General features: G+C 40.3%; 2 protein-coding genes and 3 non-coding genes across 6 annotated transcripts; 4 read left to right on the top strand and 1 right to left on the bottom strand.

The window, feature by feature from the left end:
• Positions 1-9592: 9592 nt before the first annotated feature.
• On the top strand, positions 9593-21107 carry LOC148844700 (linoleate 13S-lipoxygenase 2-1, chloroplastic-like). Of its 2 annotated transcripts, XM_088955638.1 has the most exons (9): positions 9593-9925; positions 16640-16908; positions 16988-17225; positions 17752-18075; positions 18171-18256; positions 18546-18662; positions 18735-19039; positions 19796-20062; positions 20229-21107. In XM_088955638.1, the coding sequence occupies exons 1-9, from the start codon at positions 9724-9726 to the stop codon at positions 20986-20988; spliced, it is 2568 nt and encodes an 855-aa protein (XP_088811764.1). In that variant the 5' UTR covers positions 9593-9723; the 3' UTR covers positions 20989-21107. The 2 variants fall into 2 exon arrangements, with proteins under 2 accessions (XP_088811764.1, XP_088811765.1); XM_088955639.1 differs by lacking the exons at positions 16640-16908; positions 16988-17225 and having other exon boundaries at positions 9595-9925.
• Positions 21108-21801: 694 nt separating this feature from the next.
• On the bottom strand, positions 21802-26163 carry LOC148844699 (O-fucosyltransferase 20-like). The gene is made up of 6 exons (XM_088955640.1): positions 25298-26163; positions 24868-25036; positions 23991-24080; positions 23276-23559; positions 22922-23180; positions 21802-22468 (listed from the first exon to the last, which is right to left on the bottom strand). Exons 1-6 carry the CDS (start codon positions 25912-25914, stop codon positions 22232-22234), a joined length of 1656 nt encoding a protein of 551 aa, XP_088811766.1. The 5' UTR covers positions 25915-26163; the 3' UTR covers positions 21802-22231.
• Positions 26164-38037: 11874 nt separating this feature from the next.
• Positions 38038-38119, top strand: TRNAS-AGA (transfer RNA serine (anticodon AGA)). The gene has a single exon. It is a non-coding gene; the product is annotated as a tRNA-Ser (tRNA).
• A 5068-nt stretch (positions 38120-43187) lies between these two features.
• Positions 43188-43269, top strand: TRNAS-AGA (transfer RNA serine (anticodon AGA)). The gene has a single exon. It is a non-coding gene; the product is annotated as a tRNA-Ser (tRNA).
• Positions 43270-60232: 16963 nt separating this feature from the next.
• TRNAS-AGA (transfer RNA serine (anticodon AGA)) lies at positions 60233-60314 on the top strand. The gene has a single exon. It is a non-coding gene; the product is annotated as a tRNA-Ser (tRNA).
• Positions 60315-60948: the final 634 nt, after the last annotated feature.

The raw sequence follows: 60948 nt of genomic DNA, 5'->3' as shown, positions 1-60948 counted from the left end.
TATAAAACTTCTTTGTAGGAGGCATATAAGGGTGTGAAGAAGTCTATATAAGGAATAGGTAGGGCAATAATAGGGAGTTTTGTGTTGATTTCTTATTAAATATTCAAGAAAAAATTGTTCTTCCTGTTTATTTCAGCTTTTGCTCTTTTCTTTGAAACTTTTCTAAATATGGTTTGCTTCCATACTGCACCACAATCAAACTCTAAATAAAGGTGACAACGAAGTGGTGGCTCAGAATATCAGTTGGATTGTCCCAATAGAGATATCATCTACTTTAGAGGAGATTTACTATGCCCAAGAAAAAAAGTTAAGGCCTCTATAAGAGATTAGTCACACAATTCAATACCAAAAGAAAAAAATACTAAGGGGTTTTTGTAATTCAGTCCACATCTAAAAATCTTAGTGATGCAAAATCCATGGACAGGATGTGATTTATAAGGGGGTGGGGGGCTACTAATGGACTAGGAAGGGGCTTTCATTTCAGATTTTTTAGGGGGAATGCAGCCAAAATAATAACAATAATAACAATTGGGATAAGACATGGAAAAATGATGAGGATATTTACAACTAGAGAACATGGTTCACAGATGTAAGCATAATAACATGGGAATCACAATTAAAGCTTATATATCATCATGCATGGTGAAGAAAATGAACCACTGAAGGCGACAGACAATATTATCATCTTTTGGAGACATAAATCAGCGGATGTAGGGAAAATATATGTGTCCAACCAAAGGCATTTTACATGTTAATTTTAGAAGTTAGAAGGTTAGATTTAGGGGGCTTTTTTTTTTTTTTCGGATTTTGAGAAGGGGGGGGGGGGTGGAGTTGCTGGTTATCCCATGTTCTTTTTTGGATTTCGGATTCCCATTGACTAAGAATCCCATGTTCTTTTTTCAGATTTATGTGGGGATTAGGGAAAGTTTATGGTTATCACTTACTTGCCCATCTCTTACGTGGGTAAATAACTTTCCCACTTAGGGGGAAAGTTGCCAACACTTGAATGGGACAAAAGTGCCATTTTTAATAATGGATTTTCATGGCTAAAATGGTCATTGTATTATTTATATGAAAAATAAAAGAACATGGATAAATGCACTTATTTGGGTAAATGTTTCTTAGGAAAAAGTTACTCAAGTAATTGCATTTATCCGAATAAATAACTTACCAAAAAATGAACGGGGCCTTAGGGTTAAAACATAAAAACGAAGAGGTGGTTTGGATTCATTCGTGTCCTATGACAATGGTAGGAGCCAACAATATAAATAATACCAGGTATTAACCAAAGGCATTTTTGCTGTAAAGGCATTTTACATGTTAATTTTGGAAGTTAGAAGGTTAGGTTTAGGGTTTAGACATGAAAACAAAGAGGTGGTTTGGGTTCATTCGTCCTTCGACAATGGTAGGAGCCACCAACATAAATAATAAATATCAGATATTATATATTGCCCCTAATTAATTAAGGCCATACAATAAGCAGAAAATAGAGAGTACGTGGGTCTATATAAAGAGTTGAGTTGAAACCTTCATCTCTACAAAGTACAAACCACTCTTTAATTCGCATTAAGGTTTAATTTATTCATTTATTCCCAACTCTTTCCCACACAACCAACCAATTCCATAATGTTCACCAGAAGTCTGTTGCAACACTAACGCCAGCTTGAGCCCATTAATGTATCCCGCTTGCTCCTGCAAAAGTCGACGTTCTGTACAAGCCAGCAGCATGATAGGAGTAGGAGAACATCGTCATCTCTTCTTCTTCAGGCCACCTGCAGGCTCAAGTCTCCACCAAAAGAGAATACGTTGTGTTCGTTCAACTCCTAGTAACAATATTGGAACAATCACAAGAAGATCAGAGGAGGCTGCGGGAACGTCGTCGTCGTCGTCGTCGTCTAGATCTACTGTTAATGTTAAGGCCATAGTTACAGTGAAACTCTCCTTCGCTGGGTTCCTCTCCAAGCTTGGATTGACCCAAGTTGTGGATATCATAACGGATATGATGGGTAAGACCCTTCTTTTGGAGCTCATCAGTGTGGAGCTTGATCCAATTAAGGCTTTAATTTTTGTAGTTTCTATATTTATATATGTATAAATCACTTCTTTCATTTTGCATTAGTTACGTAGTCTATTTTTTTTTTTTTTTTTAAGGGACGGGATTAGAGAAGAATACAATGAAGGGATATGCACGTTGGGTTGGGCAAGAGGGGGATGAGATGAAGTCGAGTGCAGTTTCATCATGGAGCCTGGGTTCGGTGAGATTGGTGCAGTTGTGGTGGAAAATCAGCACCATAATGAGATGTTTGCCAAGAACATAGCCCTCCTCCTCATCAATGGTTCTCCTGATTATACACCATCTTATAACATCACCTGCAACTCCTGGGTTCATAGCAAGTACGACAACCCAGAAAAGAGGATCTTCTTCACTAACAAGGTTCGAAATCATCGGCTAGGCCATCTATCAAATAATTAAGGGCTCACTGTACCAACAGCTTGCCCGGCCCTCAATGAACTACTGGGCCTTCCCTAGCTTAATTGTTTGATCTTATGGACCAGTGACAACCCAGCCCAGTATTCTGCTTTCTAGTCCAATAAATGTAATTAAGATATATAGCACCCACATGATAATCGAGCATATATCGATCACAAAATTATCAAAATGATGATCGAATATCGATCGAAGCAAAAATTAATGCAACATATTGATGTGTTTTTCCTTTTATTACCTGCAGTGCTATTTGCCTTGGGAAACGCTGCATGGTCTGAAGAGGCTGAGGGAGAAAGAGCTGGAGAACCTGCGTGGCAATGAAGAAGGTGATCCAGACAAAAAAGGATGAACTGGCACGACCTGTCTTAGGTGGCAAGAAGTTCCCTTATCCTAGGCGTTGTAGGGCAGGGCGTCAGAGATGCAAGAAAGGTACATATATATGTGTGTATTGATTATTCTTGATAAATAAATTATGGTGCTAATAATAATTATGACATGGCTAGCTAGCTACTCAATAATTATTGTTGTTTTGAAAATCAGACCGTAGTCGACTGTTGGACGATTCAACTTGAGAATTGGTAAGTAGTCTGGTTCCATTTTATGCTTGATCTAGAAATTTCAAAAAAAATATATATATATATTGATTTGGTCAATGAATCATCGACTCAAATGGTTAAACTGCTAAACCGTTTGACTCATGGTTTTCAAAACGGACCGGATGGTCAATCCGGAAAACTGGGAAACAACCAGATAATTCATTCTGTTTTACCCTATAACTGTTATTTCACCAAAAACCATTGATTTACTCAGTAAGTCGCTGACCCGGATGGTTAAACTGTTCAAACCATTTGCATCATCCAATGGTTTTGGCTGTTTTTTTTTTTTTCATTTTATTATTTTTTGTTAGACACAGGCCATCCCATTTGGTTCAAATGGTTGGATCATTTGACCCAGGAACCAGACCCTGACTGGTTCATTGTCCGATTTGGTTTTAAAACCTTGGTTTGACCCAATAAACAGTTTTTTTTGGATCATTTAATTATTATTTTTATTTTTAAAAACATCATGGGCTGACCCGTTCAAACTGAACCGTTGAACTGCTGACCCAAACACCAGTGATCAAAATGGTTCTATTTCCGGGTTGTATTTTAATACATTGATAATTATAATATAGATTATTTAAGGCTGTGTTTAGTATAACTTAATAACATGATTGTTTACATTGTTGGGTGCAGACCCAAATTCAGAGAAAAGGAGCAATAGCATGTATGTACCAAGGGATGAAGCATTTCCCGAAATGAGGATGTTTAATTTCTCTATTAAGAACATGAGATCGATATTTCAGGCTCTGCTACCCCATGTTGAAACGGCTCTTATTGACGCCAACCTTGGCTTTCCCTACTTCATAGCTATAGCTAGTAATTCTCTCTCTGTCTCTCTCTCATCATTCATTATTTATTAACTGCGTATGTATACTCATTCCTTCATTACATCTTTCTCATCATCACCATTCTAATGCGGTAGGAAACAAATTCTCTTGGTTTAGAGACGAGGAATTCTCACGTCTGACTCTTGCTGGCCTCAATCCCTTGAAAATTGAGTTGGTTAAGGTATGACTCTTGTGTCTTGCCACAATATATTCAATGTCTCTATATACTAACATTAATTTCTCATTTGTCTGAACTAAATTAAGCCTTTAATTTCTTGGAGCATTTTTCAACGTGGGGATCTCTGAAATGAATGACTTAATGCGAATTTTTTTTTTTTAAGGGATGGGGTTAGAAATGAATACAATCAAGGGATATTGCAAGGCTTCATAGAAAAGCTGAAAAATATTGCATTCATCAATATGAGGTTATAGCAAATATAACTCATAACTCCTAATTTAGATAGAATTCTATCTTCCTAATGCCATCCTTATCATCATAACCCACTTAATCTTACCATAATAACCCAATGTTAGATATTCCCTAATTCGTGCCCTCAAATGCATGTGTGGGTCAATGATCTTCATGCGTTTGACAAAACTGCTGCAGTGTAATTATGTGTGCAAGTCTCCAAGGCTGTGGTGATGATGATGTGGCAAATCAATGATGACATGGTAATGTGGTAGCATTGCTGCTTTTTCAAGGGGAGAGAGAGAGAGACTCAGCCTCCATGGGCTGAGTACAAAGGCATAAATTGGCCAAAATAGGCCAACAATAGACCTCAATGGGTCAACCAAAAATGCCTCTATGGGCTAGCTTTTTGAGCCAACACGAGAATGAGCTACAATGGGTGAAGATGAAAAATGGGCCAATAGGTCCAATAAAGACCATGTGGGTCATCAAAATGCCTTAATAAGCAAGGCTTTTTTATTTTTTAAATGGGCTGAAACGATAATGGGTCTCAATGGGCCAAAATATAGAAGAGCAACAGGTCTATTAAAAGAAAACTTTTGGTGTAAACAATAAACCAACCGGGATGAACCAAATCAGTCTAAATTGATTCAACCAATTTCTTCTATAAGTTGCATTGAAACGGTCTAATAAAAACTAGTGCTGGGGTTGATTTCAAGTTGAAAGTAATCATTAAGCTTAGACTGAGGCTGTTTTGAGTTAAAAGTTAAAACAGCTATGAAACGTTTCTAGTAAACCACGGGCATTGGGTCCGATGAGCTGGTTCTTAATTGGCATCTTACATGACAGTGTAATGATATACTCTGATGCATCCCATACTAGCAAAAGATCCCTAGCACCATCTAATACCTGAAGAGTCCACGTCTACCACAGAACAATGCAGCCACACGTGAAGAGCATCTCATCTTCCTAAATAGACAATACACGGATAGATGTTCCCAATATACGGAGATAATGTGTTGTAGCTAGATAATGTCAAACACATATCTGCTCGAAACAATTATTCACCAACCAAACAAGTTTTATGTCAAAAGGGATAATATCTTAATATGATATGTTTGTTGCCGTTTTTAACATTTGACACTTTTTTCCCTCTAACATTTGGAGCCTGAAATGGGAACCGTGCATACCAAACACAACCTAAATCATGGCTCCTCCCCACCAAAAGGATATACACCAAGCGTCAGCCCATTGTGGAAGGTGGGAGATGGTTTGGGGGAAGTGCTAACCCAGCTGCGTATTGTAGCGCATTTGTTGGGGAAAAGCAATGCACATAGTCAATAACGTGAGACATGGGTTTTTTTTTTTCTCCTCTTGGGTGGTTGGGAAATGGCAAAACTAGGCCAGTACCAAGGTCCTATCAGGGCTTCTTGGTGATTGTGCCCGAAACCTAAATTCCTCTAAAATTCATCCTCCATGCGACTCAATGAATCGCCCAACACATACACACTTGCCTTCCAATTTCAGACATTTAAAACCATTGGAAAAGTTTTAATAGAATTTAGAAAATACTGCACAGTGGTCGGAACAATGGGACAAAAATGGGCCGGGCCGGGTTGATGGCTCAGGCCAGGTTAACCAAAAATGGGTTGGTCCCACACTTCTCTTGTTTTTATTTTGTGCCTTCATTAAATAGGTGATTCTGCTTTTTCATGTAGATGTTAGGGTAAATGCAAAAACCTTATGAATTTTCCGATAATCATAAAAACCTCCTTTACAGTTTTTTTTTTTTAATAAATACCATCCTAAACTTTTAAGAAACTCAACAAAATCCTCCCTTCTGACACTTCCAAGATGGAAAACATTAGATTGATGCACTAGTTTTATCCAATACCCATTCTACACTTTTATAAATTATTTTTATGCAAATTACTAAAATAGCCCTACTTTAACTTGACAAAAACATTAGAAGATGACCGTTAAGGAGGTTTTTGTCAAATTAAAACAGGGTTATTTCAGTAATTTTGTATATAAAATAATTTATAAAAGGGTAGAGCGGGCATTTGGAAAAAAATGGTGCATCAGTCAAAGTTTTCCATCTAAAAAGGTGAGGGAAGGAAGGTTTTTTTGTCGAATTTCTCAAAAGTTCAGAAAAATTATTTGTTAAAATGAAACTATAAGAAAAGTTTTTATGATTGTTTTTGTATTTTACCTACCTACTCACCTCATCCAACATTAAAAATAATTCAAAAGAAAAGAAAAGAAAAAAAAGAACCAAGGAGGTATAGCCTTGCCACAGTGTAAAAGAAATGGCTCGTTGATGGAAGGAGCGAAATTTGTTTTGACCATTTGCATGCAATATGCAAAGATCCCTAGCTTATAGTGAATCACATATGATATATGGTATTTGGATTTATTTTTATAAGCTACATTGAAATCAAGGCCACGTGATTTTTTTGATTTAGTAGTAACTAGTATAAGAGCAAGTGTTTTGCACCTGTACAATTAAATATTAACCACATATGATATGATATATGGTATTTGATTTTAAGTTTATAAGCTATACTAAAACCAAGGCAAGTGTCTGCTTTACATAGTATAGGTATCTGATTCTTTTGCATTTATGTGCACCTGCCTAACCCAAGCAATAATATCATCAAGTTCTGCAAGCAGGTTCTATAGGGGTGCAATTTGGGCGGGCCTAGCCTGAACTCAAACTGACCTAACCTGAAATTTTCATACATATTTACTTAAATACATATATAATATATAATTTTAGAATGGGTTTATTGACCAACCCAAGCCCAACTCAAATGCATTAAATTACAATATGGGTTGGGCTCAGGTTGAAAAGATATGGTTTGACTTTGGACTCGGGCCTTAAGCCCAAATTTTAGGGTTGGTCTTGTGTTGATCATAAACTCGGCCCAACCCACCCAAATTGCACTCTTAAAATTCTCCAATAATTTACATTTCTCTCTCTTTCTAATTATGCCATAATAGGATTTGGAAAGATTTTTAGTTAACCGATGGAGCTTTTTATATTTATCATCATCTTAAACCTGTCCCAACAATATGGGATTGGCTGCATGTTGACCATTTTAGAAGTTCGAAGGTTTTTAATTTAATCTAGCAAAAATTAATTTTCACGATTACAATCTTAAATTGGAGGTTTCATTAGTTAAATTAATTAAGATGCAGAAAGAATTTTAGAAGTTTAGTTTTGCTGTTTTTGTTATAGACTTCTCTTGCGTTACATAACTGACACTTTGAAAGATACTTCTTACCAAGAAAGTAAAAGCAGAAAAATATTAAACAATGGCTAATTAGGAAGGGACTAAGCAACCATTACTCCAGTCTAGCTTAATTAGAGGGGGTGAAACTGAATAACACTGTCAGACTCAAACCCATATTCATGTTTGTAAGCTCCTGATTTTACTATTAAACCAATTAAACCAAGCAATGATCCCTAACTTCCTCATGGTTATTGAACTTTTTGTCAACATTTTTTTTTTAATTTTTCATTTTCTTTTGATAAAATGCCCATTTTATCCACATTTCACACAATAATTTAAACTAATAGGAGGGGAAAATAGGCTAAATTTCCAGCTAACCAGCTGCAATATCTATCAATGTGAGTTAGTGGCTAGCAAATGTTTGATGCAAACGTGTGATGTGTTGTTCTATCGATCACTAGCTTATATATGTTTTTTTTTTTTTTTTAAGATATATGACTTTCAGATATATCATAATTAGTTGTGTTTGGCAAAATTCAAAGAATTGTCATTTCTCTTGTACATTCAAAACTCGTACAAAATCCCTTTCTACTTGCAAAATATATTCAAATTTGCAGAATCTGGGCCACAGCCACACAGTGCATTAAAGAGGTAGATAACCTAACCAAATGGTCCACACCCACTATGTCTACGTAATTAATCACACAACGAACACGTACCTACATATAGAGAATAGAGTCCTCCACACATATGGAGACCTTAAGAGTTCGATTTTTTGCTATGACATGATTTTAAATTTTAACACTGATCTAAAATCATGAATCATGGACTTAGATATAATATTGTTTTGGCATCTAATTCAAGATTTGTTGGTTCATGAAGAATTTCTGAAATCACCATGCCATAGCAAATTGTGTTTGCATCTCCTACCTACATGACTATGACTATGGCTCGGATCAGATCAATTTGATAAAAGCTATATTTGATTCCATCTAATAACAAATCCGATCGATAAGAATATGTTGGATTTTCAAAAGTTTGATTTGAATTTGAATATCTTATTTTGGATATCCAATTTAATTAGAATTGTAATAAAAAATTTATGATATAATTATTATTTATATTATATAATTATATAATATTTTATATCTAACGGATTGGGATATATCTGAATTCGATCTATTAATTAAATAGATTGACTTTTTTGATCCAATCACCCTATCCTATTTATTAAGAACAAGGGAGGAATCTGAATCAGGTTCTTATCATATCGAATTTGAATTTAAATCAGAACTGAGCCGACTTATTTAAGCCCCAACTATGGCCCTTAGGAGATTACTCACCAAATTGAGTTATTGTGAGGACACCCACCTCTGCTACGTAATTTCAAGCAACGTTTTTAAAACTGATTCGAAGAATAAACCGGTCAGGGGTCCAGTTCTTGGGTTGAACGGTCTGACCGTTCAAATCGAATGATCAGTCTTCTCTGACAAAAATATAAAGTATAAAAATGGTCAAAACCGTTCAAAGGTTCAACTGCCCAATTCTGTGGTGTTTTTTTTTTTTTTGCAAATTTTCAATTTTAAAGAAAAACGGAACCGATCACTTGATCGATTCCTGGTTTTTTCGGTCTGACCATCCAGTCCAATCCGATTTTGAAAACAAGTTTGTAAGTTACTTTTGGAGATCAATTCATTAATGTTGGCTGACATCTTAACTGATCACTTTGTTAAAGTGTATTTTGTCGTGGATGCATATATATATATATATATATATATATATTTGTCTTACCAAGATGGATGGAAAATATTAAAAATAAAATTATTTTTCGGTTCAAATAATCTTAATATATGAATAGAGAAAAATGGTAGGTATTTAACAATGACAAGAAATCGGTCCTTTTAAATTCCTAAAACAAGTAATACAACAATTTTCACATGCAATTACGTAATAAGCCATATCAATGACGAAAACCTATTCCATTTCAATGTCTCATTAGCAGTACCTGGCTATAAAAAAAAAAGGAACTGACGAACTGAGAGCTTAACACTTCATTGGAGATCATTAAAGGAGTTTGTAAGCCAAACTGATCGAAAAAGCTTTCATTCCTTCCCTGAGTGAGTCCTCAATTAGCTCCATCTTCTCCAAACTAGAGGTAAAAATGTTGTCAAATATTGACACCAAAGAAGTAGCAGCGACTTCAACCGGAAAGTTGGTTACAGTTAATGTGGTCGTCACCGGAAAACCGACTACAGACGGTGGTTTGTTGTCAAACGTGGGGTTGGACCAACTGCATGACAGCGTCACGGATTTGAAGGGTAAAAGCCTTCTTCTGGAGCTTGTTAGCACAGAGCTCGAACCAAGTAAGTAACAATTAAACAACGATTAGTGTGAAATTAGCCTTCATTTATTAATTATGATAGACAAAATGAACACTTCACCAGACTAGCTATCTCAGATTTTAATTAGCCTCTCTGAAATCCCCATTTTGTTGTGCTTCTGAAAGGAAGTTCCATCACACGCAATCCACCCTTGCGTTGCTGCTTAGGCTCAGTTTGGAAAGAGTACAGATACAGTATTTTGTACTGTACATATTTATATTTCACTCTTCCCAAACTGAGCCTTCCAACAATACTGAATTTCTGCTATCAATTTCCAATTGAACAATGGAGCTAAATAAGAATATCACCACCGGATCTGATGCAAATACTCATAAGAGAAGAGCCCCTCTGCGTTTATCACTAAATAAATAACTAATACGTTTATTGACCCTGCTGATTCTCTCTCTCTCTCTCTCTCTCTCTCTCTCTCTCTCTCTCTCTGTGAGAATACTCTGTAAGCCATATAACATGTAGTTCATAATCCTCATTGGCATCAAAATCTAGAAAGCTAACAAATTAACTATCCCTTCTTTCTGTCTTTAATGCGATTTCGAGCTCGAATGCCCAATAAATCAGGAAATAAAATGGGTTTGTTTTAAATTCTAAACATGGTTGGTTCACCACTCATCAGCAGCCTGTTCTTGTTCTGAAGGGACAAATGCATCGCTAGCTCATACCAAAAATCAGGATGACCTTAAGATTGTTGGTCAATCTCTTATTTTTGTTTTTCATCACTTGTCCGGCAGCTTCGTTAGAATTCGATCGGAACGAAATTCCTTCAAAATCCATGAAAGAAAGGTTAATAAATATAGTTAATTGCCAATACTTTTTATGCTGTTTTTTTTAGTTAATTCCGTGGTTGGGTTCATTGTTGGAAAATTCCCCAGTTATATAATTTTGAAAAGTCCATTAGTTCTATGAATTTTCTCAAAACTCAGCAAACAACCATGGCTATCAATTAGTTGAGATTTTATACAGTTTATATAAAGGATTTATTGTTTAATTAAAATTTTATTTATATAATTTAGATAATAATAATATTTCATGTACATATAATTGGCAAATCAGAACAAATTACCTCCATAAAGGCCAAACTTTTAAAATTAAAATGTAATATCCATGGGCATGTAATTTTTTTTCCAATTGTTTATTGAGTTTTTAAACAATTTTTTTAATCTTGAAAATGAATTAAACACAAACATTCTCTCAACAAATTTTTAATGTATCCGAATTAATTTCTAACAATGTTGGGGACCCAATTTTAGGGATAATGGACTCTCCAGGGTTTATATATATATTTCATTACTTAATTGAAGGCTTGCTTTCAATTTGAACATTGGCATATGTGTCCCTAAATTAGATGATCAGAATGAAGCATTCAATGAGCCACATCTTATCAAAATATCCTTTTTAAAGGAATTATTTGGGCAGTGGACAAAAATTGCAATAGAGCATGTGCATGGGAGGTCCACTAACCTTATCACAAAGAGCTTGCAGCCATATGGGCTTGATCCGACGCCTTCATATTTGGAAAGATGCCAATTGATCAATCATTAATTTATGGGGATTTGGTACAATATAATATCCTGTGTTTTCTAAGTTTAAAAACCATCATTTTAGGGCTTGGCAAGACAGGAGGGGTACTAATAGGGCTGCAAATCGGGTCGGGTTAGGTTGCGTTGAGGCCAACCCTAATCTAATCCTATGTTATAAATCCTAACCCAATCCGACCTTCAATCCGATCTATTTAATCCTAATTAAATTCTTTCAACCCTAAATCACCCCAACCTAACTCGACTTTGGGTTGGATTGTGCTCGAGTTGGGGCCAACCAGGAATTTTTCCCATTCCTTAAAATCTTATAAAACTATTTAATCTCAAATCTTAACTCACTTTTCACTATATATATTAATCCTATGTTTTATTAGTATTTGTTTGTTAATGTTTTTATTGATTCTTTTGGTACAAAATCGAAAAAATAAGTGTTTGAAATGACTATAGTTTACTGAGTTTTGACTTGTGACAAATTTTTTGTAGGTGCCAAACATTAGAGAGGAGATGAAGAATAAAATATTCAAAAAATATAAAATATGTTATTAAGGTTTTAGTCTTTTCATTTAGGATTAAGTGAAGTGATTATCTTAAAGGAAAGACATGATAGTATGTAATGAGGGCTATACAACTATCATACATCTAAAAAAATCAATGTATGATATAACATATATTTATATATGACCATATACTAGAGAGCCGGGTTCGGGTTGGGTTGGGTTGCCCAAGGAGTCAACCTTAACCCAACCCAACCCGAAATAAAGTCGGGTTCATGAATCTCAACCCTAACCCTAACCTGAGTGTCAACCCGACCCAACCTGAAATAAAATCGGGTTCAAGATAACTGCAAATATATCTCCATCAGACTAATCCGCCTTAACTGCTCAATTCAGAGTTCACAAATTGTGGGATGACTCATTGGAGTTTACGTAAAATCGATTTTAGCAACCATCAATTTGGAGAAAATGGGGGTTATTAGTGGTGTGTGACACCAAATACTAAAAGAAAAAAAAATCGATATCCTATTTTAAATTGGCTTGTTTTTCCTCATAGAAAATATAGATTACTTTTGTATATTCAATTATAAATCTCAAATTAATATGGAAAAGATTAATAGAATCAAATGATTTGAAGATGTGGGTCTATTACACCATGTATTACTTTTGTATATTCAATTATAAATTGGTTGGTTATGATGTATTTTACATATTACGAGAGGAATTGAATTAATTATAAAATTAAATTCAATTAATTTCATGAAGACTAATATAAATAGGAACATTAGGAGAGAAATGATATAATTTTTACGTATATTTCATGGCAGTGAATAAAGCTTTTCATGAAAATACAACATAAGGCTCAATTTGGGAAGAGTACAAATATAAATATGTAAACTTTGTAAATAAAAGGTTTAGAAATACTGTATACAAGATTTTACACAGTATATATTTGTATTTACACTCTCCTTTAAATAGCCTTGAAAAGAATACAAATACAAATAAGTACAATGTAAATACATACAAAATTATACAAAATATAGGGTTTTGCACTCTACATATTTATATTTTCACTCTTCCAAATGGAACCTAAGCAATAAAATTTAATATGTAATACCCATGATTTGGAAGGAGAACCAATTTTATATGCCCATATTTAGGAGTGGCAAATGGGTGGGTTGGGTTGGGTGTAGGTTGAGTATCAACCCACCCAATTTGACCCTCCAACCCATTTTCCATCCATATTTATTGATATTAGTGGGTCACCCACCCCTGACCCCCCCTCCCCCTACATGACCCATTTGACCCACCCTAACCCAAACTGTGGCATTTTTTTTCTCTATTTAATATCAACTAAGAGAACATAAAAATTATAAAAGGTCAAAAATATTTTTAAATACAAATAAAAATGCACAAAAAAACACTGGAAATGAATATAAAACATAAAAAATTATAGAAAAAAATTTGGGAGAATGCCGGTTCAGCCCAAGGTTAAAATTTTTAGGCTCAAAGTACATTTAGGGTAGGTGCTAGCTCAGAATTGATGCTAATTCACGGGCAGGCATAGATGCGTAGTGTGGTGGTAGGGGTATTTGACATTTTGAATGTTTATAGTTTTGTAGTGAGATTCAGAAATCTGCAACGGGCCTGTCTATACTTCTCTGAAAAAAAATTAAATGAAAGCATTATTTCACATTTTCTCATAAAAACAGAAAATTGCAAAAAAAAATACAAAATGCAGAAATTTAGAAAAATATAAAATATGAAAAATAGAAATTACATAAAAAACCAAAGAAATTATAAAAATATAGAAAAACACAAAAATTATAAATAAATAACAAAAAAAAAAAGGAAAATGTATAAGATGTAAAAAAAGAAACAGAAATTATGAAACATTTAGAAAAGTGATAAAATGCAAAGAAAATATAAAATTATAGGAAACATAAAAAAATTGGAAAAAAATATAAAAATTGCAAGAAAAAACAAAAAAATATAATAAAGCAAAAGTGCAAATAAATAACAAAAGTACAAGAAACCAAATATAAAAAAAGTGTAGAAAAATTGCAAAAATTTATAAATTGGGAGAATGACGGTTCAATGGAATTGATGCCAATTCACCGGCGGGCATCAGTGTGTAGAGTGTGGGTTTTTGACATTTTGAATGTTTATAGCTCTATAATGGAAATAAGAAATCTGCATTGGGCCTATTTGTACTTCTCCGTAGATTTTTTTCTGAAATTTTCAAAGCAATAAAATAAAACGTAATAATGTAGGGAAATTTTTTTGATAAAAGTTTCCATCATGTTTTTGAATTAATAGAAAATTTCAAAAACATAAGAAAATCAATATAAATACATTAAGTTGGAATATGTACGAAAGAAGGCTTAAGAAGCCAAGAAATGGAATCTAACATTAAATTTTGCTTTTTTTTTTTATTTTCAAATTACAAGAATGACACTCTCTACTCTCTCTCTCTCTCTCTCTCTTGCTTTATTTCTTTCGAATTACAAGAATGCAAGTTTCTCCTACCAACTCTCTCTCTCTCCCTCTTTCTTACAAATTACAAGAGTGCCATCTGTCTCTCCTTGTAAATACAAGAATGCCACTCTCTCTTCGACTGAAGGAAACCTCAACTCGGTATCTCGGCTGCTAGGTGACCTGCAATCAAAGGTAGTCGAGCTCGAACTTCTGGGCTCAAGCTTAGGTCTCTAATTCGAATCGATCTTGAGCTAGACGACACTTTGACCACTGAGAGAGAACTCAGCTCGGCACCTCGGTCACTGAGGGAGACCTCGACTCAGCACTTTGACAACTGAGGGAGACCTCAACTTGGCGCCTTGTCAATTAAGGGAGACCTTAGCTCGACACCTCGCCTACTAGGGAAACCTTAGCTTGGCACCTTGGTTTGGAACCTCGGCTGCTTGAGAGACTTGCAATCAAAGGTATCCAAGCTCGAACTTTCGAGCTTTTGACTCGAGCCAAGCTCAAGCTCGAGCTCAAGTCTCTAATTCGAATTGAGCTTAAGCCTGATAATTTTTGAGCGAGCCCCTACAACGCAGGGCCCCCTTCGCTAGTATAAGAGAATTTGAAAAAAATATATCAGATTTCATCTTCTTTACATGTGAACCCAGATCTGTCTTCACCAAGGAATACGATGAACACAAATTTGGGTTTAAACGAGATCTAGCATGATCTCCTCCTCTACACGCAGTGGACCTGTTTAGCGAAACCAGATCTGTATTCACATACGAAAATGATGAAGTTTTGAAACAGATTTGTGATATCTTCCTTTACAGGCAGTGGATCTATGTTTTCAAACCCAGATCTGTCTTCACCCTAACTTCAATAGAGGAAGACAATGAACACAAATTTGGGTTTGAACCAGATTTAGTGCGAATCTAATATTGAATGCAACCTCTACCATGGCAGAAAGTGTAATGCGAACTCAACCTCTCTCATGGCAGAAAAAGCATGGAGAGATCTACCATGCAAGCCCAACCTTTGGAAGAAGAAGAAGAAGAAGAGAGACTGAGGGAAAAAGAAAGAAGAGAGAAGGGAGAAAATCACTAGTGGTTTTGATGAGAACGACGACCTTTCTTCCCTCAACCTGGCGATTTGGAAGTACAGAGAACAACACAATCGAGACTCCACTACCAGCTTGACCTTTTTCCCTCACAGTTTTGACCCTCTCCTCAACCCAACCGACCCTAACCCTTTACAACCCAATGGGTACCCTCGACCCAACCCGTGCTGATCCTCTTCTCCTAACCCAAATGGATGACTCAACCCATAATGACTCTCATCTTAAGGGGAGAAGTGCAGACAGGCCCATTGCAGGTTTCTGAATCCCATTGTAGAACTATAAACATTCAAAATGTCAAATTCCCATTCTATACACCAATGCCCGCCCGTAAATTAGCATCAATTCCGAGCTAACGCCTACTCCAAATGTACTTTGGGCCTAAAAATTCTGACCCTGGTCTGAATCCTCATTCTCCCCATCTTAAATGGGTGGGTTTTTAAGCAGGTGGGTTGGGGTCAAATATTGCCACCCCTACCCATATGTAGTTGCAGAATAGATCTCGTAGCTTAATTGGAGGAGACCCACTTAATTAGAGAAAAGAGCCCACATAAAAAAAAAAAAAAGGGTGAAGAGCTTTCTTTCAATGTATTGTCCTAACCTTTTTCTTCCACGTCCAAAACCAAAATATAATGAAGTCGAGCTAATTTTGCTCCCAGTTTAACTCCACTTCTAGGCGTAGACCCACTAATATGATGGTGGGTATTAATTTCGGCTATGTGGCAAAGTTCATACGAGTCAAGATTGGTCCGCCAATTGCATATTCCTGCATCAGCTTGCTTCCTTTCCCTAGTTAGACTAGTAGAAAAGAAGTTGTAGTAAAGTTTATTAAGGAAAATCAATATTGAGGCAAAATTTACCGTGCAATAGCACGGTAAAAGATTTAATTGATCGAATATAATGGTAAGTACATCTTGTTAAAAATGAAAATATATTTTGTAAATATAAATTAAAAATGAACTTCAATTTGATTGGTTGAGATCTAGATTTATCCCTGAAGACAAATTTAATTTCATTGATCCTAACAGTGGTAGTGTATTTTTATTGTTAATTATATATAATTTTGAAGGGACGGGATTGGAGAAAATGACAATAAAAGGATATGTAAAGAGGTCAAGCAAAGAGGGGGAGAATGTGAAGTACCAAGGTGAATTCAAAATTCCTTGGAGTTTCGGTGATGTCGGAGCAGTTCTTGTGGAGAATGAACATCACAAAGAGATTTTCCTACACAGCATTGTTCTCACTACCGTTTCTGGCTCTCCCATCACCATTGCTTGCAACTCTTGGGTTCATGCCAAGTCTGATAACCCAGAAAAGAGAATCTTCTTCACCAACAAGGTCTCACTCTCTCTCTCTCTCTCTCTCTCCATTAGATTTTGAACACGTACCGTGTAATTGATCTCCATGCATGGTGCAGTCTTACTTGCCATCACAGACACCAAGTGGATTGAAGAGACTAAGGGAGAAAGAACTAGAGAACCTACGAGGAAATGGGGAGGGAGAAAGGAAGAGTTTTGAGAGAATATACGATTATGACAAATATAATGATCTTGGAAATCCAGACAGTAGCCAAGAACTGGCCAGACCTGTCCTTGGTGGTGAGAAGCTCCCTTATCCTAGGCGTTGTAGAACTGGGCGTCCAAAGACCAAAAAAGGTATGCATACAAATTCACACCCACTCAAATTCGGATTTTATCTTCACTGTTCTCACAAAACTTTGCAGCTGTGCAATTTGGAATGCTTCACTGTGAATAAAAACATACAAGTACAGAAATGTTTTCAATCCACAGCTGCAAAAGGCTGTGAGGACGATGGAGAAAATCCAAATTCCACCAATTCATCATGTTGGTCCCCAACAGCCTATGCTGTTGAGAAAGTTTTTGGGAATGACATGTTACCATGAGAGTGGGTAAATTAGTAATTCACCTCTAATTTATTTTAGCCAAAAACAAAGACATGAGCGTGAATAAGTGAGCGTACCCAGCTCAAAAGCTGGGCCAAAGTTATCCCCTCATTATTGGACCTTTTCTTGTGTTGGATTGGAATTTGGACATGCAATATAATGGGCCAAAATGGGCTTTTCATTTCCTCTCCAGTCCCTCTCAATATGGTCCAAATCCAATGTGCCCCAACTTTGTGTTTTACTTGGACAAAAACATTGATCCGATGTCGTCCTTGTAGATGCATTGTCCGAAAAAAGGAGTAGCGACATATATGTACCCAGGGACGAGCAATTTTCACAAGTAAAGAGTGCAGGCTTCACAAGTGTAACAGTGTCGTCAGCGCTGAATGTGTTGCTGCCTGTGATCAAAGGGGTCCTCGTGGATACCAGCCTTGGATTCCCGTCCTTCGAGGCCATTAACAGCTTATTCGACCAAGGGATGCCCATCCCTACACTTGAACAACACCAACCGCTATTGGAAAGTGCAGTCTCAACAGTGGCCAACGTTGTAACATGTGGCCGAGCTGATCTCTTACATTTTGATACCCCTGAATTGATACAAAGTTAGTAATCTCTCTTCTCTCTCCCTCGATCTGTAATACACTCTCTACACTAAATCTCTTCTCTCTCTCTCTCCTCCTCATCTTTATTTTTGCAGGAGACAGTTTTGCTTGGGCCAAGGATGAGGAGTTTGCTCGTCAGACTCTTGCCGGTATCAATCCCTTTGGTATTCAGTTGGTCACGGTATGTTCATTTCATCACTTTTCTGGCACATGTTGGGTGTATTAATTATTTATACATAGGGAAGAACCTTTATTTTGCCACATAGCACAAGGTGATTGAGGGTGCATGCTGGCTACTGTGAAGCCACGAATGCACCTCAGTAATCATCCACGTGGCTACTTTCGAATGGTGTAGTAGATTCGAGTTGTAGCAAAAGTGGGCCTAGGCATCGCACTAGCAATTCCTCTGGCTACAGCTACATGGATTGACGTCGACGAACACAAATGAGCCCAATTGGAAATTCATGCAGGATCAGGAATGGCCATTGAAGAGCGAACTGGACCCAGAGATCTACGGTCCACCTGAATCTGCAATCACAACAGAGCTTGTCCAGAGAGAAATCAAGGGCATCATGACCACTGACGAGGTAAAAGAAAAACAGACAACATACTCATTTTGTAAAATACATTAATCCCTTGATCGATCTCTGTGGCTCCAGGCATTGCAGCGTAAGAAACTCTTCATTTTAGATTATCACGATCTGCTCCTTCCCTACGTAAACAAAGTAAGAGAGATAGAAGGGGCAACACTCTACGGATCACGGACGCTGTTCTTTCTGAAACAAGACGATACGTTAAAACCCATAGCAATCGAGCTCACTCGGCCACCCAGCAAAGATAAGCCCCAGTGGAAGCAGGTGTTCACACCTAGTACTGTGGATGCCACCAACTCTTGGCTGTGGAAGCTAGCTAAAACTCATGTCCTCGCCCACGATTCTGGTTACCACGAGCTCGTCAGCCACTGGTAAGTAAGAGCAATTAGCTTGTCACTGAAGACGGGGTCATGGCACATGGGAGTAGGCTAGGGTGTCAATGGACCGGTTTTGGTTTGGAGCCCATCCCAATCAAAATCGATTTGGATGGATTGGATGGACCAATAAGACTACATATTGAATTGGACCAGTCCAGTCCAAAGTATTTATTGAATTGGATTGGACCTGGTCCATCCATAATGGATTTACATTGGATTTTGTCGGATTGAATCAATACCAAGCCCATTGATAGAGAAAGATAAGAGTACAGGTGTGAATGGATCAAGTTTGGGTTGAAACCAATCTAAATTAAAACCAATTTGAACAGATTAAACAATCCAAACATTGAAATTGACTGGTCCAAAATGGTCCAGCATATTCATTGGATTGGATTGGATTGGACCCGATCCATCTTTAATGGACTCATATTGGACTGGATCGGATCGGACCAAATCCAATCCAAGCAGCATGGGATGGTTGATGTGGCTCCTATTGCCATTGGCGTTGAACCCACTTGTCAATGCCTTAATGGCGAGCCCCAACCTACCTTCAATATAATTCAATTTGTAGAAAGGAGAACTGGAACAATGCTAGAAAAGTAGAGCAGTTTGATGACTCAGAACTGGCCTATATTCTCCCCATCAATGGGTTTAGAATAGTAAAAAGAAATCAGCCTCCATAATTTTATAAACGTAGATCCAAATGGTCAAAGGTATGTGACTTTTATTGCCTGCATGATGTCTTTGTAGGCTGAGAACTCATTGTAGCATAGAGCCTTACATTATTGCCTCAAATCGCCAGCTGAGTGCAATGCACCCAATTTATAGATTGTTGCAGCCCCATTTCCGATACACAATGGAGATCAATGCTCTTGCTCGAGAAGCACTCATCAATGCAGGTGGGATAATCGAGGTTTCTTTCTCTACAGCCAAGTACTCAATGCAACTTAGCTCGGTCGCCTATGACAAGCTCTGGCGGTTCGACAAGCAGGGTCTGCCGGCGGACCTGGTTAGCAGGTAAGCAAACAAAAGAGAATTGCTTAAGATTGATTTCAAAGTGTTGATACAAGTGATGAAGATGTTTCCAACTTTCCAACATCGGTTGATGATGTTCAGATTATGGGTGTTGTACTCAACTAGTTTAATGGTTCTAATTGGTCTCCAATTTCACTACCTACAACAGGGGAATGGCAGTTGAAGACCCAACAGCCGAATATGGTCTGAAACTGACGATTGAAGACTACCCTTTTGCTAGTGATGGTCTCCTCCTTTGGACAGCTTTAAAACAATGGGTTAGTGATTATGTCAATCACTACTACCAAGATGTCAGCCTCATTGAATCTGATCAAGAGCTCCAAGCTTGGTGGACAGAGGTGAGGACCAAAGGCCATGAAGACAAGAAGGATGAACCATGGTGGCCCGTCCTCAAGACCCCAGGGGATCTAATTGAAATCTTGACAACCATCATCTGGGTTGCCTCTGCTCATCACGCTGCTGTCAACTTTGGTCAGTATGAATATGGTGGTTACTTCCCAAACCGCCCAACAATTGCTAGGATTAACATGCCTAATGAAGACCTTTCGGGGCAACACCTCCAGGATTTCTTGAAAAATCCCGAATCCACACTCTTGCAGTGTTATCCCTCACAAATTCAAGCAACATTAGTGATGGCTATACTAGTCGTTCTGTCAACTCACTCCTCAGATGAGGAATATCTTGGGGGTGAGATGGAGTCTTCATGGGCTGAGGACCCAGTGATCAAGGTGGCATATGATAGGTTTAATGAGAGAATGAAGGAGATAGAGGGAATTATTGATGCAAGAAACAAAGATACAAATCTAAAGAACAGAACTGGAGCTGCTGTTGTACCATATCAGCTTTTGAAGCCATTCTCTAAACCTGGGTTGACAGGAATTGGAGTTCCTAACAGCACCTCAATTTAGATTTTCCTTTGTCTTTCAGTTGATAATGTTCAATTACTTTATGTTGTCACAACCAGTATATGGATGGATGTTTATCTGGTTATTTAAATAAAAAATAATGAACTGAACTTTTGGTTCAAGAATCTAGTAATTTACATAAATCTTTCCTTCATATTTTAATTTTGGAGGGCAAGCGGCGGCGGTCTGAGCTTACAATTACTCTTGGAAAAACTTCCACTATCGATAAATGCATCATGAAATGTAACCACCCACCTGACCCTAACCATGTTCATAAAACTCTGTCAACCAAGAACGACTTAACTCTTAAATTAATAGATACAAAGCAATTACAGAAAAACCACAGCTTATTGCTATTTTATTTGTTAATATTCCATTTCCTTCCGCCATTTTTGTTCCAGAGTTATAAATCTGAGCATGAGTTTTGGGTTTGAATAAGCCAAATCAGTTCTAGGCTTCAAGCTGCCCTGCCACCCAAGACAAGTTTGAACCTAGCAAAAATTTAACAAGACATTCAACCCAATCCAGGAGACATGGAATTAAAAGCCAAACAGCTTGGCTCATCAATAGTCCCGATCGATAACGGGCTTAAATTTATAGTTTTATATGAGCATTGAAGTTCTTAAACGGTTTTACCGTCAATTTGCGAAAGATTGTCAATGGATTAGACAGTTTCCTACAACTGTCACATTAATGCCACTCTCCAACTCACCCGTATTTCCAAGCTAAAGTTGGCACAGCACAACCCATCTTACAATTGGGGTTTCAGAACTCAGCAGAGTCAAAGAAAATAGAATAAGAGAAAGAAAAGAAGCATGAAAGAATGAGCTGGTGAACTTATACCAACTGTAAATATTACCTCAATAAAATACTATTCTTTACAAATATACACGTATAAAACGTGGGTAAAAGAATGAAAAAGAAATAAATAAAAAATCTACACAATTCCCCTACATATAAATAAAGAATTAAAAAATTGAAACAAAGGGTTTCCTTTAATATAGTTATTTTACAGAGATATCCATCTCATTTACACATTCATACATACACATGTGGGTGATGTATGTGTATGCATGAATATGTATTTGCAGAAGACGTCCTTCCAAAAATGATTGTTAAGAAGCCGCACACCTTAAATTAAAAAGTGAGATCTTCTCGCATTCCCAAGGCATTGATGCCATGATTTTCTGATGAAACAACCTGTTGCAATCTGCTTCCACGGTAAAGGAAATGTTCCATATTTGAATCATGAGAAGGATCTTGTGTTTGTGTCATTGCACATGCATTCAGGGATGGGATACTTGGTCACATCCCTCCCAACCTTGCTTGTCCTAAGTTCTGGCTGCCCTAAGGAGTCACGGTGCAAGTCTTTTATAATCACGTTGAACTCAGATTCCGGAAGAGAAGAGTTTAGAAAGTAAGGGAGCATCTGTCTTTTGTTTGGAGTAATATACTTCTTGTGCCCTGCATAGGCCCTATGTCCCTGTTGAAATAACAGATTTTTAATAGTTAGAACTACAAAGAATTGAAAAATACAGAACTTGATTATTGCTTTAATTAATGTGGAATAACAAAACTCTAAAGAAGTTAGAGAGATTAAGAAATAGCACAAAAGATTGCTTTTTATTTTGCCAAGTACTGGTCCTAAGCAGGCCATTTGCAGTACTTGACCATATTATTGGAGTAAGTCTTAAATCGAGATTCCTAGAGTTCTCAAGTAAAAGAAAAGTTCATATTTTGAGCTCAAAACATAACCATTAGTCAAGACAATTCAGCAAATTCATTGTGCATTTGATTAGTTGATTGTGTCATTAACCACATGAAAAAAGAATCAGATCCTTCATGCATTTATGACCTAATCAAAATGATTATAAATACCAAAAATGCAACTGAATAGAAAGATGGTACAGTTGTAGTATGTTGAAGGAGCAAGTACCTGGATTGCATGGCCCATGTTCCCCCCATGAGATGGCATGAAAACATCACTGTTCTCGGAAACTATATAATCAATAGCAGCCAGGACTGAAGCTCTGTCTGCAAATGGCTCCAATTCACCCGGCAGAGCAATATCATCCTTGTTGTAGAAATGAGGAAATTCTCTGGTTAAAGGCAGCAATGCTTCTTTGCCACCAAACGGTGGCCCTCCTGCCCAATATATCCTTGTATTTCGTGGAGATCCAAGAGCTTTAAGCAGCCTACATAATGCAAGGATGAGATAAATAATTTTAATATTAACACCATATAAGATAATAACAACTATAACTTTTAAATAAAGGTTTTCAATTCACACCTCATAACTTCTAAGCCATTCAAGGGGCAGAGTCCTGCAAGCTTGCGATCATGGTATGTCATACTTGACCTTGCTGTAAGTAACTCTGGTCGCAACTTTCTCTCATTGTTGATGATTTCATCATATTCATGGCTCAATCCAGGAAGACAACCTGTCCTCACCCAAACATCTTTCTCCAGGCGTAGATGAAGAGCAAGGTATGGCCCCTTGGCTCGCATTCTCTCAGCTAGCTTATTTCCAAGATCCAAAATAGGTGGGGCAAACCTCAGTGCATGAAAAGCCACCTAATGCAGTGCACAGATAAAATAAGAGTCAGCTATATCTTAATTTAGATTTAAGAAATTCTTTCAGTCTTAATTGGTACTTTTTCCATTTCCAAAACATTCTATAGTTTTTCACCTTCTTAAAAAACATAAAATATATATATATATATATATATATATATATATATATATATATTGAAATACAAGTAAATTTAATTAAGGTTCAGTTTGGGAAGAGTGCAAATACAAATATGTTCAGTGCAAAACCTTGTATACGGTATTTCTAAACTTTATATTTGCACTCTACATTTTTGTATTTTCATTCTTCCCAAACTGAGCTTAAAGTTTTCATGAAAGGACCACAATTGCAAGATTTGCCAATAGGGAGCAACTGCAACATTTAAAAATTAAAAAGCAAGTCAAGAAACCAGTAACATCAAACTTTCAAATACCTTGCATCGAAGTTTCTGAAGGTCAGAAGGAAGATCCTTGGAGAGCCTCGAGTCCAAACCTCTTAAAAGCAGAACTCCCTCCCTGTTCAACTGCAAAGCAGAATAGAAATGCATCAATTTTTCTGGCTCTGCCACATGAGACTCAAAGAAAGAACACTCATCAACAAGAGAAGGGAAAACTTCTAAAGCAATGGAATGGAGCTGATAAGAGATAACAAAGATAGTAGTATGGTTTCATTGAATGTCCATCCTCAAGAATTGGTCACAGAGCAGTAAAAACCTTGGTAAGAGTTAAGATATAATTCTTTTGAAAAAGACATTCACTTGGGCCAAAATCGTTTAATGAGTAAATAGTTAGTTTTATAGAAAAGAACATCAACCGGCTAGTGCTGATCAAACAACAGATATGCTTAAAACACAAACACTTCAAGTACTTGGCTTAGAATAAGAGTCCTATCAAATTGAGGATCACCTTAGATGGCAATATTATGACTTCAGCAATCCAATGTTCTAAAATCTCTTGAGGTTACTTAATCATATATACTAGGTAAAAACCATGCAAAATATTAAATAGAAAAAGAATAAATCCAATTGCAGAAGTAAGAACTGAGAACTTTCATGGGTTTCAAATCACTACCGAATCTTCAACCAAGCCCAAACACCAGCAGTTGAACATAATGCTGAGCTCTACCATAAGAAAGAAACTATGAAGAAACATTGGCTTTTATCTCACTTCTTGTATTTCTAAACACAGTCAAGCCTTATGAGTTAGAGTAAAGAAATGACCATCCATGAATTCAAGTCAATTAAAACAAGCTAAACATTTGAATTTAGTGCAACAACAACAAGAACAAGAGGGATGGTTCTTAGTCCTTACCCTCTTGAGGTAGCGTTGTCGAATCCACTGAGGGGTAACATGAAGAGGAGTCCGTTTCTCTTCTACGGGTCTTGTCATCAGATGGGTCGACGGCAACGATGAAACTATCCGAACGTCATTAGCCAGAACTTTTTTGAAATGCTCCAAATCAAATATATCAGAGAACTCACTGCAGTCACCAAAACAAAAATTAAAGGAATCAGTATCCTGGGCTCTCAATTTTGGTCTCTCTGATACTGAAAACAGTTTCAGTTTGTCTGATTTAAATCAAGAAAAATAGAACAGAACATAAGCCACAAAGATGTTCCTTAAAAAAATCATTGGTAAAAGGGGATTTCTGAAAATGTGTCTGTTTTACAGTTTAATCTTTCGATTCTTTGCGCTACTTGTTTATTAATGTTTCTGTCTCTGTTGATGAAATTATCTTTACCTTTCATCTCCCCAGATCACGTTGACTTGCAAGATTGGAACGACCAGAGCAGCACCAAGAATCCGAGCAATCACAACGGCATCAACTATCTGATTCCTCTGCTGATTCATCCCACCAGAAACCACAACCAGCAGATACTTTCTCCGGTCCTTCACAATCACTTCGCTCGACCTCCGATACTCACCGCTGAAATCTAAGCATGGTCGATAACCCAAACCATCTGGCTGCTTCCAAAACTCCGTTTCCTCACCGTCCTCCTCTTCCTGGCGAACGTCCCCAGCATTTGATCCTAGGCCCATCTGCGTAACCGAGTCCTTCCTCGAGATTAGCGTCTGTGGCTGACCAACGAAGCATGGGTTGGGCGAGAAGGGCAATAGTGGCTCCAGACTGAAGCCCAACCTCAACATTCCGACGAAAGCAAAGAGAAACAGAACGGAAAACCAGAATCTTGGGTTCCTCGCGGTGTTGAAAAACCTGTTGGCGTTCCTGGAAGACTTCTTAGGTGAGAGAAGGAGAGATTGAAGAGACGTAGACGAGAGAGAATGGATAACCTGCGACGGAACTGAGATGTAAGAGAGTTTCTGGTTGCTGTTCTTCGACTTCGCCATGATAACCATTACAGATTCCCCCCCTTCAGATGAGATGATTGCCTTTATTTTCTGGTCTTGTTCTCTCTACATAGACGAGAGAGAAGGCTTCAAGCCTTTAATGCGGAAAAATGTTACAGACGGCGGGAACGCGAGTTGCTTGTTTGCAATCGAGTGAATCCGCGTTTATGAAGACTGAGGGAAGGTGGAGGTGTTTCGCATTCGCAGTCTTGGCTTGGAATTTTAGACGGTTTGTGTAAGAATCCAAGAGCCCATTATAGATTAATCGAAACCCAACGTTTAATTATTTAAAATAATTTTCACTAGACACCCTTGTGTTCTTCTAAATTTGAATCTGATCCCTTCCAACTGTTAACTAATCTAGACCATTCAATTAGAATGTTGTGGCCGCAGCACAAACACGTGTCACAGGAGCGGTCACATTGAATAAATGGTGTGATCTCCGCTGCGCGCACTTGTGATTGTGAATTGTGACCTATTGATGACGAACACGATGGGGATCACACGGATTCCTCAGAGCGAAAGCGCTCCCGCATGAACATCACGCATAAAATAATAAATAATTGGAGGGAGAGGGTCAGAGACTCAGAGCCTCATCAGAGGGTTTGGTTTTTCATTTTTATTTACTTTTCCTTTTTGATGAAAGACCAGCGTGTCGTGTTGCGAATTTGCAAGCTGGCCCACTCGAGGAAGGACGGAAAACCATGTGAGTCTGCCGCCGTTCCACTTTACCTCTTTTCCGACACGCTGGTCGATAGCCCAGCCTTTCCCCCAAATAATTATGAAACTCCAGTCCTTTTTTTGCCAGCTGGCTCTCTGGCTCCACGTGTCGGATATAATACCTTGCTATCTACCACGTCGAACACGACAAAATATATTTCCAAATTTTGGTTGCAGACAGAAACCTGTCAGTCCCCTACTCAGATGGACCGGGGATTCAAATCGTGGCGATCTACATGATCCTCCGATCGTTTAGGAATTAGAAATAGTTTGGTTTCAACTTTCAACCAACATACTCTCTTGCATTTCCCAGTTCCGCTTGGAGGAGTCATGTCAGTGGGTCGGGTTGAGTGGTAAATCCGCACTGATGCGAATTCATTCTGGACCTCTCTTCTTCCGTTGACATTGTAGTATTGAAATATTTTATAAATTTAGGTTTGGTTGAGTATGGATGTATCATATACAAGATATAATATGGATATGATACGTCGATCATATTAAACCCATGGACCAAGCCACCAATATGGATATGATACGTCGACCATGGATCTAGCCTAATCCTTGGGTTCAATTTGAGATAAACCATATTAAAACCCAGCCCGTTTGGCATCCCTAATTTCTTTATTTGTCAAATCTCGACCCGATCCACCTGCTTATGACTATCTTCGGGTTTGGATGGGAAAACCTAACCGGTTCCAAAGTTTGGGAACAGGATAGGGGGGGTGCCAGGGAATCAATGTAGGCCTCAGATTGAATGAGTTTGAACTTAGAAATGAAATGGTCCAGATCTTCAAAGTTCTTCTAACTACTAGATTACCGGTGTATGTGAATGAGTGAATCGTTGAAGGTTTGATTTCTTTTTCAATAGATACTAGTCCTACTGTATTAAATGAACAACCGTTTGCAAGCTATGACTAATTGACAACCAATGAGGATCACGAGAAAACCATAACTTGGTCAAGAAGACTCAAGAGGTGGTGGTCCCTTATATTGGACGGTTCTAATTAATGGGGCAATTTAGTCAAAATACAGCATACGCACAACGTAGGAAAAATAAAGGCACCACGACCCACCCACCTCCATGCCCCCACTAAGAGAGTGAAGGTGAGAGTGTATTTTCTCATCGTTGAACCCATGTTAGAATGTGTATTTGTATTTCTATTAGGCATTTAGGCTTCAATTGTTTGTGATGTCATTTGCATTGGTGCAAAAGTGTTAAAAATATAAATAATTTTTAGTGGAAATTTTAACTTTTTTTTTTTTAATTTTTATCTTGTTTTGGTTTTTTGCACTTTGCAATGCATGAAATAAAATAAAGAGTACATTATAAAGACCCCTCCTGTACTATGGGGTTTGTGACAAAGACTTTCTCAGTGCTTTATTTTGCGACAAAGACCCCCCTTGACCGTTAAATTAGATGCCAGAATACGTTAAATAAACAAAATACCCCACTGAACTTTTTTTTTTCCTTTTTTTTTGGCCTTTTTCTTTTTAAACCTATTAAACCTATTGTTTCCCTTTCTTCTCTTCTTTTCCCCTCCTTCACTGTCATCTCTCATTCTTTCTCTCTCCCAATTCTCTGAAATGAAAGGGCAGAGAAAACTCATTTTTCATCTCCGTGATGAGAAACTGCAATGCTTGATAGTCCAACAATAGATGTCTCCCCATATCACCGAGAAGATCGCCCAATTTCAAGCTCTTATATCACAGGGGTGAGAGAAGTGGAGTTAGCTTGTTGGATCCATCAAGAACAAGTGGAGTTACTCTTTATTTGTAGCCTTTTATTTGCACTTTATTTTGTCTCTATTCTGTTATAGTTTTTCAGTTATGGCTTTCTGATTCGGTGAATCCTTTGCCCGACGGAAACTGAAACGGTCGGAAAGAAAGCCAGAAAAAGGCGATGCTGGTTTTTTCTTGTATTGTTTTTTAGTCTTGTTGGATTGATACTAGCTTTGAAATCAATCGTCGCTTTGGCCGAGTGGTTAAGGCATGTGCCTACTAAGTACATGGGGTTTCGGCTAAGCCGGTACAAGGAAGATGAATAGTATTTTCTGGGGATTAAAAAATATTACAATAGCAGATTTTAAGAGGAAGCGAAGGAGGTTTTTGTCTCACAGGCATAATACAGGGGGGTCGTCTTTGTCATACATCCCATAGTATAGGGGGTCTATATAATTTACCCTAAAATAAAACTTAAGGCCAGATTTGGAAGAAGTACAAATATATTTAAATATAAAGAATGTAAAACTTTGTATTTTATATTATTTTGTATTATTCTTATTTGTATTTACACTCTTTTCAAGTAAAGAAAAAGTCAAAACTAAATGGGACTAAAATAAAACTTAAGGCCCGATTTAGAATTTTCATACTAAAAATCTTTGATCAAACAAAATCCCATTAATTTTGATGAAAACCCATATGATTGTTTATCACTCTTATGATATCATTGATTAGTTATAAATTTTTTTGATACCATATCTTTCTGCATCATACTGGATTAATTTATAATCAATCAGTCAAAGCCTTTTCCATTTCATATCTTTTTGGCATCATAGATGTTTGTTTCACATATCTTATATGTTATATCCTAATAGCGCGATAGCCAAAGCGGGCGTGATATTTAGCAAATCAACCCAACAACCTGGTCTAATGCTACTAAATTTGAATAACGAAAGTAAAATTACACAAGCTATTTTCTAGATCTGAATGATTGTTATTCGATTTGTGACAATAACTGGAGGAAGAAAACCCCATATGAGAGGAATTGAGATCAGATCCCAACAATTAAAGTTGTAATTGAGGAATCTGGCTTCTATCACGGCAAAACCCGTTTTAACTTTTACAGCCTGATATTGCGCATATCTCTATATTTGTATGATTTATTTCATGAGAGGCACCAAGTTGCCCCGATAGAAGCCGAATTCTATATTCACAACATATCGCCATGGAAGAAAAGGGAGATATTGATGATGTACGCGAAGGCTGGTGTGACCGGTTGTTGGGTTTAGATTCAATCACATATGAGAGCACCCTAATCGTAACTCGTAAGGTGTAATAAATTGTGACACGCACGTGCCATCCAATTGGGTGGATTTGTTTGTGAAAAGGAAAAATAAAACCCCCCAAAAAATGAGAGGAGGTATGCAGTGAAAATTGGAAGAAGTGAAAATGTGAAAACATCGGCGATGAATTGAGGGAAAAGACAGAGAGAGTGTATTGCGGGAGGTAGCGTCTGGGGTACGCCATTCTCCGCGTCTCGTACAGCTAGCTCTCTCCAGTTGATATTTCTATTGGCCCAAAAAGTCCACAAACTCATTCTGTCATGTGGGTCTCACCCAACTGACACATCTAATGTTTCCTTTCGCATCCTGCATTCCCAATACACTCACACCTCCCTTCTCACAATTCCATGTTTACTCATTCAAATGCTCCAGCTTTAAGCCTTCAACTGATTAAATACACTAATTTTACCTAAAGACCTCCTGTTTTTATATTTTTTTATATAACCCCTAAATGTAAATATTATTCGGTTAAAACCCAAAAAGAATTAAAATTTTCGGTTTTAGTTTTTTATTAGATTGTTTTAGTTTTTATTTTTTTCAGTTTGGTTAATTTGTTTAATCTAAAAAATCAAATTGGTTGAGTTGGGAAGTGTTTATTTGAAAAATAAGGGCTTAATCTAATAAATGTTTGGTGAAAAAGCACTTATTTTAAGCATATATTTGGTATTGATGTTGCTCCAGAAAATGGTGCCATGTCAGAAAACATGGTGCTCTAAGAAATGCCTGTTTGTTTGGAACCGTTTTTTCATAAAAAATAGTGCTTTAAGCCATGTTTTAGAAATCAAGAAGGTGTAGTTTGGAGCAACATTGAATTTGGTGTTTTCTCAAATTATAGCTCATTGCTGCTAACGAGGATGTGATGTGGCATTGACATGGTCTTCCCATAATGGGTACCAATGCTAAAAACAAACATGGGGCACTGGTATTAAACAGAAAGTGTTATTGTTGCTCCAAGAAATGTCCTACCTAGCACCAATGTTTCCAAACAGAAAAAAAAAATTATTTTTTTTAGAAAAGGTGCTTCCAACCCAACATCAATGCCAAACATGAGAAAATAGTATTGTATCTATAGCATCGATACCAAACATATACTAAATAAGTGTAATATAATTATTTTCATTTTCATAATGATGCCACGGGACAAAATAGGCTAGAAAGGAAATAAAAACTTACAAATAAGCCTAAACTTTGGAGTTGTCAAATAAATGCTTAATTCTCAATATAAATACTCATTGCAGACTTAATTCGTGTGGTCTAGGCACAAAATAAGTTATCATTATTGAAATTCAATTTTAACCAAAAAAAACTGAATTAAAATTTTTATTTTTAATCTTTTATCATTTTAATTTTAAGAAAATAATTTTAAATTTTGGATTTATTCGATTTGGGTTTTAATGAGATAAACTGAATGCTCAATTGCTCACCTTATAATTCATAGTGTGTGGTCCAATGCGAAGATAAAAATAATTAAAAAAAGCAAAAGAGGAATGTCAATGCGGCATGGCATGATTGGCTAGTCGGCTGTTGGGCTTTCACTGGGTCAACATTGGAGAGCCCACCAGCGGACATTGACTTGCTTATCTTAAGTCACTATTTTCTCACAAAGCCACTTAATTAAGCAGTTTTTTCTTTCCTTTTTTTTTTTAAACAAACACATTAGAGCTTAACCTCATTTAAAATAATCTTTCTCTCTCTAACACACACATGCAGATAACTTATGGTAATACATTATTTTCTTACTCAAACTTATACAATAAACAATTCAAATACTTCCCAATTACTAGAACATTAAGTTAATATTGTATAGTGATTAATATAAGACTTCACATGTGACATGAGTGAAGTCAAACTGTTGGGTGCATGTTAATGACTATAATATGATATAGCCATGAAGATAAAACCAATATGTATGGTTTCTTTTTAAATAATGACCTAATAATTGTTTTTGTTTTAAAAATCAAATTTGTTATTATTGACAAACAGTCCCTAAGTCTCAACAACCTTCTTTTTGGGTGTATTAGCTAGTTCTTCTCATTCTTAAAATTTTATAAGATAAAGATACAAACTGGTACATTAAGACCATGGGCAACAGCCTTAGAAAAAAAAAAAAAAGTAATTTGTTGCAATTTGCAAATTGAAAGGGCTAAAAAAGTTTAGGGATAGACAATAAAAAAAGACATGGATCAAAATAATAAGAAATAATTTAGGCACTTATTATTTAATTTAACTATGGATATAACACTATAATGAATGGAATACCACAAAACATGAGTCAGGTAACTGATACCATATAACACATAATTCAGATAAAGCTTGGATGATAATGATGGGGCACAGATTGGTATATTCTACTTTTCATCCATAATGTTGATTGATTATATCCCACAAGAAAATTGTTTTAATGGATGAACTCAAAGAAGAAGAAGGAGACAGAGGAAAGGATTGTAAGACTCAATCTTTTATTGACTGATAATTGTAGGAGGCCGAGGCACAAAATTAATTAATTGCTAGAAATATATTGCACATCATTCTTGACGGACACTTTTGGTTCATAAAAAAAGAAAAAAAAAGAAAAAAAACAGAAAGAAAAACTACCTTGTGGAAGAAATTCAAGAATAGTTATGGTTATCTTATTGGTATATTCCAATGCCAGTTAATTATTTTTTCCACTTATACTTTTATTTTTAGGTATAATGGAATCTCGTTTCTTATACTGCTTTAAAATTGTTGTTGGGATAAATAATGTTGTGCCAGAATGTCCAAAATAATTGTGAGTTGACATCAAAGCTTTAGTTGTGCATTACTAAGGATCGTTATCTTATTCAATTAAAGGTTGACCATTCATTATCATTAGTGTGATTATTTTGATGCATTTTATGGCCTGCATCGAACAAAATGGAATGGCAAAATAAGATTCATGTGGCCAATCTTGTATAGATGGGGCAGGACTTAGATGAAGATGTTTTATGGTCTAATTTGAGTTTTATTAATAGAAGATTATTATAGAAAAGAAAGGTTAGTTCCAAGAGGGTGTTCTTAAACAATGTTTTAGAAACTAAGGAATGAGAATACAAATCAAGAAAAGGGAGAAGGTGTTTTAATATTTTGACAAATATATATATATACAAACATGGGGAGAGTTCCATATTTACATGACATCATCTTTGAAAACTGAAGAAGCCTTTACTTTCCATGGAGTAGTTGTAAGGGCTTTTCTTCAGTATATGACTTGATGACTATTACAAGAGAAAAAAAAAACGAACAAAAGACAAAGCAACGAGGCATTTAAGCTCAGTTTGGAAGGAACATAAATGCACATGCATACAGTTTAAATACGTACAAAATAATATAAAATACAAGGTTTTGCACTATATATATTTGCATTTATACTCCTTTCAAACTGAGCCTTAGTTTAGCCACTTCAACTATTACCAAAGGCCTCTACTGTGGAAGACAATCTTAGATAAGCTAGGATTCATTACTCCTTTCAAACTGAGCCTTAGTTTAGCCACTTCAATTATTACCGAAAGGCCTCTAGTGTGAAGACAAACTTGGATAAGCTAGGCAATCCTCTTAGAGTGAAAGACCTATTATCATTATCATCATCATCATCATCATTTTCTTCCTCTTCTTCTAACCCTTATCCTAACTATGGGGTCGGCAATATGAATTATGTTCTGTCAATCTGTTTGGTTTAATGTCATATCCATTATTAAATTATTGAGCATAAGAGATCAATAATCTTAATTAGTTTATTAATTAAATACCAATAAGCTTATTTAGCTCTACCAAATCAATATAGTTATACATATTATGGCAGTTGAAAGGTTAATATCATTAATCACATTATGGTTGAAAGTAATGAATGAATGGTTTCAAATGACAACAGACTGTATTTGTTGTATCTGATCACCTTTGTTACAACTTGTAAAGATAGATTCTTTGGATTTTGGAATATTTCTCATCCATCCCTGGTGGGCCCCAGCCACAAAATGCTGTAAATATGGCCCATCAACAGAGTGATCCTGGGTGTTCAACCAGTGGGTTTAGCCGTTTAGATGGAAAACAGCCCAACAGTAGTGGTTGGGGACTGTTGGATTTTATTAATCATGGACCTTTGGAAATGTGTGGAATGAGACCATTGGGGGCTGAATCCCAACTAATAGACCTACAATTTCCAACTGTACGATTGGTAGCAGAATAAAAATCGGTTGGACCAGGTAAAGGTGCAATTATTAATATTCTATGTCCACTTAAAAATGTCTGTGGTTTATCAGCTCAATAATAGTATTTAGTAGTTAATTAATATTATTCAAGCTTCAAATCCACGAAAACTATCATTTTCTCCATAATTTTCTCCTTTTTTCTTTCTTCTCTTCTGCTAGCCTATCAATTTTATGCTTTGATTCAACTCTTATATTGGGGTTTGGTATGACAACCTCTAAAATGCTGGCCACCTTATTTAATATTTTAATAATTTAAAGTAATTAGTTTTTAATTTATTTTGTTAAACTCTGAAACCTGTTCCTTTATTTCTATAAAGATGATGTACTCTGTCTTGTCTGGTCCTTTCGGAGCCTTGTATGGCATGTCTAGTTTGTGTTTCCTTTATGTTTTTCTTTTTTCATTTCTTTCTGAATTATTTTTGAAAAAAGAAAGAAAGTATAAGATTATGACACAGTTTTTGTCATGTAGCTCTGCTATTATGGGTCAAAACTTGCCACGTGGCAAGTTTTTTTTTTTTTAATTGTTTGTTTCTTTAAGGCAGGAAGTAAGAGAGTGGCTCCTCGTGGGCTGCATGCACCTGATTTTAATTAAAAAAACTTAGTAATAAAGAAACATAAAGTGGGTAGATCTTATTGCATAAAAAATTAAGTAGTCTGTGGTTCACGTTGGGACTGCTAGTATATACCATACAAGGGGCAACCTGCTATAGTATAAACCGTAGACGAACAAATAAAATAGGCCAGTGGGTCCCAACCATTGCCTGTTCTTACCACGTGGCATGTGCCCTGTTTAATCTACACCAAGTGAGAGAGTAGGGTTAAGAAATAAGATGCCTCAACGGCTAAAACTGACTCTTTAAATTATTTTAATTGTATTTTTTATTTATATTTTTTTGAGCTCCGCTGCTCTGAGGTAGTGAAGTGACCTATTGAAGTTCAAAGGATCTAGAGCAACAACCAAAAGGGTCAGAAATTAAAACTGGTGACTGGTAAGTGATTCAATGAAATTGTTAAGGTCACAATTTCATTGAAATTTGCACAAATCCTCAATCAAACACTGTCTTAATCCCTTAGAATGCAAGACATCGATTGAATTATTCATCACATTTCATTATCAAAATCATCATCTGGTAAATTATCACCATCAATTAAGCACAATTCCACTCTTAATGGATCCATCAATCAAAATTTGATCTGGTTAGTTAGTTAGATCGAGACTATTGACACTAGAGGGGCCTTTTGATAACAACTTCAGTGGTTGAACTGAAAGATTATTGCTTCATCGTTTGATGAATAAGTCATTAAGTAGGTTTTGAGATCCTTGACTGAATTATAACCCTATAAGTCATTTCAGTGCAGCAGCTTCAGCCATTTATCAAACTGGCTCTGGGTCAAAATAGGTGAGGTCATTTAGGGGAAGAAGCCTAAACGAGATGGGGAATCTGCTCTGGTTAGGGTCCCAGAAGGCCCCATATATTCCTCTTGTCTGTCCCTGATTCGTGGGGCCTGGGTTTCAGCATAAAACTGCTGAGTGCTGACCATTTTTTTTTTTCTTTTTTCTTCTTTTTTGTTGAACGAGGTTGCTTCATTCAATTTCTGCAACAAGTCACGGGGAAAGAGTACATAATAGTCTCTAGTCTCTGTTTGAAATGGGGCTCAGCCAAGCTGGAATTCGTTCCCCAACAAGGAGAAAAGTTAAAAAAGAATACCTTCTTTTTCTAACTCGTGAAGTAACAAGTTCCTGATTTTCTTCAATCTGTGAGTCTGATTATACCATGAATCCATGATCCTTCACTACGGTAACCGACTAGTCAGTCTAGTCTTATTGCAGTTGGTTTACCATTTCCTTAGCCATTTGGATTAACAGAAAAAAAAACCCAATTTAAATTGGGCTTTTATGGGTCTAATTACCAGGTAGCTGGCCCAACTTATAGACCCTAATCCTGTACTTAAACCATGCTTCCTTTAATATGAAAATACAAAACCTTGGAATGTTGACAGAAAAGGTAAGGACAGCCCGACCCCAACTCCGACCCGGACCCGTTTCATAGTGTTCTGGGCTGTTTCTCTTGATAAGGCATGTTGTTGGATTGGTTAAATAATTGATGGGCAAGTGGGAATGGGAGACATGGATAAGGGAATTTAGCAGAATTGCTTCGAATGGAGAAGCAAGGTAAGAGAAGCACATGTTTCCAACATGTGCTTAATGTCTCTCACCCATGTGCATTTCATCAAAATGTTGCCTGAAATGTTTCTCCCAGCTTTGGTCGGTCGTCACTACTCACTAGTCCAAATTTGCAAAGGGCCCAAGGGCCCAAGCTGTTGAGGCCTGAAGGATGTTATCCTTTAGACATACAAGTGGATAAGGGCAAGCGCTAGACATGGAAATATGGAATGGAATTGAACCACCAGGGTCGGATCTGCTCTTGATGAGGGATGGCAATTTAGCCTGGCCTACCTAGTTTTGGGCCCTTTGGCATTTTCTGAGGCCAGCTCGGAGGCCTAATGAGCCAGGACCGAGTTGGGTTATAGCCTAGACTCTGTCTTGCTCCGGCTAAAATTGCGGAAGCCATAGCTATAACTTTTTCTTTTATTGCCCTGAAAGAGGGTTGTTCAGCTCAGCCCTTCTCATATCATCAGTTGAAGCTTGGTAGTTGTGTTTGGTTTTAAAGAAAATAAGAGAGCATCAGAAAGAAAGTTGAGGGAAAGTTCCTAATTTTCAGTCCCTCTAAAACAGAACTTTCCCTCAACTTTCCGTTTATCTCTTGTTTTCGTTCAAAATTTTTTCTTCATCTCTACCTTCTGCAGAACCTTCTGCAGAATGTTCCACACGACCATAGTGAAGCGACTGAAAGAAGATTATTAGAGTTAGAGACTTCCGGTTTTACATATAGGGTAGCATTCTTTTGCATCTTGTTTTGTGTCCTGATCTATTGCATTTCTTTATTTTGTCTTGTGGGTTGGGTTGGGAGTTCTCAATTGAACTGAATACTTTGGACCAATCTGATTCGGTCCAATATGAGTCCATTACAGATGGACTAGCTCCAATTCAATCTGATGAATACTTTCGACCATTTGGACCTGTCCAATCTGTTTAAATTAGTTTTAATTTAGATTGGTTCCAACCCAAACCTCATCTATTGACACCTGTATTCATATCTTCTATCAATGGACCAGAGATATTGGTTCAATCCGATGCAATTCAGTATAAATTGATTTTAATTTGGACGGGTCCAACCCAAAGCCAATCCATTGACACCCCCAGTTGAGAGGATAAGGTTGTGTGATTTGTTTTTTAACGTCATAAACATAGGGTCTTACCTGCAACCTGAAGGCGTCAGTATGACAACCTATACCAATCTGAATCCAGCCAAACTAAACTTGAGCTTGGCCTTAGCCAATCCACCTCACGAATAGGAATGAGTGGCATTGGATCATGGAACTGCAACTTGGGCTGGGTCAATCTCAAGCCAGCTCTGATCCAACCCATCAAAGGGCCCGCCTAAGTAATGTGGTAATGCCTTATGCGGCTAGGCATAAATCTGATCTTGAGTTCAATTTTGTCTCGGACCAAACATGCCCACATCTAGGCTTGCAAAAATTCATGCTTCAATCCTTTTCTTTCTTTGTTACAACTACGTCCTTATTGAATATTGCCAATACTTCGGTTTCTAGAGGATTCACAGATTCCACCACAAAAGAGAAATACCCAAACAGTCTTTGTTCACTCTTTGACCTCTTATGTTCTTTAATGGCTAGTTCAAACAAATTAAGCCTACTCATTTCTCTATCTAAACTATGCTCCCCATTTTGGCCTATCTCTATGAAACCCCACTCTCTCATTTGGATGCCCCTTGGTTTTTGTCCATAGGCATTACAATGTTGCTCTACCTATCTGCTTTTTTGCTATTTTGTTTTGTTTGTTTATTTGTTTGAGATATTACCTCTCCTCTAGAAAAATGAGGATAGAAGAGGCCTTAAACACAGCGTACTTAAGTCTATTTCCAGGCTCATCCCTTGTCCTGCTCCAAGCCCATATAAACATATTCATAAGGTGCCCGGTGTTCCTTTGAGAAAAGTTTCACATCTGTTTTAATAATGAACACCTTTATGTATGGATGAAGGTGGGCGTGCCGGAGTGGTTATCGGGCATGACTAGAAATCATGTGGGTTTTGCCCGCGCAGGTTCGAATCCTGCCGCCCACGTAATTGATCATGTGGCATTTTCGAACATCAATACTTTTGTTTTCATTTGTTTTTGGAATTGCCACATGTTGGTTTTGTTTCCAAAAACAATACAAGTTTTTGGAACCATTATTTTCTAAAAAACAAAATAAAAATTAATTTTTAGTATAGAAAATATATGATTTATGGAATATGATGTTAAATAATCAGACGAAAACATGTTTTTAAACTCATATTTGGGAAGATGTTTTTGGTTTCAGTTTTGAAAACAACACAACCAAGAACATGTTTTCTGTTTTTTTTTTTTGTTTTCAAAATAGATGGTTTTAATTTGTTTTTGAAACCGGCGACAAGAAAGAAAAACAATTCACATTATAGAATGCCCCCTAAATAAAATTATTGATTAGAAATTTTGGTCAAGATCATAATGTCACTAATCTTTTTACATGTCCAATGAGTGAATAAAATTAGTTTCTGTTAAATTGAATGTATGATTTTGTAGATAGGGCTGCTTTAGAAACAATGCAAATGGATTGTAAATCCTGGTTCAGGGTAAATTTTTGCTGAGGGATTGTTTGCCTATATACATGGCTTCGTATTTAAGGGGGTGTTTGTTTTTTGGATTTTGAGAGGGGGGAAAGTTGGTTAACGGGATTGTGAATCCCATTGACCAAGAAACCCATGTTCCATTTGAGTAAATAACTTTCCCACTTGAGGGTGGGGAGTTGCCAACACTTGTATGGGACAAAAATGCCATTTTAATAATGGATTTTTTTTTATGGCTAAAATGATCATTGTCTTATTTACTTGGGAAATAAAAGAACATGGGTAAATGCATTCAACTAAGTGTTTCCACCCAAGTAATTGCATTTACCTGGGCATGTAACTCACCGAAAAGCAAATAGGGCCTAAAAAAATTGCCATATTAGCAAAAAAAAAATAGTGGATTTTGTTTTATACCCTTTAAGGGGGGTGTTCTTTTTTCAGATTTTGAGAGGGGGGAAAGTTGGTCAATGGGTTCCCATTGACCAAGAATCCCATGTTCTTTTTCAGATTTATGTGGGTACCAGGGATAGTTTATTTTCCTGGGTATCACTTACCTTACCAAGTAAGTGATACCCATCTCCTAAGTGGGTAAATAACTTTCCCACCTAGGAGGAAAGTTACCAACACTTGAATGGGACAAAAATGCCCCTTTTAATAATGGAATTTTATGGCTAAAATGGTCATTACCTTATTTACATGAGAAATAAAAGAACATGGATAAATGCACTTACTTGATTAAGTGTTTCCCAGGAAAAATTTACCCATATAACTGCATTTACCAATGTAAGTAATTTACCAAAAATTGAGCAGGGCCTAAGTATTAAACAACATAGCATTTTGATCTATTGATACTAGAAAAAAAAAAACAAGCAAAGTTCCATTGATAAGTGACAAATATGAAATTCAAGGAAAATTACAATCCTCACCTTGAAATAATGCACCTAAAAATGGTTCATACATTTCTGTTGCTTAGGCCCTTCGAAGGAGAATAGCATAATATCATTTGATTCCTTAATTCTCAAAAAAAAAAAAAAAGAAAAGAAATGGACAAAGTCCCATTGTTAAGGCTCAGTTTGGAAGGAATACAAATACAAATATGTAGAGTGCAAAACCTTGTATCTTGTGTTATTTTGTATATACTTGTACTGTACATATTTGTATTCATGCTCTTTCCAAATTGGGATAAATGCAACTTTAGGTTGTATTTGGTTGCAATACAAATAAATTTGCATTAATGCAAAACCATGGCGGTGCATGTAAATTCTGACTTATTTTTGTTTCAAAATTTAGCTTATTTTGTTTGATTGCAGTGTAAATGAAGTTAATTAAGACATGAAGTAGAATATAGTGAAACCCAAAACAAAATGAAATGAGAATTTGCATTTTATTTTCATTTGGACTCCCATGCATTTATGCTAGTGCAAATAAAATTGCACTTCAACCAAACACAGGCTCTTATGAAATATTACAATCCTCGCAAATAAAATTGCACTTCAACCAAACACAGGCTCTTATGAAATATTACAATCCTCACGCAAAATGAGGTTTAGATAGATAGAATACTGTTATGAATTTTATGACTAAGGTTAAAAATATCGCAATGTATTGATATGTACCATTATAATATATATAAATTCTCATCACATCAAAAGTCTAAACATTAAGAGCTAGGAAGAAAGGCCACATTCAATCGTTAACACCCTTCCTGTGGTTCAAATCTTGAAACATGAAACAGTTTTAAAGCACAAGTATCACCCCTTTGAATTGTGCGATACACAATTTTTGCCTATCGCTCATGTACTTTTCTTTCTTTTCTTCTTTTTATGAGGAAAAGAAGGAAAAAAAAAAGGCTAACGAACCAACAATATGACAACCTATACCAATCTGAATCCATCCAAACTAAACATAAGCTTTGCCTTAGCCAATTCAATTCACGACTAGGGATGGGTGGCATTGGATCATGGAACTGCAACTTGGGCTGGGTCAATCTCAAGCCAGCTCTAATCCAACCCATCAAAGGGCCCGCCTAAGTAATGTGGTAATGCCTAATGCGGCTAGGCATAGATCTGATCTTGGGTTCAATTTTGTCTCGGACCAAACATGCCCACATCTAGGCTTGCAAAAATTCATGCTCCAATCCTTTTCTTTCTTTCTTACAAGATGTCCTTTTAGTGTATTGTCAATACTTCGGTTTCAAGAGGATTGACCGATTCCACCGCAAAAGAGAAATACCCAAGTTGTCTTTCTTCACTCTTTGGCCTCTTATGTTCTTTAATGGCTAGTTCAAACAAATTAAGCCTACCCATTTTCTTTCTAAGATATGTTCCCCATTTTGACCCATCTCTATGAAACCCCACTCTCTCATTTGGATGCCCCCTGGTTTTTGTCTATATGCATTACAATGTTGTTCTATCCAGCTGCTTTTTTGATTTTTTTTTGTTTGTTTATTTGTTTTAGGATATTACCCTTCCTCTTGAGAAATGAGAGCAAAACGAAAAGGGATGATAGTTCACCAAATCATTGATAACTAAGTAAGGATAGAGTACTGTCATGACCGATCTATGATCTATGTCCAATTAGATCGAATAGAAGCCTTAAAAATAGACCACCTAAAGTGTATTTCTAGGCATATGAGTATATGACTGTTATTTTATAGTTAGTTGCAGCTTACAAGTTGGGGAGTGTAGTACTCTTTTGGCACATTAGCTTATCCTCAATTTGTAATTGTAAGAACTCACCATTGATTAATATACAATGCATTACTTAGTGTCCTTGGTTTTCAGGAATAGGGATCTGGAATAGGGTTGGAATTGAAAGCCATAGTGGAGATTCCCCCATTTGGGGGAATAGCCATTCCCTCCCCCTCCCTTAGTAATGGAATTCTATTCTAGATAATTTCAATTCCTACTCTACTTCTTGTCTGAACCAAACAGACCATTCTGATTTTAACTACAAATCAAATGGATCCTTAGTTCTTAGTTCTGATAGAACTAAATTTAGTTTTTCTTTGTCTGATTAGCCCATATGGCTGAATCTTCACAGACCCACAATCAGATTCTTACAACCTTGAGGCAAGATTATTATTGAGTGGATTCAAGCCTGGATTTTGCAGGAACTTATAATAAATTGTTCAGTGTGAAGAAAGAAAAGTTTCCAAATTTTGCAATGGGATGAATTCATGATGGTGAGAAGAAAAAGAAGACTGGTAGTCTAATAGGTCTGACTCAAACAGAGCAACAGAGCTTGTTCACATACACAAATAAAAAGACAGAAATCTCTTACAGCAAGAGTACTGAATCTACACAACAGGCATTAATATACACAAGGAATTAAGAGATAGTAGTAGAGGAAGAGAAAGAGGGAAATGGACCAAACATGTCTCGACTCGAATCCCCAGGGATAAACACTGAGCCTAGATGCTGCAATGTAAATTCATAAAAAAAAAAAAAAATTGTGATTGATTTGTATGTTAACTGAATGGATTGATTGGAAACATCCCTAATCCAAAAGCAACATGGATCTAAATTTGGTTAAGAACTTAAGATTAGCAATTGTTATGGGATGGGCCCAACCAACTATTTGCTGTGAAGCACATAAATAGAAAAAACTCACCATCCAAACATTAAGTGCTCGTTTCGTTCATAGGAATATTGGTCTGGAATAGAGTCCGAGTGATCCATTCCAATTCCAATCATTTGGTTGAACAGATTTGAAATTCATTTTTATTCCTAGTGGAATGGCATTTCCTTGTTTGAGAGAATGACCATGCCCTCTTCCTCCATTGGGAATGAGAATTCATGTCAGCTAATTTTGATTTCGATTCTGATTCATATAACAAAAAAGGTGGGAGAATAGACCATTCTAATTCCAGATGATACCATTTGGACTACGAATCAAATAAACCCTAAATGAAAAGGACTCACTAGGCCTTTATTCATTTCATTCCAAATTTTTAACTAGCGGAAGGGCCCCTGCATTGTAGGGGAAAAACATGATGGTAAGTGGCTTGTCAAAGGTAAATTATTGTATAGGAAAAAATTATGAAAGGTAAATTTTTTAATTAAAATCTATTGAAAAAAAGATCTATTTAAAATAAATAAAAAATTATGGTTAATGATATATTTAATTTAGTAAAATAAAATAATAAATAAATAAATAATCACGACCATCAAGCAATAGAGTGAAAGAGATGACTTTTGTCGTTGTATTTTTGTTTTATGTAGTGTAATAATTGTAAACAGTTAAATAATAATTAATTTAATTTAATAAATAAATAAATGAGATAAAATAGAGAATCAAGTGAAAGAGTGAATATATGTAAATATATACATGATTCTATGTCTTGCTTTGCTAACAACAATAATTTGTTAGGTAATTAAATTATGAGTTTGCATTCACCAAATTTTCTTACATTAATTATATTTATTTGCACAGGAAATCCAAACTAATGTGATTAGATCCGAACAACACTACAAGAAATTTAGATAGCATTGTCATAAGAAACCGCAGAGAATAAACTAATTTTGTTAATGGACATATGTGGATGGGCGTGCCGGAGTGGTTATCGAGCATGACTAGAAATCATGTGGGCTTTGCCCGCGCAGGTTCGAATACTGCCGCTCACGCTTCTTAAAATTCATGAACATATGAGAAAAAATAATTATAACAATTTTTGAATTCCCATATAATATGGCATCTTTTAATTTTTTATGTTTGTTTCGTACAATATGTATTCATTTTTTATTCCACCATAAGATTAAGGGGCCGTGTGGCAAGTCTTTTTTGAAAGATCTTTTAGTAGTTCTGACAATTAAAAGATGAATTGAGTTTTTGCATTAAGATCTAAGCAATCTGAAGCCTGTTTGATTAAGGTGTGTCTTTTCGCACAAAGATAAATAGAAAAAAAAAAAAAAACAAAGCACAAAAGTTTCATTTGGAGCTTTTCGAAAATCACCCATTTTGGATTTTTCACATCTTTTTGGTGTATCATTTTTTACGACTAAATCTATCATGAACTAAATGAAAAAAAGACCAAATCACTGCTAGATTTATAAATAACCAATAGACCATGCAGAAAAACACGTTAAATGGGGCCTAAATATTGAGAATTAGGAGGGAGGACCACTGATGGAGGAAGATTTGGCCTGACCTCTTGGCCACCTAGCACGTGGAAGCAACTGAGGGTGACCTGACAGAAGCGACAGCTCGACACGGCAGTGCGCTTAAGGCGGGAGCTCCGAGAGGAGGAACCAGCGGTTTGAGCTCCCCAAAAGGAGCCCGCACTCTTCCTTTGACCCCGAGCCTTACGAGGAGCGCAAAGGGCAACAACCCAAACTGGCCCACCCTAGGGCAGTTCGGGTCACAGTTCTATCCAAACTCAAGACCACCTTGCACACCACTCCGACACTTCGTCTCCAGGCTGCCGAATTGAACAACCGTACCAGACACCAAAGGAGTCTGCATCCTGAGAAGGCGCGCCTGACTGACTTAGGATCTGATGCTTGACAGCCGCACTTCAACAGCCACCTGCCACCGCCACCTCCAGTTACAAAGACAGCTCAGACAAAGAGAGCAGTGGAGGTTGTCTGCCCCAGCAGAGGTGATGACACCCGAACTGGCAGAAGTGCAGAGGTAATGATACCCGACCTGACAGGAGCTTGGGAGTGAGGCACGAAGTGGTTATAAAAGGCCCTCTTCCCCCCAAGAATGTAGGTACATGATAACTTTGCACCATCTAGTTTTTTATCTTGCCTTTGAGAAAATACTAACTTGAGCTTCGGAGCACTCTCACCGGGTTCCTCCCAGGAGACTACTCACTTTCTTCCCCGTTTTAGGCACCTTTCGCCCTAGTTAGAGGCAAGATCGTTGACAGGTAGGACCGACCGAATTGCGCTCCATCAATTGGCGTCGTCTGTGGGATACGCTTCTAAAAGCCTCCCTTAAAAACTTTCATAGCACCTTTTTTCCAAGAAACCCCAACACCCATGGCTTCTTCCAGCAATGCCGGACGTAGCATGGAGATGAACGCCACCAGGGAACAACTTCAAGTCCTCGTGGTGTGCATCGGACAGTTCACCATCCCCCTTCCGGTGGATGGGATCCCCAGCCCGAATGCACCACGAACAGTGGTGCTCGTGAATCTTCCCACCATGAATGTCCCCCTTCCTCCCTCTATTGAAACCACCTTTGCTGAACCAACCCTTGTTCCCCGGCAACTAGCCAGAACCAGCTCGATGACCTGGTGCATGGCATGCGGGCCATCCAAGCCCAAATGCAGCAGCTTCAACAACATCAAATCTACCAGCAGCAGATGCTACACCATGTATTCCAATACCACTACTAGCAGCAGTTCCCCCCAACTGCCTCAAAGTCAGCTCCTACCTCGGCACCCCGTCGTTAGGCGAGCCAAGCCCTCTTCTCAAAGCAGGCACCCCTATCGGGAGGCTCCCCAAACTCGGGCCTCCCAGGCTTGGAGCCCCTTTAGAAGCCAGGCTTCATCCCCCGACAGGAGAGAGAGAGCGGTTGCCCCCGCCTCGCCACGCGCCGACGGACCAGGAACTCGATCCATCAAGTCAGCATCACCTCATTGCTCTCAAAACGGGCCCATACACACCGAAAACTAGTTCAACGCCTTAGTCACGGACTACCTCCAGTAGTCTAGGCCCATCGAGCTGGGAACACCGAGGCAAGTAGTGCCAACGATGAGACTTCCAAGCAGCAAAGTCATCGCCGGCAAAGTCGCCGAACTGTAACCTGCGCCCTACCCGAGCTCCGAGGTGAAGAAGAAGAGAGCTTGGAAGAGGTAAAGGCTACCCCTATCCTCTCAGTCCCTTCCCCCTGTCATCAGAACTCCTTGCAGGGCAAAGCCGCCGAACTGTAACCCACGTCCTGCCCGAGCTCCGAGGTGAAGAAGAAGCGAGCTTGGAAGAGGTAAAGGCTACCCCTATCCTCTCAGTCCCTTCCCCCTGTCATCAGAACTCCTTACAGTTCCTATGCCCAGAGACTTCAAACTCCCCCCACTCGAAAAGTATGATGGGTCCTTTGACCCCAACGACCATGTCGATGCCTTCCAGTCCCAGATGCACCTGGCTAGGGCCAGCGAGTCCTGTATGTGTGTAGCCTTCACTACCACCTTCAGAGGAGTGGCTCACACCTGGTATAGGAACCCAGCCCCCAGGTCAATAAGGAGCTGGGCCCAGTTCGTGCAGGTCTTCACCGCACACTTCGTCACTAGCAAGCGGTGCCCTCGAACCGAGGAGAGCCTCCTTGGCATGGTCCAGAAGGAAGGGGAGCCCATCTGCAACTACATCAAGCAGTTTAACGATGCATGCCTACAGATCTCACGCTTAGACCCTGCAGTTCAGCTCGCGACAACCAAGATGGGGGTGACACACAAGGAGTTCAAGTGGCACATAGTGGCCAAACAGCCTGCGACCATTGCTGAGTTCCTTAAGCTCATGTACAAGTTCATGCGAATGGAGGGGGAGATCAACCAAAGTACTGGGGGCGGGTTTGAGAAAAGAAAGAGAGAGGAACTCCCCAATCAAGGAGACAACCGGAAGGATCTAGCTCAAGCGCCGAAACTGAGCCAGCCGTTCCGAGCTCCCATGGCAGGTCGAATAGACTACATGCCCTTGAACACAAAATGGGCTGAGATCTTGATGACGATCAAAGACGCCTCGTACATTAAGTTTCCACCTTGCCTAAAAGGGAACCCAAACAAGAAGAACAAGAACTTGTACTGCAGTTTCCATAGAGACCACTGATGATGCGCGATCCGGCCGGTCTTAGCTGTCAACAACCTTGCTTCTGAACTAAATAGCAGGGAACCTGAAACGGAGGAGATGAGGAAGCTCCGGGGGGAACCCGGTGTAACGACTCCGAAGCTTAAGTTAGAATCCTTCAAAAGCAAGATAAAACCAGATAGCGCAAAGTTTGCATACCTTGTTTGTTGGGGCTGGGGGCTCTTATAATCACTTCGTGCACTCACTCCGATGCCCTTGTCAGGTCGGGTATGATTACCCGTGCGTTTGTCAATTTGGTCGTTGTCCTTTCTGCTGGGGCAGAACCGTCACTGCCTAACCGTCTCTCTAACTGGAGATGGCGGTGTCAGTGGCGGTGGCCGTTTAGAGTGCGGCCGCCAAGCGTCAGACCCCAAGTCAGTCAGGCGCAACGCCCTCGGGCACGGACTTCCTCAGTGTCAGGCATGATATGACTTGTTTGGTTTTGGCGCCCAGAAGGTGATGCGAAGTGGTGAGCGAGGCGAAGTCTTGAGTTCAGAGGTATGTATAGGGCAGGTCAGTTCGGCGAGGTGTATCCCGAACTGTTACAGGATAGTTCGGCGAGGTATATCCCGAGCTGTTACAAGGTTGGTCAGTTCGGTGAGGTGTATCCCAAACTGTTACGAGGCAGGCCAGTTCAGCGAGGTATATCCCGAGCTGTTACAAGGTTGGCCAGTTCAGCGAGCTATATCCCGAACTGAAGGTAGGCCAGTTTGGATTACTTTCTGGTTTTGGGCCAAGGGTGAGTTTGGGCCCCCAGTAGGGAGTTCGGTCCGCTGGTGTCCCCTTGGTGTTCACACCTTAGGCTGGCCTTTTTGCCGAGTTGTTTCTGCCATGTGTCGCATAACTGTGAGATCGGGCCAAATCTTCCTTCATCAATTGCCCCCCACTCCTCGCGCCAAGGGTCTTGCCCTGGTGCGGGGAGTTTCGCGGGGTGGTAGGTGGATTTGTCCCGTCCTTTGAATCTTGACTACGCGAGTTGCTTTTGCCAGGGTTCTTCGGTTTCCGAGAAGGCAGGAAACGTGCCTACTCATAAATGTTGATGGTTGTGACAGCGCGCATTTTAAATTTCAAAAATTCGCGCTGCTGAAACGTGACAGCAGGTCATTCAAACTTGAAAAAAGGGCGCCACTGCTGTACGTGCGCGGGCGGCTGTCTGGGAGACGTGCGGCGCAATCAGTTTCAGAAAGACGCGTGTCGGCGCGACGTCAGCTTCAAGAAGGCGTGCGCTGACGTTTCGCTCTTTTTGGAAAGACGTGTGCCAATCACGTCTCGACCTTATGGGACGTGCGGTCAGCGCAAACATGGGCCGTTGGATCGTCTTTGATCTGCACGGTCGGTTCTTGGTTACTGTAGCTATAAATAGTGGGGGACCCCAGTCGATTTGTCACTTCTGCGGTTTGCCTACTGAGCTCGCGTCCAAGTTTTTTCAGCTCGCGTCTAGGCTGTTTACATAGCCTCCAAGGTTTTTTGGCTTGTTCCCGTCTCCGGAGCCTTCAAAACTTTCTTCCGGTGAGTACCTTCCTGAATCCACCTCTTTTCCTCAATGTCTAGCTTTGATAGCTCAGACGACTCTTCAAGTAGGACTGACGCAGGTTCTACAAACCGAGCCATATCCCCCGATTGCCTCAGTGATCCTGAGGTGGAACTCGAGGATTATGAACCAGTAGGCCGAGCCGCTTCGGGCAGTTTGGCGTCTACCTCTCGCCGAGGTCGGATGCTAGACAGGTTTGGTCCCTCGACCATGACGTCTGAGGGGTTTCAATCTATACTTATGTCTTACAACCTTCCTGGGGGGTATACATATTTTATTCCTTCGGGTAGCTTTCCTTGGGAACACGGTCATGATGAGATCGTGATTTTTCGAGAGCAGCTCGCTGCGGGGTTGCGACTTCCTTTCCACCCATTCTCGTCGAAGTCATAAACCACTTCGGTGTCACCATTGGCCAACTTCATCCGAACTCTATTCGGAACCTGGTGGGGACAATTTCCCCTTTTTGCGAGCAGAATTTCCCCTTAGACTTAGAGATATTCTCTTCCATCTTGATGCTCAAGAGACAGGCGGGTTCTCTTCCTGGGGGAAGATGAGCGTATTACCTTTCTCCTCACCAGGGCTTTAAGCTTCTGCACGATCTTCCTAATAAAGTCCCGGCGTGGAAGCGGGACTACTTCGGTGTGCGAAGTGCACAAGGATGGCCCTTTCAGACCGGGTGGGGTGAGGCCGCTCCTGATTCAGGTGTTACTCTCGATAAAGAGACGGTGAAGGGCCTCCGACAATGGGCACGGTAAGGTTTAAAGTGCTATCACTACTTAACGGAGGCCAAGCTTATTGCGGCCGGCCTGAGTTCGGGTAGGTTTCTAGTTATGCGGTTTCTTGCTTGATTGGTTCCTTCATTTTTTCTGATGTCGAACTCATTTCTGCAGGTGTGATGGACGCAGAGAGAACTCGTGGGGGGCGTCTGTTCCAAGGTATGAAGAGGAGGAAGTGGGTCGCCAAGCGAACTCGTACCGAGCTGCCCCTGGATGAGGAGCCCCAAGTTCCAGACCACATGCTGGAGGATTTGCCCAGGGAGCCCGAGGTGACTCCACCGATGCATGAAGCTGTCGGGGCGCCTTACGCTGAGACCACTCATACGGGCGCTCCTGCATACTCAAGTGCTCCTGCTCACTTTGGGTCCGCTCATACGTGGGCTAGGCCCTTGGGTTTGGGAGCTCAAGGGGAGTTCAGGAGCGTGTTGACGCCGAACTACGCTCTTCAGAAGAGTAGGGAGGCTACTTTCCCTGAGGAGATCGCGGCGTGGACCGATCTTCCTTTGAATCAGGACGTCTGCCGCGCCGTAACACATGCTATGGTGGTAAGTCAGATTCTGTCTGCCTTTTTCATTTTCTGTCGCTTTTGCTATTATTGCTCACTCGTTTCTTTTGGTAGGTGAATTCTTCGATTCATGCCTTAGCAGCCCAAGTGGAGAGGAGCTCGCGATAGTCGTGAGCTCCTGAGGCTGCCGTCCATGCTGCTGAAGAGGCTTTCTGTGCTGCAGAGCCGAATACCCGAGCTGCTGAGGCGGCCGCTTATGCTGCCGAAGAGGCTGCTCGTGTCGCAATGGCCAGGCAGGCAAGGTCTCAGCGTGATGCCGAGGCCATGGGGGTAGTTGTCAAGCACATGGCGGACTTGAAGTTGGATTTGCAGCATCAAGTCGAATATCTTCAGGAGGACATCAGGGAGAAAACACAGATTTTTTCCCAAGGCATTGAAGACGCCAAGAAAAAGGCCGTTGAAGACTACATTGCCTCTCCGCGTTTTGACGATTTGATGGTGGATTCTTACAGAAGGGGGTTCAAACCGAGCAGGTGGATGATCCAGAACACGTACCCCGACCTCGATGTTAGTGCCATATCCACTTCACGTATAACTTAGGAGATGGCCAATGCTGCCGATGGTGAGCCGGACTTTGAAGGAGAGGCAGGGCCTTCGGGTGTTGTTGAAGTGCCTTCTGATGGCGAAGAAGTAGCTCCGAGCATGTAAAGATATACTTTTTTTTTTGTAAGTCCCTTCTGATGGCCAATGTACTCATGTTTCTTGCAACGGAATAGATAATCTTTTTGCCCAAGTGTTCCTTTTCCCCGAACTGATTCTTTGTCGAACTGAATATGCCACTTTCTTGTGCGGGTTATTATACTTCCGCGACCTGTTTTTCCGCGAAGGATTTTGCAGTGAACTGATTTTTTGCCGAGCTGATAATGTGCCCGACTTTTCTTTGCTTGTTTATGCCGAGGTTCCTCTTGGCTCTGCATCGTGGCCCATAGGACCTGATTTCGTCCACTTCGCTTGGCGGTTTCTAAGTAGTATCGCCTTAAGTTCACGATGTTCCACGCTCGAGGTACTTGTTTGCCTTCCAAGGTTTCGAGTTCGTATGCCCCCCGAGCGCTCTCTTTACTTTATAGGGCCCTTCCCAGTTTGGTCCAAGTTTTCACACGTCGGGTTCGAGCACCATAATCTAACGAAGGTCCAGGTCGCCGACTCGGAAGCTTCGTTGCTTTACTCTGGCATTGTAGTAGCGAGCTACCTGCTGCTGGTATGTCGCTGTCCGGATGTGTGCGAGGTCCCTTACCTCGTCTAATAGGTCAAGGTTGGTACGTAACTCATCTCCGTTTGTCCGATCGTCGTATGTTTCTAGTCGCAATGTTGGTACTTCGATTTCCGCCGGGATCATTGCTTCAGTGCCCTAGGTGAGGTTGAAGGGGGTTTCTCCCGTGGCGATTTTTTCTGTAGTTCAGTGAGCCCACAAGACACTTGGTAGCTCTTCGGCCCACAATCCCTTAGCTCGATCCAGACATGCTTTCAGTCCGCACAGGATGGCTCTGTTCATTACTTCCGTCTGACCATTTGCTTGCGGGTGCGCGACTGATGTGGAGTTTTCCCGAATCCCCATGTTCTGGCACCATTCTTTGAACTTGATATCCTCGAATTGCTTGCCGTTGTCAGAAATTAGTACCCGAGGTAACCTGAAGTGACATACTATGTTCTTCCAAAAGTTCTGTATGTTTCGGGCCGTAACATTTGCCAGAGGTTTGGCTTCTATCCACTTCGTAAAGTAATCTACTGCAACAACTAGGAATTTTCTTCCACCTGTTGCTGGTGGGAATGGCCCCAGGAGGTCGATGCCCCATTTTGCAAAGGGCCACGGGCTGGCTAGGTATTTGAGGTCGGAGGCAGGTTGATGGTGGATATTGGCACGCTTCTGACACTTGTCGCATTTTCTGATGAGCTCGACAGCTTCTGCCTTCATCGTTGGCCAGTAGTATCCTTGTCGAAGTGCTTTTTGGGCGAGTGCTCTACCCCCAAGTGTCCGCCGCACAAACCTTCATGAGTGTCGCGGAGTACGAACTCAGCTTCGGCAGGTCGCAGGCAACCAAGTAGGGGAGCGTGTAGGACCGTCGGTATAACCGTTCGTCTATTATGACGTATTTGGCTGCCTGGCGCTGCACCCTCTTGGCCTTATTGCATTCTGCAGGGAGGGTTCCGTCTATCAAGAAGCTCGCGAGTGGGTCGATCCAGCTTGGCTCTGCTTCCAGGGCGGGAGCGACCTCCTCTGCCCCCCCCCCCCCCCCCCCCCCCGAGAATACTAGGCCGAGGTAAGTCCTCTATGTACATGGTTCTCATGTTGTTGTGACTTGTGTTGGCTAACCGGGACAGAGCGTCGACCTCAGTATTCTCTGACCTCGGGATTTGCCTGATGAAGTGTGATTGGAAGTTGAGCAAGGCCTCTTTTACTTTCGCCAAATATGCGATCATGGAGAGCTCGCGTGCTTCATACTCGCCCGTAACTTGGTTGACCACGAGCTGGGAATTGCTGCAGATGACCAAGTGCTTTGCCTTTACCTTTCGCGCTAGGTCCAGCCCAGCTATCAGTGCTTCGTACTCTGCCTCGTTGTTGGATGCCGCGAACTCAAAGCGTAGTGCATATTCTAATTTTGTGCCGCTCGGGCCGCATAAGACTATTCCAGCCCCGCTGCCTTGCTGGTTCGAGGAACCATCCACGTGAAGGATCCAGGGCTCCTCATCCCAGTTCGCGTTTCGCCTAACCAGGAGAGATGTCACACTGGCTGCTACTTCACGGGGTTTAGACTCTATTGGCTCGGGAGCTCTGGGTTTGCCCGAACTGGGGACCTCGGGCTCAACTTGTAGGGCTTCATGGCTGAAAGTGCACTCGACGATAAAATCTACCAAAGCTTCGGCCTTAATAGCAGTTCTTGGCTTGTATTGGAGGTCGTACTCGCTGAGTTCGATGGCCCATTTCGCCAGTCGACCGGAAACCTCGGGTTTGAGTAAAACTTGTCTCAGAGGTTTGTCAGTCAGGACGATGACGGTGTGAGCCTGGAAGTATGGGCGGAGTTTCCGAGCTGTTGTCACCATTGCGTATGCTAGCTTTTCTATCTGCAGGTACCTTGTCTCTGCTCCCTACAAAATTTTGCTAACATAATAGATGGGTCGCTGGACCCGGTCTGTTTCTTTTATTAGTACCGAACTGACCACCTCGTCGCTTGCCGAGAGGTACAGTTCTAAGACCTCGCCCTCCTCGGGCCGGGCTAAGGTCGGCACTAGTGAGGTAACCTTTTAGCTCGTCAAATGCGAGCTGGCAGTCCTGGGTCCACTCGAACCCTTTGCCTTTGATTGCTTTGAAGAAAGGTAGGCAGCGGTCTGCTGATTTGGACATGAAGCAACTTAGAGCGGCTATGCGGCCGTTTAGCTTCTGAACTTCTTTTACTTTCCGAGATGGTCTCATATCTAGAATGGCTTTTACCTTGTCCGGGTTGGCCTCAATACCGCGCCGATTGACAATGTAGCATAGAAATTTGCTCGAGGTGACGCCGAAGACACATTTGTTGGGGTTCAACTTCATGCTAAACTGACGCAGGATTTGAAAGACATAATCTAAGTCTTGTATTAATTCTTGTGAAAATTGTGTCTTGACGAGCATGTCGTCTACATAGCACTCTATCTTCGTGCCAATCAGGGGCCGAAATAGCCTATTTACAAGTCTTTGGAAGGTTGCCCCGGCATTTTTTAATCCGAAGGGCATGACCTTGTAGCAATATAGGCCGAACTCGGTTATGAAGCTGGTTTTTTCCTCATCGGATTGGTACATCCGGATTTGGTTGTAGCCCGAGTAGGCGTCCAGGAAGCTTAGCAACTCATGTCCTGAGGTCGCGTCCACTAGGTGGTCAATTCTGGGGAGGGGGTAGCAATCTTTCGGGCAAGCTCAGTTCAGGTCGGTGTAGTCGACACACATGCGCCACTTGTCGTTCGCCTTTTTTACCAACACCGGGTTGGCCACCCAGCTCGGGTAATGGACTTCCCTTATGAAGTTTGTTGCAAGGAGCTTCTCGACCTCCTCGTCGACCGCCCTCCAGCGTTCTGGGGCTAAATTGTGTTTCTTCTGTCTAACGGGTCTGGCTACAGGGTCAGTACTAAGTTTGTGAGTTATCAGGTTGGGGCTAATGCCGGGCATGTCAACTACGGACCAGGCAAAAATATCTAAATTTTGAAGTAAAAAACTCACCAGTTCGGTTCGTAGAGGTTCCTCGACGGAAGCTCCGATCTGAAGTGTGCGAGCTGGGTCCGTAGCCGAAGTCGGGATTGCGACCGTTTCCTCTGTGGGCGTAGCTCGTTCCTCACCTTGCTCCGCAGGCCGCTCTAGTTCGAGGTCGTCGACCGCTTTGGTTTTTCCCTTTAGGGTGGCAACATAACACTTGTGGGACTCGAGCTGGTCGCCTCGTGCTACCCCCACACCAAAGTCCTATGGAACTTCATGGCCAAATAGTAGGTGGAGACCACCGCCCGTAGGATATGCGTGATCGGCCGCCCTATTATGGCATTGTATGGGGAGGGGGTCGCGACCACCAGGAAATCATGGTTGAGTCTGACCGCACAAGGCCACGTGCCGACTTCCACAGGTACTGTTATTTTTTCGAGGGGCCTGACTTCCTCTCCGCTGAAACCCACCAGGGGAGTGTTCACGGGCTTCAGCTCGCTCCTCTGTAACTGTAGCTGGTCAAACGCTGATTTGAAGAGAATGTCCGCTGAGCTGCCCGAATCTACGAGTACGTGTCTGACCTCGAAGTCGCTGATCCTTAGTTTAATGACAAGCGCGTCATCATGGGGGTAGCGGACCCCTCGTGCGTCGTCCTCCGTGAAGAAGATTGGTTCTTCGGTCTTTGGTCTCTTTGGGGGGTTCCGTTTCTCAAGGGCCGCTTTGCAAACTGAAGTCCAGGCCGCTGCCGAGGTACACCTTGCTACCACCGAACCTCCTACAATTACATGGATGGTTCCCCGAACTGGCCTCTCTTCCGGAGGCTGTCGCTGCAACGGTTCGGCAGGTCTGCTGCTAGACTCGGGGGCATCCTTTTCGTGCTCCCCTTGCCGACCTGCCTTATTGTTATTATTGTTGTGCTGTACAAAGTTTCTCAAGTATCCGCGACGGATGAGCCCCTCTATCTCGTCCTGGAGATTATTACACTGCTCGGTACTATGACCATGGTCTCTATGGAAACTACAATACAAATTCTTATTTCTCTCGTTCGGATTTCCCTTTAGGCGAGGTGGCCACTTCACGTATGGGGCGTCCTTGATCGTCATTAAAATCTCGGTCTGCCTTGTGTTTAACGGCGTGTAATCTGTCCGAACTGCTAGGGGAGCTCAGAACGACTGGTTCGGCTTCGGCTCCTGGGCTGGGTTTTTCCTGTCGACTGGGTTGGAGAGTTCGCCTTCCCTCTTTCTTTTCTTGTTCCCGCCTTCGGTTCGTTGGTTGATTTCTTCCTTTGTCCTCATGAACTTGTCCGCGAGCTTGAGGAATTCGGCCACGGTTGCGGGCTGGTTAGCTACCATGTGCCATTTGAATTCTTTGTGCGTTACCCCTCTTTTGGCCGCCGCAAGCTGCACCGCGGGGTCCAACCGCGGTATCTGCAAGCATGCTTCATTGAATCACTTGATGTAGCCCCGGATGGATTCTCCTTTCCTTTGGACTACTCCGAAGATGCTTTCCTCTGTTTTGGGGCACCGTTGGCTAGTGACAAAGTGTGCAGTGAAGACCTGCACGAACTGGGCCCAGCACTTTATCGACCCAGGGGCCAGGTTCCTGTACCAAGTGTGGGCTACCCCCCTAAGGGTGGTGGTAAAGGCCACGCACATGCACGATTCGCTGGCCCTGGCGAGGTGCATTTGGGACTGGAAAGCGTCAACGTGGTCGTTGGGGTCGAAGGACTCGTCGTACTTGTCCAGAGGTGGGAGCTTGAAATTTCTGGGTAAGGGGATTGCCAGGAGTTCTGATGCGAGGGGGGAAGGAACCGAGAGAATTGGGGCAGCTCCTACCTCGTCCGAGCTCGTCTCTTCTTTGCCTCTGAGCTCTGACAAGACATGGGTGGCGGTTCGGCAACTTCGCCGGTGCCTTCGTTGTTGAGTGGGCCTTGTACTGGCGCTGCTGGCCTCTGTGTTGCCGAGCTCGATGGGCCCGGAATGCTGGTAGTTTGCCGCCAGTACGCCGAATCGGTTTTTCATGAGCGGGAACTCGGGCTTGGAGCACCGAGGTGCCGATCTCGCGGGTGAGGTTCCTGACCCGCCTGCGAGCTGCGAGGTGAGGATGATTTTTTTCTCTCCTCGGCCTGGGGACGAGGCCTGGCTGTTAGGGGGGTTCTAGGGCCGGGAGGCCTTTCATTGGTGGGGTGTCCATCCTGCGGGGAGGCCTTGACCGGCCTCGGAGCAGGGTGGCGAGGTGGAAGTAGTGGTTGGTTCAGTGGCAGTTGGGGGAACTGCTGTTGATAGTGATACTGGGAGATGTTGTGCAGCACTTGGTGCTGGTGAAGCTGGTGTTGCTGGAACTGTTGCATTTGGGCTTGCATTGCCCGCATGCACTGCATCTGGTTGTCCAACCGGTTTTGGCTGGCTGCCAGGGGGACGGCAATCGGTTCAGTAAAGGTTGTCTCAATAGGGGGAGGAAAGGGGATGCTTGTGGCAGAAAGGTTTACGGGCGCCACTGCATGTGGCGCGTTCAAGCTGGGGATCCCATCCACCGAAAGGGGGATGGTGAACTGTCCAACGCACACCACGGGGACTTGAAGTTGTTCCCCGGTGGAGTTTGTCTCCGTGCCACGTCCAACGTTGCTGGAGGAGGCCATGAGTGTTGGGTTTTTTGAAGAAAGGGGTTATGGAAGTTTGGAGGGAGGCTTTTTGAAGTGTTCCCACAGACGGCGCCAATTGATGATGCGCGATCCGGCCGGTCTTAGCTGCCAACGACCTTGCTTCTGAACTGAATAGTAGGGAACCTGAAATGGAGAAGATGAGGAAGCTCCAGGGGGAACCCGGTGTAACGGCTTCGAAGATTAAGTTAGAATCCTTCAAAAGCAAGATAAAACCAGATAGCGCAAAGTTTGCATACCTTGTTTGTTGGGGGCAGGGAGCTCTTATAATCACTTCGCACACTCGCTCCGAGGCGCTTGTCCGGTCGGGTATGATTACCCGTGCGTTTGTCAATTCGGCCATCGTCCTTTCTGCTGGGACAGAACCGTCACTGCCTAACCGTCTCTTTAACTGGAGATGGCAGTGTCAGTGGCGGTGGTAGGTGGCCATTTAGAGTGCGGCCGCCAAGCGTCAGACCCCAAGTCAGTCAGGTGCGGCGCCCTCGGGCACAGACTTCCTCAGTGTCAGGCATGGTACGACTTGTTTGGTTTTGGCGCCCAGAAGGTGATGCGGAGTGGTGAGCGAGGCGAAGTCTTGAGTTCGGAGGTATCTATAGGGCAGGTCAGTTCAGCGAGGTGTATCCCGAACTGTTACAAGGCAGGACGGTTCAGTGAGGTATATCCCGAGCTGTTACAAGGTTGGTCAGTTCGGCGAGGTGTATCCCGAACTGTTACAAGGCAGGCCAGTTCGGCGAGGTATATCCCGAGCTATTACAAGGTTGTCCAGTTCGATGAGGTATATCCCGAACTGAAGGTAGGTCAGTTCGGATTACTTTCTGGTTTTGGGCCAAGGGTGAGTTCGGGCCCCCAGTAGGGAGTTCGGTCTGCTAGTGTCCCCTTGGTGTTCACGCCTTAGGCTGGCCTTTTTGCCGAGCTGTTGTTTTTGCCACGTGTCGCATAACTGTAAGGTCGGGCCAAATCTTCCTTCATCAACCACGGTCATAGTACCGAACATTGTAATAATCTCCGTGACAAGATAGAGGGACATCAGTCGCGGGTACTTAAAAAATTTTGTACAACAACAACAACAGCAACAACAACAACAACAACAACAACAACAACAACAACAACAACAACATAATAATAATAATAATAATAATAATAATAATAATAAGACAGGTCGACAAGGGGAGCACGATAAGGATGCTCCCGAGTCCAGCAGCAGGCCGGCCGAACAATCGCAAAGACAGCCTCCGGAAGAGAGGCCAGTTCAGGGAACCATCCACGTTATAGTGGGAGGTTCGGTAGTAGCAGGTTGTACTTCGGTAGTGGCCCGGGCACCAGTTCGCAAAGCTGCCCGAGAAGAGCATAACCCTTCGAAGAGGCCGAAGACGGAGGAACCGATTTTCTTCATGGAAGACGATGCACGAGGGGTCCACTACCCCCACGATGATGTGCTTGTCATAAAACTAAGGATCAATGACTTCGAAGTCAGGTGCATGCTTTTTGATTCAGGCAGCTTGATGGACATTCTCTTCAAGTCGGCATTTGACCAGCTTCAGTTGCGGAGAAGCGAGTTGAAGCCCGTAAACACTCCTCTGGTGGGCTTCAACGGAGAGGAAGTTAGGCCCCTTGGGAAAGTGACAGTACCTGTGGAAGTCGGCACATGGCCCTGTGCGGTCAGACTCAACCACGATTTCCTGGTGGTTGTGACTCCCTCCCCATACAGTGCCATAATAGGGCGGCCAATCACTCATGTCCTACGGGCAGTGGTCTCCACCTACTACTTGGCAATGAAGTTTCCTATAGACTTTGGTGTGAGAGTAGCACGGGGCGACCAGCTTGAGTCCCGCAAGTGCTATGTTGCCGCCCTGAAGGGAAAAACCAAGGTAGCCGACGACCTCGAACTAGAGCGGCCTACGGAGCAAGGCGAAGAACAAGCTGTGCCCATAGAAGAAACGATCGCGATCCCCACTTCAGTTGAGGACCCAGCTCGGACGCTACAGATCGGTGCTTCCGTCCAAGAACCTCTATGATCCGAATTGGCAAGTTTATTACTTCAAAATTTAGATATTTTTGCATGGCCTGCAGCCGATATGCCCGGTATTAACCCCAGCCTTATAACTCACAAACTTAATACTGACCCTATAGTTAGACCCATTAGACAGAAGAAACGCAACTTAGCCCCAGAACGCTGGAAGGCGGCCGATGAGGAGGTCGAGAAGCTCCTCGCAGCAGACTTCATAAGGGAAGTTCATTACCCAAGCTGGGTGGCCAACCCAGTTCTAGTAAAAAAGGCAAATATTAAGTGGCGCATGTGCGTCGACTACACTGACTTGAACTGAGCTTGCCCGAAAGATTGCTTCCCCCTCCCCAGAATTGACCGCCTAGTGGACGCGACCTTGGGACATGAGTTGTTGAGCTTCTTAGATGCCTATTCGGGCTGCAACCAAATCAGAATGGATTCGGCCGATGAGGAAAAGACCTCGTTCATCATAGAGTTCGGCCTATACTGTTACAAGGTTATGCCGTTCGGATTAAAAAATGATGGGGCAACCTTTCAAAGGCTTGTGAATAAGTTGTTTCAACCTTTAATTGGCACAAAGATAAAGTGTTATGTAGACGACATGGTCATCAAGACAGTTCTCACACGAATTAATACACGATTTGTGTTCTGTATTTCAAATCCTGAGACAATTCAACATGAGACTAAATCCGAACAAATGTATCTTCGGTGTCACATCGAGAAAGTTCCTAGGGTACATCGTCAACTATCATCATTTGGTTAGACGCTATATAAGCTGAACAGTAAATAAATGCCTGGGTGGTGTTGGGAGAAACATTAAAATAAAGTTTTTTCCAACTATTCTCTCATATAAATCGAGACAAACATTTTACCAAATAACAATTTTGAATAAATGTCTATGTGGCAATGACCTGGCATTGTTTTTCAAATAAACATCAACATAACCGAACGCCATGCTTGATGCTTAGTTTGTTTTTAATTTGATCATTAACTTGGGTAAGTGCATTTATCTATATTCATTTGTTTCTTAGATAAATAATATAATGACCATTTTGTCTATAAAAAAACCATTATTAAGAGGGGCGGATTTGTTTCTTCATGTGTTGGTATTTGGTAACTTCTCCCATGAGGAAAACTTATTTACCCACCTAGGCGGTGTTTGGCATCGATGTCATTACTCTAGAAAACGGTGACACATTAGCATTACATTGAAAAAATCGGTGTTCCAAACCATGTCTTGAAAATCAAGAAGGGCATGATGTGGAAGTGATACAGACTTTCTATAGTGAGTACCAATGCTGAAGATAGATATGAAGCATTGGTACCAAATGAAAGGTATTGCTATTGCCCCATGAAACGTCCTACTTGGCAGTAATGTTTCCTAACAAAAAAAAGACACTGTTTTCTCATAAAACAGTACTGTATATGCAGCATAGCTGCCAAACATATACCTAAAAGATGGTAAATGATACCCAAAGAAATTATTTTTTTAATATAGTCTACATGAATCTCAAAAACTAATATAAATAACTTTTCCAATTAGAAGATGAATAAATGATACCCAGAAAAAATTATTATCACAGTCTCCACATGAATCTGAAATACCAACATCAATATCTTGAAAGGGTGAAAGGGGAATCAAAACCCCATTGACGGACTCCCCCTCCTTAAAGTCCAAAAAAAGGAAAGAATCCTAAAATGAAATCAAGGTTGATGGGGTTGGGCAGCATCATTGTTGAGCTTGTTATTGAAGAAATGCTCCATCGTGAGACTGAGAAACCAAGAAACCTACCTCCCCGCCATTATTCATTTCATCCGATCAACATTTTACTATTCAATTTGACCATCTAACTAGTGGACATGCTTCCCATCAATCATGTAGTCCAGACAAACATGATCTGATCAGAAGGGCAAAGCCAGTCTGTGCGCACTGCACGAGCAAGATTTTGCTTTCATAAATTTTGAAATTTTGCTTTACATTAATTATACATAAAATCCAAACTAATATGAGTGGAACCAAACCGCTCTACATGAAACCTTAACCCGCATCTTAATATGGAGGTGTATATAATAATATTATATCTTTGATCACATTGAATGAACATCTAAGTGGGCGTGCCAGAGTGGTTATCGGGCATGACTAGAAATCATGTGGGCTCTGCCCGCGCAGGTTCGAATCCTGCCGCCCACGCTTATATCATTTCAACTCAGAATTATTATTTTGCGTTTCAAATTTTATAAAGTTGGCTAATACCATTGGGGCGGTTTAATGGTGGGCTAATTTGTAAATTCAAAACCCTATTCGCCTCTTTGCACATTCCAATCTATATCCTCTTCAAAACCTTTGGTGAATTTTGATAAATAACACCTGATTGGTTATCACCTTTATAATTTCAATTGATTGGTCAAAAAATTTTTAGATATCATATCTTTTTTTATATCATAGTCAAACCCTTTTGATAAATAACACTTGATTGGCTATCACGATTTATGATTTCATTTAATTGGTCAGAAAATTTTCAAATATCATATCTTTTCCATATTATAGTTGAACCCTATTTGAAAATGCAAAATACTCTTCAAACCTATCATTCCTGCATTTTTGAGGGAATAATAATAATAATAATAATAATAATAAAGATGATGACGATAATAAAACCCATATAACAAAGACAAATAATCAAAACATGACGTACTGATAAATTTATTACCCATCAGCCTAAAGATTTAACTTCAAATCCTTTTTACTTGTAATTTATATCAAGTGGTATGATGCATATTGATTGTGTGAATTATTAAATATTAATTTATATCAACAGGTCGAT

The sequence above is a fragment of the Nelumbo lutea genome, chromosome 7 (assembly GCF_056320005.1).
Source record: "Nelumbo lutea isolate HS-2025 chromosome 7, American lotus-T2T, whole genome shotgun sequence".
Lineage (NCBI taxonomy): Eukaryota > Viridiplantae > Streptophyta > Magnoliopsida > Proteales > Nelumbonaceae > Nelumbo > Nelumbo lutea.
Note: the sequence above shows the minus strand (reverse complement) of the source record. Positions and strands in the feature narration are given on the sequence as shown.

Coding starts and splice junctions, on each gene's coding strand:
- LOC148844699 (XM_088955640.1), bottom strand. CDS start 25,914: ATGGTTATCATGGCGAAGTCGAAGAACAGCAACCAGAAACTCTCTTAC. Junction 25,037..25,297: donor GTGATCTGGGGAGATGAAAG/GTAAAGATAATT, acceptor TGGTGACTGCAG/TGAGTTCTCTGATATATTTG. Junction 23,181..23,275: donor AATGGCTTAGAAGTTATGAG/GTGTGAATTGAA, acceptor TGCATTATGTAG/GCTGCTTAAAGCTCTTGGAT.
- LOC148844700 (XM_088955638.1), top strand. CDS start 9,724: ATGTTGTCAAATATTGACACCAAAGAAGTAGCAGCGACTTCAACCGGA. Junction 18,076..18,170: donor TACCCCTGAATTGATACAAA/GTTAGTAATCTC, acceptor TTATTTTTGCAG/GAGACAGTTTTGCTTGGGCC. Junction 18,663..18,734: donor GCATCATGACCACTGACGAG/GTAAAAGAAAAA, acceptor CTGTGGCTCCAG/GCATTGCAGCGTAAGAAACT.